We start from the raw sequence: 72,089 nt of genomic DNA on the forward strand, positions 1-72,089 counted from the left end.
AGGACAGAGCGATGAAACACATGCCATGAATTACGCGTGCTGAGTATTTGTGAAGAGGGCTTTTCTCTTTTAGAACACTAAAACGCGGTTCTTTGTCTCGTGTATTATGTTCCTGAACTATTCACTAGAAAAAAGAAATAATGATTCAAGTATTCAGTTAGTTCAATATTCTCACCCTAAAACCCCACAACTGTTCCTTTAATGCCATTTGCAATCTCAAAAGAAAATTAAATATTATCACTAAAATTTTTAATATTAAAAACCTTTTCAAATTTAATATTAGATATGCTTTTTCAAATATCACTGTTGAACATAGCCTTTAAACCTTCTGCATACTCCTCCTGAGTATATACATGCATGTGCGGAATGAAGAAGCATAGTCACACTTTCTTTCTCTTTATTTCTTCTCCCAGATTGAAACTCAGTTGTTTAGTTGCTAAGTTGTGTCTGCCTCTTTGTGACCTCATGGACTGTAACCTGCCATATTACTTGGTCCGTGGAATTTTCCAGGCAAGTATACTGGAGTGGGTTGCGATTTCCTTCTCCAGAGGATCTTCCTGACCAAGGGATCAAACCTGAGTCTCCCGCATTGGCAGGCAGATTCTTTACCACTAGATCATCAAGGAAGTCCAAATAGGCAAGCAGAGGTGGGCTAAAGTGTCCTGATTTCGATGAACGTAGCTGTAAGACTTTGGTTAGAGTGGATCATAATAATCATTTGTTGTCTTTTAGTCACTCAGGCATGTCTGACTCTTTGTGATCCCATGGACTATAGTCCACTAAACTGCTCTGTCCACGGGATTTCCCAGGCAAGATTACTGGAGTGGGTAGCCATTTCTTTCTCCAGGGGACCTTCCCAAACCCAGGGATTGAACCTGTGTGTCTATCATTGCAGGCAGATTCTTTACCACTGAACCACAAGGGAAGCCCATAATACTATGTGTAAATATACAACATAATTTCTATGAGAAGAGTGTTTTGTCAGATATTGTAGAATCTGATGTATTTTTAGACTACTTCCTTATTTTCATTGCTTTACTCAGTACAATTTACTGTATAAAGTGTTCATGAGATACAAATAGTATTTGCTCAGCAAACTATATTCTTGCAATCTAACCTAGAGAAGTCATTCAGGGAAGCTGAACAGTTCCATAACTTTCCAATGTTTAATTTAAATAATTATTACAAGGCAAGAAAATGTCATTTAAAGAATAAGCTTGATCTTTCTTGGTCTTTTCTGATCTCAATAAATCCTTCAAGAGTAGTTTTTATTCTTTTTTTTTTTTTTTAGGGCTCACTTCTAGAATTTTATAGCTTAAGGTTTCATTCTAAAGTGCATGAAACTTGTAAATAAAATATTGTTTAATTCAGGGTTAAGATGAATAATTCTGTCAAGGCAATGGCATCCCACTCCAATACTCTTGCCTGGAAAATCCCATGGATAGAGGAGACTGGTAGGCTGCAGTCCATGGGATCACTAGGAGTCGGACACAACTGAGCAACTTCACTTTTACTTTTCACTTTCATGCATTGGAGAAGGAAATGGCAACCCACTCCAGTGTTCTTGCCTGGAGAATCCCAGGGATAGGGGAGCCTGGTGGGCTGCCGTCTTTGCGGTTTCACAGAGTCGGACACGACTGAGGTGACTTAGCAGCAGCAGTAGCAGAAGTTAGCTATCTGGGTGAGTCTTCAGTGTACTTTCATTAGCATCTTTTAATTAGCAAAAGATGCTAATGAAACTATAGATTGATCATCTTCATAATAATTTGAAGGTTTTAGAGCTGAATGTTTAAAAATTCCACAAATTTATAGATTAAAAAATGAAATCTCAGGAAAGCCATGAATAAAATTTCTTTATCAGGAAGCTAACTACCATCTGAGGCAGAACAAATATTCAGTTGACTCTCCTTATCACAGCAACTGTTGGGTATATATTATCTTTATTTAACAAATAAGAGGTCTGAAGCCCAGAAAAGTGATGGCATAGGACAGAGAGATAGAGTTGGTGAAGGGAAAACTCAGTCCTCATTTCAAAACCCCTCTTTCAGATTCACCATACTATCTCCCAAAGGCAATACTTAAAATGAGAAAATATTGTTCTTCAACCCCTTGATAACTGAGAGTGATCATTGTTTGATAAGTAGGAGAGAGCCAGAACAAATAAAACAAAGATTTCTTTTCTTTTTTTCCTGTGTTTTGTCAGCTGATGTAAAGTTGTGATGTTAAAAGTAAAAATGAAGTTTCCATTAAATAGAAAACTCAGCAGAGAACCAAATGTTCTTCAAGGGAATCTCATTTATTTATTTTTTCTCTAACAGTGTGCACTAATTCAAAATGTAGTCTTCATTTCCCCCATTTTTTTTTCCTGACAAACATTGATGGGGTAAAGTTAAAAGAAAAAACAAAGCAAAAACAAACAAAAACAAACAGAAAGCCCCCAAACAATTGCTTTATTAAAAACTGCAAACTATGAAGAATGTGAAAGTTTGACTTTACCTTTCAGATAAAGTTTACTTTTTGACAGCTCTCATTAGCCCCTTCAGTTAAACAAGCTAAGTATGGGAAATATACAACCATTGCTTGTGGAAAAGTTTGAAGTGACTTGAATACATATATATTTCATTGTGAAAAACTAAGATTTCTGATGACAATAGGATTTGTTGAGTGTATACTTTAGCCAGTGTCAAAACTCATTAGAGTTGTTACTTCTTTGTGAGAATATTTCCTTTCTTTGTATTGCTTTAATTTTTTTTTTTTTTTGTACGTTTGTGGAGATGTGAATGTTGTTTTTGTTCAGTCTGAGGGATAGGCTAAAACTGGTCCTAGCTATAATAACTGAGGTTCTTTATAAAACAACTATTATGCAATAGGAGTAAACAGGTTATACTGCTTCACTAATCTGCTTAGGTAAATTGCTTAGACAAAGTCTTTACAGTGCATTGTTAAAGCCATGCTCTTGCTAATATGTTGAAGATGGAGAGCCATTCTACTGGCCAATGCTTTAATACATAAACAGAAAACTGGGCATGAAATCAAACACAGAAGACTAAGGATTATGGTATTGCTCAGAGCAGCTGGTGACAAGCTGTCCCTCCATGCAGAGATGAGATTTAATGCCACAGTATTCCCAAGCAGTTTTTATATTCTAGGTGGACCATTTAGCACTTAACTGTTAGAGATAGGACAAATAGTTTGAGTTAGGTAAGTCCTCAAGTTTGGGCTCAGACACTGACTGCTGCCTAGCAACAGTTTATAAATATGCTCAGACTTAAAAGTACTATTGTCACTTGAAATATCTTAATAACTAAGGCAACCTGTGACTAACAATGAAGAGAAGTTGAGACAGAAGTCTCTGGGAATGTCTAGCAGACAGGACTTCATGCTTTAAGAGAGACTCTAAAAATAAATTTGAATCGGACTTGTCATTTCTCAATGTGTATAGGGCGACTGAGGCCCTGACTTATAGTGTTATTTAAAACCAAATAATCCACGTGTACTGATGTTGGATTTTCATGTTCAAATGTGAATTTCCTATTGGACAAGAGTGCAAAGCCATACATAATGACTTCTGGTTTTTTTCTGAAGGCAGATCTTGCCACTCTTAAACATCTTGTAACATGGCTCATTTTGAATTGGGAATATAAAGAATGGGGAGAGAGAACTTAAACTATAGGGTTATTTTATTTGCTCTAAGAGGTTGTTGTGACTGGAACTTGTGGTGTGGGGAGATTTATACTGTGCCTACTCTGATTGAGTTTGAGCTTTCTACCTGAAAGTAGGGACCTTATCTGTTTTATTTACCATTTGTTCATTAGAGCAACTTCTCTGTATAATCCTCCCCCAACCCTGCAAAAAGAAAATAACTTTAGGGTGTAATTTACATAATGAAATACATAGATTTTAAGAGTATAGTTTGATGGGTTTTGACAAATTTATACATTTCTGTAGATCATCCTGGTCAAGATGTAGAACATTTCCATTACTCTAGAAAGTATCTTCATGCTTCCCTACAGTCGATGCACCTCCATCCCTTCCCCAGGCAATCAGTCTTCTGTTTTCCTTCCACCTTGAGATAATAACAATACAATATATATTCCTGTTATTGCCTTCTTTCACTCAGCACAACAATTTTTTGAGACTCATCCACATTACTGTCAAATAATAGTATGTTCCTTTTTATTTCTGAGTAGTGCTTCAATATTATGAATCCACCAGAAATTTTTTTAATCCATTCATCTCTTAAACATTTTGGATGGTTCTGATTTGGGGCTATCAAGAATAAAAATACTGTAAACATTTTTGCACCAGTATTATTATTAGAGTATGTTTCATTTATCTTGGGTAAATATCTAGGAGTGAAATTGCTAGATAATTTGAGTAGTTGTACATTTCACTTTATAACATACTTCTGTTTTCCTGAAATGATTGATAATTTCACACTATCACTCAGCAATGTATGAGAGCTTTAGTTATTCCACGTTCTTGCCAAAAGTTGAATTTTAGCCTTTTTCATTTTAGCTATACTTTAAAATGTGAACTGTTGGCTCATTGTGAGTTTAATTTACATTTCTCTAATGACTAATGATATTATACAAGTTTTTTATGTGTTTATTTGTTATTCATGTATCTTCTTTAGTGAAATGTCTTTTAAGAGTTTTTCCATTTAAAAATAGCCCTCTTAAAATTATTTTACTTTTAAATTATTAAGTTATAGTAATTCCAGATATATTTTGAATAAATTCATTTGCCAGATATCTATACTACACATGTTTTCTTTCAGTCTGTGACTATCTTTTTAATTTTAAGTTATTTTCTTATGAATGGAAAATTTTTAATTTTTATAAGGTCCAATTTATCTTTTTTTTTTCAACAATTTTGCTTATGTCCTCTTTAAAAAGTTTTTCAGTATTACAGGTCTGCAAAAATAAGTCTATATATTTTCTTTAAAAATCTTCATAGTTTTAGCTTTTATATTAGATATATACCATATCAAATTAATTTTGTGTATGGTATAATGTAGGGGCCAGAGTTATTAGAAATAGACTGAAAGTAGACAAAGAATGTCTGAAGAAATCCAAGGACATAATGTGACCTGTAAGCTCTAAGAATAACCATATAAGGTAGCAATGTAAGTTATTCTTCACATTGACTGGCTTCTTTTATAACAGAAAATTCAGTATGATCTTGTTAAAGATAAAGATTTGTTTCTGAGCTGCTGCTGCATAATAAGGGATTAAGCAATAAAAGGAGAGTATTACCTTCTCCCTACCAACCAACAGTGCAATGGTAGAGTGATATCTCTGGAGAAGAGCATGGTGGGAGCAGCAGCATCTTAAGGGAGATCAGTAGTCTCATAGCTGTCGAAACAAGAGATAATGGTTCATGTCATGTGTTAAGAAAGACTGGAACAAATGTGGTCAAATGGCTCCTGTTCTTTTTTACTTTTTAACTGGAGGCTAATTGCTTTACAATATTGTGTTGGTACAACAATGTGAATCAGTTTTAAATATACATATATCCCCTCTTGAGCCTCCCTCCCAGTCCCCCGTGACCTCTCTAGGTTTCATCATAGAGCACTGAGCTGAGTTCCCTGTACTATTAATATATATTTGTCTTCCACTAGCTATCTATTTTACACTTGATGCCATTTATATGTCAATGCTACTCTCTCAATGTGTGCCACCCTCTACTTCCTCTGCTGTGCCCCATGTCCATTCTCTACATCTGCATCTCTATTCCTGCCCTGCAGATAGGTTCATTGTACCATTTTTTCTAGATTCCATACATAAGTGTGATATGTTTTTCTCTTTCTGACTTACTTCACTCTGTATAACTGGCTCTAGGTTCATCCACCTCCCTATAACTGATTCAAATTCATTCCTTTTTATGGCTGAGTCATATTCCATTGTATATATGTACCGCAGCTGCTTTATCCGTTCACCTGTCAATGGACATCTAGGTTGCTTCCAAGTCCTGACTATTGTAAATAGTTCTGCTATGAATATTGGGGTACATGTGCCTTTTTGAATTATAGTTTTCACATCCTCAGTAGTGGGATTGCTGGCTCATATGGTAGTTTTATTCCTAGCTTTTAAAGAAATCTCCATGCTGTTCTCCATAACGGCTGTATCAATTTAGATTCCCCCAAATGGTGCAGGAGGGTTCCCTTTTCTCCACATCCTCTCCAGCATCTATTGTTTGTAGGTTTTTTTGATGATGGCCATTTAAACTAGTGTGAAGTGATATCCTACTGTAGTTTTGATTTGCTTTTCTCTAATAATGAGGGATGTTGAACATCTTTTCATGCATTTGTTGGCCATCTGTATGTTTTCTTTGGAAAATGTCTGTTTAGGTGTTCTACCCATTTTTTGATTGGGTGTTTGTTTTTCTGATAATAAACTGCATGAGCTGCTTGTATATTTGGGAGATTAATCCTTTGGCTTCTATTCTTAAGTACAAGGGGAAAGCATATTCAAAACCTCTAGAAACATTTAGAAGATATTATAAAGAATTAATTTTTATATTTAGATTCTGGGTACTCCAAGTTATTATAGTTTGAATTTTAGTGGAATGTGGCCTTATGTTTTTACTCTCTAGCCAATAAGGCCTGAAGATCCCTTTCTACGTATACTAAGAAATATATAGAAATTTATATATATAGTAATATGTGTGACTGAAGTAGAAAGTTATCTTTATTTAATATTAACATTTGGGAAAAATGTAATGAGGATAATTTCTGATATCTTAAATAAAAGTAAATTGATTATGAGTGGCACCAAATCCAACTGGAAAACTTCTACAAGTGTCTGGTTGTTCAACAAATCAAGCTTCAAGGGAAAAAAAGAGAGACAAAATTATGAGGTAAAATAAAATCATATAAATGAATAAAACTTGTTATGATGTAGAAGTACAGGGAGAGAGATGGGTCAAAATGACTTTGAGTTTTCAGCTTTGAGAAGCTCTATGGATAGAGAGAGTCCATTTACAGTGAGGGGAAGCTGGAAGAAACACAGACTTGACATAATTTAAGTTATTGAGAGTGAAAAACCTGTGAGAAATCTTATGACTGGATAGTGCCCAATCGTGTATTAAAGTCTATGGCATATTATAGCCAATTTTCAATAGACGTTTGTTGAATTAACATCCACTGCTGCTGCTAAGTGGCTTCAGTTGTGTCCAATTCTGTGTGACCCCATAGATGGCAGCCCACCAGGCTCCGACATCCCTGGGATTCTCCAGGCAAGAATACTGGAGTGGGTTGCCATTTTCTTCTCCATAACATCCACTGGGTATACTTATTTAAAAGCTGGATACATGAAACTGGAAGGCCAGAGGCAAATTTTGGATATATTATGGAATATGTGATTATTGGAAAAATGAAAAAGCCCCCACAGAAAATGTAGCTTTTAAAGGGAAGGACAGCTCCTTGAAGAGTCTCATTTATTTAAACAATGAATAGAAGAAGATATCAGGGAAAAGAGCCTGGAAAGAAGTGGGGTAAGGTGGACTAAAACTAAGAGAGGGTGTTAAGATGAAAGGGAAATTTAAAAAGTCTTTCAAAAAGAAGGCATGCTTAATATCATCTCAGGTTTTTAATATTCAATAATGACCAAGTGAATGCTGACTGGCTTTCAGGATACAGAGTTTATTCATGACCCAAATGAGGATATTTTCAGAAGAATAGTGAAGGCAGAAATCAGGTTAAGTTTGAGGATTCAGTCAGAGATAGAATTCATGGAGAGCATCTGAGCATAACCCATTAAAGAAACCTGAAAAGGAGAAAGAAAAAAAGAAAGATAGAGGGTAATAGCAAAAGATTTTCAGGCTGGGGTTTAAATCCTAGATTTTCCAGTTATTATTTATATGATTTCTAATACATTACCCAATATTTACATAAGGAAAAATTTAAGACTTTGCAATTAGCAAAAAAGATTACTGAATATCTTTCACAGGAATGCTTGAGCTCTGGAAATTACCTGATCCTGTAGGGATATGCATTTTTGTCACTGACTAGCCAGCGATGGCACCCCACTCCAGTACTCTTGCCTAGCAAATCCCATGGACGGAGGAGCCTGGTGGGCTGCAGTCCATGGGGCCGCTAGGAGTCGGACATGACTGAACAACTTCACTTTCACTTTCACTTTCATGCATTGGAGAAGGAAATGGCAACTCACTCCAGTATTCTTGCCTGGAGAATCCCAGGGACGAGGAGCCTGGTGGGCTGCCATCTATGGGGTTGCAGAGAGTCAGACACGACTGAAGTGACTTAGCAGCAGGAGCAGCAGCAGTCTATTTTATAGCTCTCAGCAATAAAAGTTTACTTGTAGAACACTGACAGTAATGCAAACAATTTTTACTTACAAACATGCAAGTAAATTCAGTCTAGTAGAGAGCCAAACTTTCCCTCTCCCCTATTGTCAAAAAACTCACTTTTCAACCCATTTCAAGATGCATTTCATCATTCCTTCACTCCCTATAAATTTGTGGGGATTTGGACTTCTGTCTTATCCTTTCATTTAATTTATGAGTTAAATAAACATGAATACATGTTTATTTTATACTGGTATAAGAATCATGGTTTTAACACTTTTGAAAAATGATTATTATTTTTTATAAGTTCCAGGTTGCCAATCTGGGCAATGAGTTGTTAAGAGAGTTAACTAAAATATACTAAGATACTCCAAGTTAAAAACACTCTCTGACCCTGAAAAGAAATGCAAAGTGGTGTCTGGAAAGGAGTGTGAGTCTAGGTGAGATAGTTTATTCTTAAATAATATGAGAGGGAAAATTAATTTATCAGTATCTGATGGATGGTGGAAAGGGAAGGAAGCTGGAACACTGGGCAGATATTGAATTTGGATAGGACAATTCCTCTCTTGTGAATCGAGAATGGAGGGAAGGATGATGTAGGTACAGGTGTGCTTACAGATTTGGTTGCCAGAAGGTGATGGGGTTGCTATCTGATGAGGCTAATTTCTGAGAAGGAAGAAGTGATGAGGCTGGTAGTTTGAGGAGAGTGAGAAGGTTGAAATGATGATAGTGTAGAGACAGGGGTCATGCTGGCTAAACAAATGTAACAAATATAACAGGATCACCAGACTGGGCTTAGGGCTCAATGGGGTACTGATCATAAGGCAGTTTTATTTGATACCACATGGTTTAGTCATTTATTGACATCAAGTTTGGTTACAGGCATGGTGAAAGCGTCATGAAGCTTTGACAGGTGAATATTATGTAAGGGGACAAAGAGATTTAGAAACTGAACTGAAGTAGATAAATTGAAATGAAGAATAATGAAATATAAACTGTGTGGGGAAGAATTTGGCCACCCGACGTGAAGAAGAACTGACTCATTTGAAAAGACCCTGATTCTGGGAATGATTGAAGGCGGGAAGAGAAGGGTACAACAGATGATGAGATGGTTGGATGGCATTGCCAACTCAATGGACATGAGTTTGAATAAGCTCTGGGAGTTGGTGATGGACAGGGCAGTCCATGGGGTCTCAACAAGTCAGACACAACTGAGTGACTGAACTGAACTGAACTGAGGGAAAAATTGGCTTCTTCCCTTTAGTGTTTTCTTTAAGCTTCAGTGACTTAGAGAATAAAGAGAAACGTGAAATCAGTATTTTCATAGGTCACAGAATTTCTTACATACTCTCAACAGCATATTTTTTTTTCCTTAAAGTGCTAATTTATTGATTTTGCTGTAGTTTTTTTTACAACTTCTTCACCTGCAATGTTAAGCATTTTACACATGCTCTTAGTTTTTCTGTCTCTCTCTTCAACTTTCTTTTTCTATTTCTCTAATTGAATACCTATACATATAAATACATGCATATATGTATATTCAGTAACACACATAAATATACAATATGTGCATTAAATAAAACTAAATTAGGGTAATATTATTATTGCTTTGTAACCATGGGTCTGAGAAGAATTGTACCAGTATATCAGCATTATTTATTAATAACATTGAGACTGGTGGTTTGTATCTGGTCTTAGTGAGATCACTATAAGTGTCTGCTATTATGGCTGGTTGTATAGCAAGTATGTACTTACATGGTCAACAGAATATATGAAACCCGGGGTGAGTCACCCACTGGGATCCCTAGTTTGGGAGTGTTCCACATATATTACTGGTGTTACTTGATGTGAGATTAAAAAGACATCTGCCGTTGCCCTTCAGAGGAACAATTGGAGCCCTTGCCTGGATACCCTGTTCTGAGGTAGCCTTTGGCTGTGGTGCATATCCTTGCTTTATGCTATTATTATATTGTGTTCTTTCTTGTAGATTTGAAAGCATTGCCATTTGGTGTCCTCTGAGTCTTCTTTAGCAATCAGCTCTTCTTTAACAGCCCCTGTACACTTGAAGGTCAGGTAATGTTCTACCCCAAATATGCTTATACTCAAGAAAGGCTTTAACAAAGAGTTTATAAGGTTCAGCAGAAGAATAATCTCACAAGTTCATGGCAACTTAATAAAAAAAAAATCACCTATATCTGTAAAGGGTGGGTACAAAATCTTTGCAGGGAAAGAATCAAATAAACTTATTTACTGCTGATATTTTTACCCTTATACAGAGACATTTTGGGAGAAGGAAATGGTAACCAACTCCAGTATTCTTGCCTAGAGAGTCTGGTGGATGGAGGAGCCTGGTAGGCTACTGTCTATGGGGTCGCACAGAGTTGGACACGACTAAAGTGATTTAGCAACAGCAGCAGAGACATTTTGCATCTCAAAATGTCCAAAAATATGGTGTTAAGTTTTGGCCACAGCAATCAGAGAAGAAAAAGAAAAGAAATCCAAATTGGAAAAGAAGAAGTAAAACTCTCACTGTTTGCAGATGACATAGTCCTCTACATAGAAAACCCTAAATACTCCACCAGAAAATTACTAGAGCTAATCAATGAATATAGTAAAGTTGCAGGATGTAAAATCAACACACAGAAATCCCTTGCATTCCTATATCCTATAAAAAGAGAAATTAAGGAAATAATTCCATTCAACATTGCAACAAAAAGAATAAAATACTTAGGAATATATCTACCTAAAGAAACAAAAGACTTAATAGAAAACTATAAAACACTGGTGAAAGAAATCAAAGAGGACACTAATAGATGGAGAAATATATCATGTTCATGGATTGGAAGAATCAATATAGTGAAAATGAGTATACCACCCTAAAGCAATCTACAGATTCAGTGCAATCCCTATCAAGCTACCAACGGTATTTTTCACAGAGCTAGAACAAATAATTTCACAATTTGTATGGAAATACAAAAAAACCTCAAATAGCTAAAGCAATCTTGGGAAAGAAGAATGGAACTGGAGGAATCAATCTGCCTGACTTCAGGCTCTACTACAAAGCCACAGTCATCAAGACAGTATGGTACTGGCACAAAGACAGAAATATAGATCAATGGAACAAAATAGAAAGCCCAGAGATAAATCCATGCACCTATGGACACCTTATCTTCAACAAAAGAGGCAAGAATATACAATGGAGAAAAGACAATCTCTTTAATAAGTGGTGTTGGGAAAACTGGTCAACCACTTGTAAAAGAATGGAACTAGAACACTTTCTAACACCATACACAAAAATAAACTCAAAATGGATTAAAGATCTAAACATAAGACCAGAAACTATAAAACTCTTAGAGGAGAACGTAGGTAAAACACTCTCCGACATAAATCACAGCAGGATCCTCTATGACCCACCTCCCAGAATATTGGAAATAAAACCAAAAATAAACAAGTGGGACCTAATTAAAATTAAAAGCTTCTGCACAACAAAGGAAACTATAAACAAGGTGAAAAGACAGTTTTCAGAATGGGAGAAAATAATAGCAAATGAAGCAACTGACAAAGAATTAATCTCAAAAATATACAAGCAGCTCATGCAGCTCAATTCCAGAAAAATAAACGACCCAATCAAAAAATGGGCCAAAGAACTAAACAGACATTTCTCCAAAGAAGACATACAGATGGCTAACAAACACATGAAAAGATGTTCAACATTACTCATTGTTAGAGAAATGCAAATCAAAACCACAATGAGGTACCATTTCACGCCAGTTAGATTAGCTGCTATCCAAAAGTCTACAAGCAATAAATGCTGGAGAGGGTGTGGAGAGAAGGGAACCCTCTTAAACTGTTGGTGGGAATGCAAACGAGTACAGCCACTATGGAGAACAGTGTGGAGATTCCTTAAAAAACTGAAAATAGAACTGCCATATGACCCAGCAATCCCACTGCTGGGCATACACACCGAGGAAACCAGAATTGAAAGAGACACATGTACCCCAATGTTCATCGCAGCACTGTTTATAATAGCCAGGACATGGAAGCCACCTAGAAGTCCATCAGCAGACGAATGGATAAGAAAGCAGTGGTACATATACACAATGGAGTATTACTCAGCCATTAAAAAGAATGCATTTGAATCAGTTCTAATGAGGTGGATGAAACTGGACCCTATTATACAGAGTGAAATAAGCCAGAAAGGAAAAACATCAATACAGTAGACTAATGCATATATATGGAATATTGAAAGATGGTAATGATAACCCTGTGTGCGAGACAGCAAAAGAGACACAGATGTATAGAATAGTCTTTTGGACTCTGTGGGAGAGAGCAAGGGTGGGATGATTTCGAAGTATAGCATTGAAACATGTATAATATCATATGTGAAATGAATTGCCAGTCCAGGTTTGATGCATGATATAGGATGCTCAAGGCTGGTGCATTAGGATGACCCAGAGGGATGGTATGGGGAGGGAGGTGGGAGGGGGGGTTCAGGATGGGGAACACATGTACACCAGTGGCAGATTCATGTTTATGTATGGCAAAACCAATACAATATTGTAAAGTAATTAGTCTCCAATTAAAATAAATAAATTTATATTAAAGTGGGTTTCCAGAAACTATATATATATATATATATATATATATATATATATATTTCAATTAAGCTTTGGATGTGTATGGTAGTCATAGAAATGTACCGTTAAGCTCTCCTATGTGAGAAACTTCCATGGGAGCATAATTGACTTGACACTTTTGAACTACCACTCCGGTGAATCTGAGACCAAGCTTTCCCCAGATTGCTTCAAGGCAATAACTGAGCATGGCAGGGTATTAGTGACAACCCATTTCTGCCTGATGTAGGATTCCTCTAATATCCATAAGATATACCAATATTTGATCAAATTTGGGCCACGATACAAATCTTAATAGAATGGGTAAATTAGTTACAGTAAAGCACAATTTGTTGACCTCATTACAGAAATGTTAAAATTAATACTCGACTTAGAGAAAGTCCAGAAAATAGATAATAAAAACATTCTACCAAAGTGACAAAAATATCTAAAACTTAAAAATTAAGAAAAATCATGTATTATTATCAACTAAATTAAGCTAGTTAGAGAGATTGAAGTTTGTCTCTCTCCCCAAATCATAACATCATAATTGCATCATAAACAAGAAAAAATGAATCATTCAATTGAAGAATATTTTAAAAGACAAAAAAAAAAAAAAAAAAAAAAAACCAAGGAGAACAGAAAGAGAGAACCATTAAAGATAAATGGAGAAATTAGAAGGAAAAAAACACAAATAATAAATATAATCAAGAACTGTTTATTTGAAAAACAAAAAAAAATAGATGAATCATTAGTTAACCTAACAAAAGCAATTTAGAAAGAGATTCAATGAGTAGAAAGAGTGACTCCATATGAGTGTTTCGCATGTTTCTTCTACCCTGAAGGTTAATATATCTGCTCCTTCAGAACATCTGGAGATGGCTAGCAGCTGGACTGCCTGTGAGCTTTGGGCCATGGGAGGTCTGAAAGGCAGAGCCAGCCTAAGTCTTGGGCTAAAACCAACATGGATTCCCAAAGCAAAACTTGTTAGATCTAATCAATGAATTCAGTAAAATGGCATATACATACACATACATACAATGTAATACTGTTCAGTCATAAAAAAAAAATCTTGCCATTTTTAACAGCATGGATGGAACTTGAGGGCTTTAGGCCAAGTGAAATTAATTGGACAGAGAAAAACAAATGCTGTATGATATTGCTTGTACATGGAATCTCTGTTGGTGTCTTGGACCCAATTCCAATGTGTGTGTGTGTGGTTTCCCATGCTACCAACAAGGAATTCTTACATACCAGTAGGGTGTCTGAGAATTCAACTGGATTATGGAGGTAGCATTATATCCCACAGGTGAAAGGCTCACTTCTTCAAGACTACTCCATCTTCCCCCATCCAAAGCCATCTCATTCACATAACAAAAGACATCTTTGTTGCTCTCATCACTTAGGAAACACCAAGGGTTTTAAGAGCCAGATGCCAGAAACAAGGTTAAAGACCAGATACTAAATATATATTTCCTACTATAAATAACAATATTATAGAATCTTAAAAAATACAAACTTAGAGAAAAAGTGATCAGATTTGTGATTGCCAGAGGCAGGAGGTGAGGGGTGGGGAAAATAGTGGTCAAAAGATAAGTACTGAGGATGCAATGTACAGCAGGGTGACAGTAGTTAACACTGCTGTATAGTATATTTGAAAGTTTCTTAGAGAATAAATTCTAAAAGTCCACATCCCAAGGAAATTTTTTGGTGTACAGCTATGAGGTGATGCATGTCAACTTACTGTGGCAATCATTTTGCAATATATATATGCTGAATAATTGTACTTAATGCCTTAAACTTACATGGTATTGTATGTCAATGATATTCCAATAAAACTTAAAAAAAAAGAATTTGAGACTATAAAAATATTCAGACTGTGCATCATCCATATAAATCATGTGAAGCAACCTGCCAAGAAAATAGCTTTAATTAAAAAACAAATGAATCAAAACATCTTCCTGTCATGGTTGAAGGGGATGAGCAGAGGAAATAAGCATTAGATAATGAACTTAAAAGAATATATATGCATAAAGTTACACTGAATGTTATGTATTGGGAATGAATAATATAAGGTCAGGGCTTCCCTGGTGTCTCAGATGGTAAACAATCTGCCTGCAATGCAGGACACCTGGCTTCAATCCCTGGGTTGGGAAAATCCCCTGGAGAAGGAATGGCAACCCATTCCAGCATTCTTGCCTGGAGAATTCCATGGACAGAAGAGACTGGCTGGCTACAGTCCATGGGGTGGCAAAGAGTCAGACATAACACACACGATATACAGTCAAATAAAGATCCTTAAAATGGAGGGGACAGTTGCAAGGAATGCTATACTATTACAGGAAAAATAGTAATGAAAGGTTTAAAAAAGGTTTTCTAAGAGTTTCATCTCATTGAGGTGTAGCAAGTAGGAAGTTATAGAGAAAAAAGAGTTTGTTAGTGGAGAAAATAGTTGTTGTTGTTGTTGTTTTTGCTTTCAAGTAGTAGTACAAAAATATGCTTCTAATTATGTTGCTAGGAGAAAGAAATGAGAGGAACTGATAAAAGTATAGTAATCTATTTAAATTGCATTTAAAAAGAACAAAACAAAATGAAATTAGATAAGTCACAAAATGAAATAATTAGATAAATCAGCAAAATTAAGGAAAAGGAAAACACAAACACAGTAAAAAACAGGAAATAAAGTTTGATGGAAGAAATAAATACACATATTAGTCACTATGCTATATATGAATGGAGTTCACTCACTGGAAGATAGATTGGCTCAAATAACAGCAAAAATAAGACTAAAGATGGACATTTTACCATAATGAAAGATGTAGTTTATAATAAATGTAACAATAAAGCTAGAAAAACCCTAAACAGTAGCTAAATATAAAAAACAATATATATAGGGATACGCTGATAAGTTTAGAAAACATAATTCTATTAGAAGAATTTTATTTCAGTCTTTTTGAGAATTGGACATGACTAGTAGACAAAAATTAGAAAGGAAATTAATTAAATTATCTTTAAAACTTGATTTAGTGATTATATAAGATCCCTATATCCCTAGATATTATGACTTTTTTCATTTTTTTTTTGTCAATTGATTAAAATTAATCATACATTGTCTACAGAAGTGTATTTGAAAGTATGGAAAGTCTTACTAAGCAATTTTCTGATCATATTCACATAAAGTTAGAAATAAATAAAGCATCATTGAAATATTAACTACCTGAAAGTTAATAATTACTTTGTTAAATAATCCTTTGATAAGAAAGGAAATTAACTGAGAAATTATAAATGATCTAGCAAACAAGGAAGAAAAAAAAAAATGCTTCCTACTCAAGCCTAACAAAGAAACTCACTTTTATTAGAAGCACACACACACACACACACACACACACACACACACATCCAAAGAAGAATAGAAGGAAGCTGTCAATTAAGGTAAAAGTAGAAGTTAATGAAATAAAAGACAAGTATAATAAAGGAGAAAGAACAAATCAATTCATAAATTTGTACTTGGAAGATGTTAATATATAGTAGACAAATCTCTTGGAAATTTGAAAAGAAAGAAACAGACGACGTACACAGCCACAGTTATTAAAGGGATCTTGAGTTGGTAAAATATATAAATCTATGGGAACTAATTTAAAAAGCATGAAATTAATTGTTTACTAGCAAGATATAAACTAACAAAGGAATAAAGTGAAAATCTTGAATACATCAATTAATGCTGACAAGATTCAAAGATTGCTTAATTTACCACTGGAAATGGAATAAGGACCAGATGGTTCTATTAACTTTCAAGAAATTAAGAATTTCAACATTATTTAAATTATTTACAAGCCCAGAAAAATCTGGAACTTAATTCATTTATACTGTCAACGTAGTTTCAAACACTACTATGTTAAATGTGTGAATTGTAGTACACACACACAAAAAGAAAAACTACTGATCAAGTGCCATTATTAGTACAGAGGCAGAAAGTTTCAATAATGTATTTATAAATAGCTCCAGCAGTGTGAGATGAGTGCAATTGTGGGGTAGTTTGAACATTTTTTGGCTTTGCCTTTCTTTGGGATTGGAATGAAAACTGACCTTTCCCAGTTCTGTGGCCATGGCTGAGTTTTCCAAATTTGCTGGCATATTGAGTGCAGCACTTTCACAGCATCATCTTTTAGGATTTGAAATAGCTCCACTGGAATTCCATCACCTCCACTAGCTTTGTTGGTAGTGATGCTGTGCTAGCAAAGTAATGCTCAAAATTCTCTAAGCTGGGCTTCAATAGTATGTGAACTGAGAACTTCCAGATGCTCAAGCTGGATTTAGAAGAGGCAGATGAACCAGAGATCAAATTGCCAACATCTTCTGAATCATAGAAAAAGCAAGAGAGTTCCAGAAAAAGTCTACTTCTGTTTCACTGACTACGCTAAAGCCTTTGACTGTGTGGATCAAAACAAACTGTGGAAAATTCTTAAAGAGATGGGAATACCAGACCACTTGACTTGCTTCCTGAGAAATCTGTATGCAGGTCAAGAAATAATAGTTAGAACCGGACATGCAATAGACTGGTTCCAAATTGGGAAAGGAGTATATCAAGGATGTATTTTGTCACCCTGCTTATTTAACTTATATGCAGAGTACATCATTCGAAATGCCAGGCTGGATGAAGCACAAGCTGGAATCAAGATTTCAGGGAGAAATATCAATAACCTCAGATATGCAGATGACACCACCCTTATGGCAGAAAGTGAAGAAGGACTAGAGCCTCTTGATGAAAGAGGAGAGTGAAAAAGCTGGCTTAAAATTCAGCATTCAAACACCAAAACCATGGCATCTGATCCCATCACTTCATAGCAAATAAGTGGGGAAACAATGAAAACAATGACAGACTTTATTTTCTTGGGCTCTAAAATCACTGCAGATGATGACTGCAGCCATGAAATTAAAAGATGCTTGCTCCTTGGAAGAAAAGCTATGACCAACCTAGTGAAGTGAAGTGAAGTGAAGTCGCTCAGTCGTGTCCGACTCTTTGCGACCCCATGGACTGTAGCCTACCAGGCTCCTCAGTCCATGGAATTTTCCAGGCAAGAGTACTGGAGTGGGTTACCATTTCCTTCTCCAGGGGATCTTCCCAACCCAGGGATCAAACCCAGGTATCCCACACTGCAGGCAAACGCTTTACCATCTGAGCCACCAAGGAAGCCCCAGACAGCATATTAAAAAGCAGGGACATTACTTTGTCAAGAAATCTCCATCTAGTCAAAGCTATGGTTGTTCCAGTAGTCGTGTGTGGATGTGAGAGTTGGACTATAAAGAAAGCTGAGCACTGAAGAATTGATGTTTTGAACTGTGGTGTTGGAGAAGGCTCTTGAGAGTGCCTAGGACTGCAAGGAGATCCAACCAGTCCATCCCAAAGGAAGTCAGTCCTGAATATTCATTGGAAGGACTGAGCTGAAGCTGAAGCTCCAACTTTGGCCACCTGATGTGAAGAGGTGAGTCATTAGAAAAGCCCCTGATTTGGGGAAAGATTGAAGGCAGGAAGAGAAGGTGATGACAGAGGATGAGATGGTTGGGTGGCATCACTGACTCAATGGACATGAGTTTGAGCATGTTCTGGCAGCTGATGATAGACAGGGAAGCCTGGAGTGCTGCAGTCCATGGGGTTGCATACAACTGAGTGACTGAACTGAACTAGAACTGTACCTGCAAATGTATAATGAATAGTTATTGAGGCCAGTAAGGGCATTTCAATATGAGGAAGTTATCAAGGAGAATAAGAGGGGTAGTGGGAAAAAACTAGAAGCAAAGTGAGTTTCCACTGAATAAGGAATGTTTTAAAGATAAAGTTGTAACTAACTAATCATATATAGTGATTTAAAAAATTGAGTTAATCAGCTAAATATTTATGTATAATTATATGGACATGGTGAATACTACAGATACACATGAGATTGATAATTTGGGTCCTTGCCTTTGTGAAGGACCATGTGAGGGCCATGTGAAGGTGGGGATGGGGAAAGGCTGCCGTGGGTGAAAGAGTGTAAGAGGGGCAGGCAGTAATGGCAAGTAAAATGAAAATGAAGAGGTGGTACTCCAAAGCTTCACATGCAGTATATTATTTCAGTTATTCATGTAAAATTATATACATAAAATAAAACATTTGTTGTTGTTCAATTGCTAAGTCGTGTCTGCCTCTTTGTGACCCCATGGACTATAGCACTCTAGGCTCCTCTGTCCTCCATTATCTCCCAGAGTTTGCTCAAGATCATGTCCAATGAGTCAGTAATACTACCTAACTATCTCATCCTCTGCCACCCTCTTCTTTTCCTTTCAATCTTTCTCAATATCAGGGTCTTTTCCAATGAGTCAGCTCTTTGCATCAGGTGGCCAAAGTATCAGAGCTTCAGCTTTAGCAATAGTCCTTTCAATGAATATTTAGGATTGATTTCCTTTAGGACTGACTGGTCTGATCTCCTTGCAGTCTAAGGGTTTCTCAAGAGTCTTCTACAGCACCACAATTTGAAAGCAAAAATAAAAATAAGCTATAGCATTAAAAATAAATAACAATAGAAATGAAGAAAATGAAAAGAAAAATGCCTCTGAAAGACAATGGTTATATAGTTATAGACATTGAAGAAATGAAAAGAATTGTAATAAAGTTGAGAAGTCTTCCAATCAGGAGACAGAACCACTGTTATTCTAACAGAGAACATTTAATATAAAGAACTGTAAATTAGACATTGGAGTCCTGGAATCAAAAACAGGTCACTGAAGTATCATAGAGGTATTAAACATAGGAAACAATTACCACCCTGAAGGTGGAGGGACAAAGGGAAAATCTGATGTTGATAAAATGTAGAAGCTTGAAGAAGGAAAACCCATCATGGAAGATCCAGAAATCTGAGCTGGGGTGCTAGTAGACCAGTGTTGGTACGTCTCAAGGGGTACACCAAGACTGGTTTGGGAGATTTGGGAAAATGCAAACTGGAACTAACTGTTATTGCTATGGCTTGAAAAAAAAAAAAAAAACTATTGCTATAGTGGTACTGATAGGAGCAGGAAGAAAAAGAAAAATAGGGACATTTTTTCCATTGTTTCCTCCAGCTTTCTAGTTTCCCTCCAGGAAACTCTCCTTGTTGGCACAGCCTTAAAGGGAGCTGGCTGGCACAGGGGAAATGGGTTTGATATATCCCATGTCATGTTTCAAAAATAGAACAGTAAATTTCAAGCTGTCGGACACCAGGAGATTTATGTCAATACATATGAAAGTTGAGATAGAAGACATTTTTCTTTTTTGGAAAAGTATAAATTGCAAAAGGACCTCAGAAGTGGAATAAGAACTTAACAAGGTTAAGTGACATTAAGAAATTGAGTAAGTGTAAGTGCTTAAAGACTAACAGTTTGATACAACACACACACACACACACACACACACACACACACACACACAGACAAAACATAGCTCAGATGGTAAAGCATCTGCCTGCAATGCAGGAGATCTGGGTTCAATCCCTGGGTGGGGAAGATCCCCTGGAGAAGGAAATGGCAACCCACCCCAGTATTCTTGCCTAGAGAATCCCGTGGATAGAGGAGCCTGGCGGGTCACAGTCCATGGGGTCGCAAACAACTGGACACGACTGAGTGACAAAACACACAACACACACACATGTACAAAGTCAGGAGCCCTATTAAACCTTCCAAGCATATAAAAATCTGATGCTCTTTAAGTTACTCCAAAGTGTAAATGGAAGAGGAAATTCTTCCCTGTCCCCTGTTTCCCTTCCTTCCATAGTGTAGCCCTAGGCACTAGTTCTGATGTTCAGATCCAGCCATACCGTCTCCTCCTCACAGCCCTCTGTGGCTCCTTATTGCCCTCAGGAGAGTTTCAGCTCTTCAGCGTTTGATTCAGGACCTGCACACTTCCTCTAAGTTACCCTCATGTTCCAGCCATTGAAATTACTTGCCAAAACACACAAGACCTTTCCCATTTTTGATCTTTGAACAAAATGTTTTCCTTGACCCAAAGACCACCCTTTCTTTGGAAGCACCTTTGGAAGCACCAGTTCCAATGCCCTCACCTCCCCCAAAGTCTGACCTTGCCAAGCAGAGCCTGGCCCCTTCCATGGATTCCTCCAAGCCAGGTCCTGTTCTGTACTCCACAAAGCTCTGCCTCATTATTCCTCAACCCTGCCTCAACCTCCCTCAGGATCCCAGCAAATAGCATGAGGCTGGGCAGTGAGTGGGTCAGAGTGAATCAGTAACTTCCTGCATTGTGACCACCTATGCTTATTATCCAACTCAAAGTGGTCTTGGATCAAGGCAGTTTATAGAAAATGTGAATTGTCTAGATTCCAGCTGCAGCTCCACTAGGTACTCATCAAGATATTCGGTCAGTTGCACTCCAACAACATCTGCTCTTCCTCTGTTGTTACTAGATACATTTGTATTGATAAATAAAGTAAGATTTCTATTCTCTTTTCTTTGCTAAGATACTGCTATAAACTTGTATTAATAATGGGTTATGCATACTTAGGCTGGATTGATTATCATGCATGTTGCTGCTGCTGCTGCTAAGTCACTTCAGTCGTGTCCGACTCTGTGCGACATCATGGACGGCAGCCCACCAGGCTCCCCGTCCCTGGGATTCTCCAGGCATGAACACTGGAGTGGGTTGCCATTTCCTTCTCCAATGTGTGAAAGTGAAAAGTGAAAGTGAAGTCGCTCAGTCGTGTCTGACTCTTAGCGACCCCATGGACTGCAGTCCACCAGGCTCCGCTGTCCATAGGATTTTCCAGGCAAGAGTAGCAGTTCTAAATTCTGGCTGCACATTAGCTTCATGTGTGGAACTTTAAAAAATGCTGAACCCCAGTATGGATACAAGACCCATTAAATCAGTAGCTCTAGGGGTGAGACCCAGGCCTCAGTATCTGCAGTAAATCCCTGTGAAGCCAAGGTTGCAACTACTAAGTATAATCTTACAGTAGGAGGATTTTCAATTTTAGAAGTTTAGTGACTATCAGCCAAAGATCAGCATTTGAGCTTGAAATAAATATTTTAATAGTAGTCACTTAATATTTTAACAATTTTAAATTATTTTCTTAATGCAGGATCTGTTAATACCTTGAAACTTAACTGAACCAAACACAGATGCTGCAATCAGTATTTTGTGAAGGGAATATTTTAGTATTGAAATGAAACTTTGTTTCCAAATTTTGAGTTAAGTTTATAAGATATCAGTTCAGTCCCTCAGTCAGGTCTGATTCTTTGCTACCCCATGGACCACAGCAGGCCAAGCCTCCCTGTCCATCACCAACTCCTGGAGTTTACTCAAAGTTGTGTCTGTTGAGTCGGTGATGCCATCCAACCATTTCATCCTCTGTCATCCCCTTCTCCTCCCACCTTCAATCTTTCCCCAAATCAGAGTCTTTTCTAATGACTCAGCTCTTCGCATCAGGTGGCCAAAGTATTGGAGTTTCAGTTTCAGCATCAGTCCTTCCAATAAATATTCAGGACTGATTTCTTTTGGGATGGACTGGTTGGATCTCCTTGCAGTCCAAGGGACTCTCAAGAGTCTTCTCCAACACCACAGTTCAAAAGCATGAATTCTTCAGTACTCAGCTTTCATTATAGTCCAACTCTCATATCCATACATGACTACTGGAAAAACCACAGTTTTGACTAGATGGAGATTTGTTGATAAAGTAATGTCCCTGCTTTTTAATATGCTGTCTAGGTTGGTTACAGCTTTTCTTCCAAGGAGTAAGCATCTTTTAGTTTCATGGCTATAATCACCATCTGCAGTGACTTTGGAGCCCAGGAAAATAAAGTCTGTCACTGTTTCCATTGTTTCCCCATTGACTTGCCACGAAGTGATGGGACCAGATGCCATGATCTTAGTTTTCTGAATGTTGAGTTTTAAGCCAACTTTTTCTTCTCCTCTTTCACTTTCATCAAGAAGTTCTTTTGTTCTTCTTCACTTTCTGCAATAAGGGCAGTGTCATCTGCATATCTGAAGTTATTATTGATATTTCTCCCTGCAGTCTTGATTCCAGCTTGTGCTTCATCCAGCCTGGCATTTTGAATGATGTACTTTGCATATAAGTAAAATAGCAGGGTGACAGTATACTTCCTTGATGTACTCCTTTCCCTATTTGGAACCAGTCTGTTGTTTCATGTCCAGTTCTAACTGTTGCTTCTTGACCTGAATACAGATTTCTCAGGAGACAGGTCAGGTGGTCTGGAATTCCCATGTCTTTAAGAATTTTCCATAGTTTGTTGTGATTCACACAGTCAAAGGCTTCAGCATAGTCAATAAAGCAGAAATAGATGTTTTTCTGGAACTCTCTTGCTTTAAAAATATATTTATTTTAATTGGAGGCTAATTACTTCACAATATTGTGGTGGTTTTTGCCATACATTGACATAAATCAGCCATGGGTGTACACGTGTCCCCCACCCTGAACCCCCTTCCACCTCCCTCCCCATCCCACCCCCCATGGTCATCTCAGTACACCAGCCCTGAGCACCCTGTCTCATGCATCGAACCTGGACTGGTGATCTATTTCACATATGGTAATTTACATGTTTCAGTGCTGTTCTCTCAAATCATTCCACCCTCACCTTCTCCCACAGAGTCCAAACAATTAAAAATCTAAATGTAAGACCAGAAACTATAAAACTCTTAGGCAAAACACTCTCTTTCTTTTTGTATGATCCAACAGATGTTGGCAATTTGATCTCTGGTTCCTCTACCTTTTATAAAACCATCTGGAAGTTCATGGTTCACATACTGTTGAAGCCTGGCTTGGAGAATTTGAGTATTACTTTACTAGTGTGTGAGATGAGTGCAATTGTGAAGTAGTTTGAGCATTCTTTGGCATTGCCTTGCTTTGGGATTGGAATGAAACTGAACTTTTCCAGTCCTGTGGCCACTGCTGAGTTTTCAAAATTTCCTGGTCTATTGAGTGCAGCCCTTTCACAGCATCATCTTTTAGGATTTGAAACAGCTCAACTGGAATTCCATCACCTCCACTAGCTTTGTTCATAGTAATACCTCCTAAGGCCCATTTGACTTCATATTCTAGGAGGTCTGGCTCTAGGTGAGTGATCACACCATTGTGATTATCTGGGTCATGAAGATTTTTTTTGTATAGTTCTGTGTATTCTTGCCACCTCTTTTTAATCTCTTCTGCTTCTCTTAGGTCCATACCATTTCTATACATTATTGTGCTCATCTTTGCATAGTTTTTTTAATTAAACACTTTATTTATTTTTTTACTGTTTTATTTTTATTTTTTATTCTACTTTACAATTCTGTATTGGTTTTGCCATACATTGACACGAATCCACCACGGGTGTACATGCACTCCCAAACATGAACCTCCCTCCCACCCGCCTCCCCACAACATCTCTCTGGGTCATCCCCGTGTACCAGCCCCAAGCGTGCTGTATCCTGCATCGGACATAGACTGGCAATTCGATTCTTACATGATATTATACATGTTTCAATGCCATTCTCCCAAATCATCTCACCCTCTCCCTCTCCCTCTGAGTCCAAAAGTCTGCTATACACATCTGTGTCTTTTTTGCTGTCCTGCATACAGGGTCATCATTGGCATCTTTCTAAATTCCATATATATGTGTTAGTATACTGTATTGGTGTTTTTCTTTCTGGCTTACTTCACTTTGTATAATCGGCTCCAGTTTCATCCATCTCATCAGAACTGATTCAAATGTATTCTCTTTAATGGCTGAGTAATACTCCATTGTGTAAATGTACCACAGCTTTCTTATCCATTCATCTGCTGATGGACGTCTAGGTTGTTTCCATGTCCTGGCTATTATAAACAGTGCTGTGATGAACACTGGGGTACATGTGTCTCTTTCAATTCTGGTTTCCTCAGTGTGTATGCCCAGCAGTGGGATTGCTGGGTCATAAAGCAGTTCTATTTGCAATTTTTTAAGGAATCTCCACACTGTTCTCCATAGTGGCTGTACTAGTTTGCATTCCCACCAATGGTGTAGGAGGGTTCCCTTCTCTCCACACCCTCTCCAGCATTTATTGCTTGAAGATTTTTGGATCGCAGACATTCTGACTGGTGTGAAGTGGTACCTCATTGTGGTTTTGATTTGCATTTCTCTAATAATGAGTGATGTTGAGCATCTTTTCATGTGTTTGTTAGCCATCTGTATGTCTTCTTTGGAGAAATGTCTATTTAGTTATTTGGCCCATTTTTTGATTGGGTCGTTTGTTTTTCTGGAATTGAGCTGCAGGAGTTGCTTGTATATTTTTTAGATTAGTTGTTTGTCAGTTGCTTCATTTGCTATTATTTTCTCCCATTCGGAAGGCTGTCTTTTCACTTTGCTTATATTTTCCTTTGTTGTGCAGAAGCTTTTAATTTTAATTAGGTCCCATTTGTTTATTTTTGCTTTTATTTCCAGAATTATGGGAGGTGGATCATAGAGGATCCTGCTGTGGTTTATGTTGGAGAGTGTTTTGCCTATGTTCTCCTCTAGGAGTTTTATAGTTTCTGGTCTTACATTTAGATCTTTAATCCATTTTGAGTTTATCTTTGTGTGTGGTGTTAGAAAGTGATCTAGTTTCATTCTTTACAAGTGGTTGACCAGTTTTCCCAGCACCACTTGTTAAAGAGATTGTCTTTACTCCATTGTATATTCTTGCCTCCTTTGTCAAAGATAAGGTGTCCATATGTGTGTGGATTTATCTCTGGGCTTTTTATTTTGTTCCATTGATCTATATTTCTGTCTTTGTGCCAATACCATACTGTCTTGATGACTGTGGCTTTGTAGTAAAGCCTGAAGTCAGGCAAGTTGATTCGTCCAGTTCCATTCTTCTTTCTCAAGATTGCTTTGGCTATTCGAGGTTTTTTGTATTTCCATACAAATCTTGAAATTATTTGTTCTAGTTCTGTGAAAAATATCGCTGGTAGCTTGATAGGGATTGCATTGAGTTTGTAAATTGCTTTGGGTAGTATACTCATTTTCACTATATTGATTCTTCCAATCCATGAACATGGTATATTTCTCCATCTATTAGTGTCCTCTTTGATTTCTTTCATCAGTGTTTTATAGTTTTCTATATATAGGTCTTTAGTTTCTTTAGGTAGTTATATTCCTAAGTATTTTATTCTTTTTGTTGCAATGGTGAATGGAATTGTTTCCTTAATTTCTTTTTCTACTTTCTCATTATTAGTGTATAGGAATCTGGAATGCAAGGGATTTCTGTGTGTTGATTTTATATCCTGCAACTTTACTATATTCATTAATTAGCTCTAGTAATTTTCTGGTAGAGTCTTTAGGGTTTTCTATGTAGAGGATCATGTCATCTGCAAACAGTGATAGTTTTACTTCTTCTTTTCCAATTTGGATTTCTTTTATTTCTTTTTCTGCTCTGATTGCTGTGGCTAAAACTTCCAGAACTATGTTGAATAATAGTGGTGAAAGTGGGCACCCTTGTCTTGTTCCTGACTTTAGGGGAAATGCTTTCAATTTTTCACCATTGAGGATAATGTTTGCTGTGGGTTTTTCATATATAGCTTTTATTATGTTGAGGTATGTTCCTTCTATTCCTGCTTTCTGGAGAGTTTTTATCATAAATGGATGTTGAATCTTGTCAAAGGCCTTCTCTGTGTCTATTGAGATAATCATATGGCTTTTATTTTTCAATTTGTTAATGTGGTGAATTACATTGATTGATTTGTGGATATTGAAGAATCCTTGCATCCCTGGGATAAAGCCCACTTGGTCATGGTGTATGATCTTTTTAATGTGTTGTTGGATTCTGATTGCTAGAATTTTGTTGAGGATTTTTGCATCTATGTTCATCAGTGATACTGGCCTGTAGTTTTCTTTTTTTGTAGTATCTTTGTCAGGTTTTGGTGTTAGGGTGATGGTGGCCTCATAGAATGAGTTTGGAAGTTTACCTTCCTCTGAAATTTTCTGGAAGAGTTTGAGTAGGATAGGTGTTAACTCTTCTCTAAGTTTTTGGTAGAATTCAGCTGTGAAGCCATCTGGACCTGGGCTTTTTTTGCTGGAAGATTTCTGATTACAGTTTCAATTTCCGTGGTTGTACCGTGATGGGTCTGTTAAGATTATGTACTTCTTCCTGGTTCAGTTTTGGAAAATTGTACTTTTCTAAGAATTTGTCCATTTCTTCCATGTTGTCCATTTTATTGGCATATAATTACATGAGCATTTAAATGAGCATTAAAAATATTATCTTTCTCTGATTTTAGTCAAATCCTTAGGATCACAAAAAATGCCTGGTGGCTCAGTGGTAAAGATCCACCTACCAATGCAGGAAGCACAGCAGATGAAGGCCCCTCCTTGGGTTGGGAAGATCCCCTGGAGGAGGAGATGGCAACCCACTCTGGTATTCTTGCCTGGGAAATCCCATGAACAGAGGAGCCTGGTGGTCTATAGTCTGTGGGGTTGCAAGAGTCAGACATGACTTAGCGACTAAACAAATTATAAGTATACACAATGGTTAATTTTGTGTGTAAACTTGGCTAGGCTATGGTAACCAGATACCTGATTATACACCAGTCTAGATGCTATTGTGAAGGTATTTTTCAGATGAGATTAACATTTATTTAATAGGCTTTGAGTAAAACAGATTACCCTCCATTATATGACTGAGCCTCATCCAATTAGCTTAAGGCCTTAAGAGAAAAAATATGGTGTCTTGAGGAAGAGGAAATTCTGCCTCCACACTCTTCAGTCTTAGCTATAACATCAGCTTTTTTCTGGGTCCCCAGTCTGACAGCCTGTGCTGCAGCTTTTGGACTCTCCATCCTCTACAATTATGTGAACCTACTCCTAAAGATAAATCTCTCTTTATATTACATACACATCATGCTAGTTGTGTTTCTCTGGAAAACTCTTAATAATGCAGTATATTTAAATGGGAGGCAGTTGTTACTATAGCTCAGTTGACAAGTTGTGTCCGACTCTTTCAGACTCTATAGACTGCAACAAGGCAGGCTTTCCTATCCTTCATCATCTCCAAGAGTTTGCTCAAAGTCATGTCCACTGAGTTGGAGAAAGTGAAAGTGAAAGCTGACTCTTTGCGACCCCAAGGACTATGCAGTCCACAGAATTCTCCAGGTCAGAATACTGGAGTGTGTAGCCTTTCCCTTCTCCAGGCTTCCCTGATAGCTCAGTTAGTAAAGAATCCACTTGCAGAAGACCCCAGTTCTATTCCTGGGCCGGGAAGATCCCCTGGAGAAGGGATAGGTTACCCACTCCTGTATTCTTGGGCTTCCCTGGTGGCTCAGCTGGTAAAGAATCCACCTGCACTGTGGGAGAACTGGCTACCCACTCCAGTATTCTGGCCTAGAGAATTCCATGGACTGTATGGTCTATGGGGTTGCAAAGAGTTGGGCATGGCTGAGCAATGTTCACTTCAGTTCTCCAGGGGATTTTCCCAACCCAGGGATGGAACCCAGGTCTTCTGCATTGCAGGTGGATTCTTTACCAGCTGAGCCACAAGGGAAGCCCAGGAATACCGGAGTGGGTAACTGTAGTCTCTCCTCTTTTGCTACCTTATATATTTTATGATGAGTGGAACCTAGATACAAAGCCACAGAGCAACTGTATTCATAATAGTTGGATTCTTTACCAACTGAATCATCAGGAAAACCCTTGAGTAGGTGATGCTGACTGCTGGAAAAACCACAGCTTTGACTATACAGACCTTTGCAGGCAAAGCAATGTCTCTGCTTTTTAATACACTGTCTAGGTTTGTCATTGAAATTTTTCCAAGGAGGAAGTGTCTTTTAATTTCTTAGCTGCAGTCACCATCCAAAGTGATTTTGGAGCCCAAGGAAAAAAACATAGGTTTGACTATAGGGACTTCTGTCAGCAAAGTGACATCTTTGCTTTTTAATATGCAGTCTATGTTTTGTCATAGCTTTCCTTCCAAGGAGTGTTTTTTAATTTCACCACCAGACAGATCCATAAGTGACTACTGTTTCTGTTTTGGTCCAGCTGCTTCATTCTTTCTGGAGTTCTTATTAATTTCCCTCTATTCTTTCCTGATAGCATATTGGACACTTTTTACCTTGGGGTGTTCATCATCTGACGTCATATCTTTTTGCCTTTTCATATTGTCCATGGGGTTTTTGCAGCAAGAATACTGGTTTGCATTCCCTCCTCCTGTGGACCACATTTTGTCAGAACTCTTCACTATGACCCATCCATCTTGGGTGGCCCTGCATGGCATGGCTCACAGCTTCACTCGCTTATGCAAGTCCCTTTTCCATGGACAAGGCTGTGATCCATGAAGCGGGGAGAGGTAATTAAGCAACTCTAAATGTTATTCTCATTCTCAACTCAAACTCTGTCCCTAATGTTTTCCAGTATAACTACAGATTAAAATTGGTAGACTTTTTTTTCTCTTGTCAAAAGTATGAGATCAGTATCTCTAACTCAGGATGTTTGCTGTTTTGGGCGACATATAAGGCCCGATTCTCAAAGCATCTGTTTTGCCATCAAGGACAGCTCCTGGTTTTAGAAAGTTTGTGGCTTTGAGTGTTTTTTTTCCAAAAGGGGAATTTTCAAGGCTTGGCATAAATATTTGGATCCATTTTAGGAAGAGAATAGGAGTCAGGGATTGCTTAAGTTTGTTTTGCTTTTTAAATATTTGTGTGTATTTTGTATTTTTTTGTTGTGTACTCAAAAGTTTTCCAGTTATTCACTATTCTGTTTAGTCTTAAAAGGAATGCAAAACTATTCCAGCTACAAAGGTAATTACACTTCTGTTTACATGAAACAGTAAAAAGGATGAAGCAAATTTACATAAGGACATGAAGTGGAGAAATGAATATAATTTGAGTTGAATCTGTTTTTTAACTTTGGGATCTTCTGAATGAAAGTTTTGGTGCTTTTGATCAGTCATTTAACTAATGACTTCCATTTTTCAGTCCAGTTTGTTTTCTTCGAAGGAGCGTTTCTCAAACTGGTTGAACCATACCTTCTTTTGATGTCTTAGGTGATTTGGGATGCTATAACAGAATACCACAGAAGGATGACTTATAAACAACAGGAATCTATTTATTATTGTTCTGGAGGCTGGAAGTCTAAGATGAGGTTTGCCAGTATGGTTGGGTTCTGATGAGGGCCCACTTCCTGGCTCATGGAGAGCTGTCTGCTTCCCTGGTGGCTGAGAGGTTAAAGGGTCTGCCTGCAATACAGGAGACCTGGGTTCGATCCCTGGGTTGGGAAGATCCCCTGGAGAAGGAAATGGCAACCCACTCCAGTATTCTTGCCTGGAGAATCTCATGGATGGAGGAGCCTGGTGGGCTACAGTCCATGGGGTCGCAAAGAGTCCGACATGACTGAACGACTTCACTTTCACTTTCACATGTCAGGAGGGGCAAGGGAGCTCTCTGGATTCCCTTTTATAAAGGAATTAATACTATTCATGAGGGCTTCACACTCATATCCTACCATTTTCCCAAGGCTCACATCCTGATACCACTACTTAATACAATTAGGTTAGGATTTCAACATGTGAATTTTAGAGTGCATATTCAGCCTATAGCACATACTCTCTTTTGCTCACTATGTAAATCTTACAAACCACTCCATTTCATTCCACCTGCTTCTTCTGGGGCTATACTTCATAAGTTGAGAATCTCTGTGTTTGGGGGAGAGAGAAAGACGATAAAATCAAGATAAATCTGGGAATTTCGTCAACCTTTATTTCCTGTAGCTTGTATTAAAAATAAAATGAATTATTTTCAGATGGACGTGTTTTGGGGATGTCCATCACTTCCCAAAGCCTGATACCTACAATGTTTAAAACTTCAGAAGAAAGATTTCCTAATAATCTCAGCCTAGGTTAGAAGCCAGTGATTCTTTCAGCATGTTTAGATAGAAAATATTTGCTAGCAATAGATTAGATTGACCTTTCTCTGGACAAAGATTCTACACTCCAAGACAGAACACAGAGTAGTTTTGTCTCCCTCTCTTCTCCACCTTTAGGATAGGAGGTTTTCCCCTCCCTTCTTATCCTGTCCCATATCCAGCTACAGTTAAGTTAACTAGCTTGAGTTCTTACATTAGAGGAAGAGCAATATTGTTGGGAAGTGCCTAATGGACCTTAAAACTGGAGACGGCAGAGGGAGGGAAGAGAATCAAGAAGAAAACTCTGTGGAGAGCTGGGGCTAGGAGGTGTGTTTCCTGGATTCTGAACCACTTGCGCGAATTTGTTGACCATGCACGTTCCCAAGCCTCGGGTCCAGGCCTTCTAAACCTGAGTTTCCGAGGAGGCTTTGAAATCTACATTTTATGAAAGGGTCATTTAAGAAATATTTGTCTAAGAGTAAAGCAAGGTAGAACTCAGCATATGTCAATTAAACTAGATAAAACACTCCTTCCTGAAGACTATGATTCTTTGAAGTTAAAGTCTCATCAAGCATCTTCCTAATTCCACTTGTATGAACAACTAAAAGTCTTTGTGTGTGAGTGTGTGTGTGTGTACTAAATAACCCTATTTTCTATGCTATGCTATATGTGGCATAGTAAGAAAATAACTTCTAATTATGTGAGAAGTTGAATCTTGATGCCCTAAAAGTCAGAAAGTTTACATATATTCAACATTTTTTGTTGGTTTTATTTTCTCAAATACTGTGTCACAATCTTATTTCCCTTATTTAGCTGTTCCTGAGAATGATGGGGAATGGATAAAGCAGATGTGTCTCATTTTTTTTTCTTCATAAATTTATGCATTTTGTGTTCCCCAGTTTCAATGCTACTGCTGACTTTTTTGTGAGTAAAAGAATTCATTTCAAAATATTTTTAAAATTTTACTTTGACTTGTTTTCACCATGACTGATGCCATTTCTGTGTTAACAATTGCCAAACATCTCTTTACAGAGAACATTTAAGTAGCACACATTAAACTGTTTCTTTTAAAATTTTAAGTAATATTTTTCCATTCATAAAATCCTGGTATTATAGTTATTTAAAAAATCTGAAAAGCATAAAGAAGTAAATTAAAATTACCTGTAAATTACATCATAAATAGACTTTCAACATGTATTTCTATTTGTATGTCTATGCATATACATATATGCATACATTATCCATAAATATTCCCATATTACCAAACATATATAGTAAGGTTGTAATGTACTATAAAAAATACTGATTCTTTTTAACTATCAGGCGATGGGCATTTTTACATGCCACTTAAAGTCCTCCTAAAGCATTATGTGTGTGTGTGCATGCTCAGGTGCTCAGTCATGTCTGACTTTTTGTGACCTCATGCATTACAGCCCATCAGGTTCCTCTATCCGTGGAATTTTCCAGACAAGAATATTGGAGTGGGTTGCCATTTTCTATTTCAGGAAATCTTCCCAACCCAGGGATGAAAACCTTATCTCTTGTGTCTCCTGCACTGGCAGGTGGATTCTTTACTCCTGCATCACCTGGGAAGCCCAAAGTATCACATTTAGTGACTATGTAATATTTCATCACATAGTTTTTTTTTTTTTACACATTTCCATATAAAGATATAATTAGAGTTCTTAATATTATAACTATTAAAGAATGTATTAGATTCAGTTCAGTTCACTTCAGTTGCTCAGTCGTGTCTGACTCTTTGAGACCCCATGGATGGCAGCACACCAGGCTTCCATGTCCATCATCAACTCCTGAAGCCTAGTAAAACTCATCCATTGAGTCAGTGATGCCATCCAACCATCTTCATCCTCTGTTGTCCTCTTTTCTTCCCACCTTCAATCTTTCCCAGCATCATGATCTTTTCAAATGAGTTGGTTCTTTGCATCAGGTGGCCAGAGCATTGGAGTTTCAGGTTCAGCATCAGTCCTTCCAAAGAATATTCAGGACTGATCTTTTTTAGGATGGACTAATTGGATCTCCTTGCAGTCCAAGGGACTCTCAAGAGTCTTATCCAACACCACAGGTCAAAAGCATCAATTCTTCGGCGCTCAGCTTTCCTTATATTCCAACTCTCGCAACCATACATGACAACTGGAAAAACCATAGCTTTGACTAGATGAAGTTTTGTTGATAAAGTATTGTCCCTGCTTTTTAATATGCTGTCTAGGTTGGTCATAACTTTTCTTCCAAGGAGTAAGCATCTTTTAATTTCATGGCTTCAGTCACCATCCACAGTGATTTTGGAGCTCCCCAAAATAAAGTCTCTCAATGTTTCTATTGTTTCCCCATCTATTTATTATGAAGTGATGGTACCAAATGCCATGATCTTAGTTTTCTAAATGTTAAGCCAAATTTTTCACCCTCCTCTTTCACTTTCATCAAGAAGCTCTTTAGTTCTTCACTTTCTACCATAAGGGTGGTGTCATCTGCATATCTGAGGTTATTGATATTTCTCCCAGGAATCTTGATTCCAGCTTGTGCTTCATCCAGCCCTGCATTTCTCGTGATGTACTCTGCATACAAGTTAAATAAGCAAGGTGACAATATATAGCCTTGACGTACTCCTTTCCCTATTTGGAAGCAGTCTGCTGTTCCATGTCCAGTTCTAACTGTTGCTTTTGACCTGCATACAGATTTCTTAGGAGGCAGGTCAGGTGGTCTGGTGTTCCTATCTCTTTTAGAATTTTCCACAGTCTGTTGTGATCTACACAGTCAAAGGCTTTGGCATAGTCAAAAAACAGAAATAGATGTTTTTCTGGAACTCTTGTTTTTTCTATGATTCAACAAATGTTGGCAATTTGATCTCTGATTCCTCTGCTTTTTCTAAATCCAGGTTGAACATCTGGAAGTCCATGTTTCACACACTGCTGAAGCCTGGCTTGGAGAATTTTGAGCATTACTTTACTAGTGTGTGAGATGAGTGCAACTGTGCAGTAGTTTGGCATTACCTTTCTTTGAGACTGGAATGAAAACTGATCTTTTCCAGTCCTGTGGCCACTGCTGAGCTTTCCAGATTTGCAGGCATATTGAGTGCAGTGCTTTCATAGCATCATGTTTTAGGATTTGAAATAGCTCAACTGGAATTCCATCACCTCCATTAGCTTTGATCAGAGTGATGCGTCCTAAGGCCCACTTGACTTCACATTCCACGATGTCTGGTTCTAGGTGAGTGATCACACCGTCATGATAATCTGGGTTGTGAAGATCTTTTTTGTATAGTTCTTCTTTGCATTCTTGCCACCTTTTAATATCTTCTGCTTCTGTTAGGTCCTTTACTGTCCTTTATTGTGCTCATCTTTGTATTAGGTGGTTGGCTTAAAGGACTCTGTGAGTCTATATCCATTATCAGGATGTGTTAGAATTATTTCCACTGTTTTCCAGAAATAGGAGTCTGTAGAAGGCAAAAGCTGTAAGTAATTTTATCTCTAAAGCAGAGTTTTTCAGCCTGTGCACTGCTGACATTTTTGTCTTTATGGCTGGATAAATCTTTATTGTGGAGTGCTGTCTTGTGCATTGTAGGATATTTGGCACCATCCTTTGCCTCTACTCTGATGTCAGTAAGCACCACCCACCTTCTATTCAGTGTGCGGGAACCATATATACTAGGCTGAGAACCAATGTTCAAAGCAGTTGGTGTTGAGCTGTCTATACTCATGAATCCATGCAAGCTGTGTAAATGAGTTTATCTCTCAAGTGGGTCCTTGAAAGATGAAAAAATAAATTGGACAACTACTGTTAATGAAGTTAAATTCATATTCATGAGATCTCTTTGAGCAAGGTCATTATCTATATATGTTTTATACCACATAAATCCAGGCTCTGCCATTCAAAGCACCTCTGAAACTGTCATATCAGCTGGAGTTGGGCAGAACTCTGCAATAGCCCTGGGACAGTTACCTGAACTGTAGTCTCTCCTCTTTTGACACTGCTGTATCTAAGTGTTCTAATTTCAGTGGGTCTTATTCTTGAAATTTTATTAATACTGACTGAAATTTCCTTTCACATTTTAATGTGTGATTTTTTTTTCCCACCATGTCTCACATAGGATGTGCTTGGTTAAAAAAATATTCCCTGGATATATTTATTGATGCATCTTAGGAGCCTTCATTTTAGCAAGTGCCTATTAAGATGTGTGAACCAGTATCGGAGGCACTAGAAATACTGGAAATAAGATAATGTAGTTTTAGAGATGGTTGGATAGTATCACCAACTCAATGAACATGAGTTTGAGCAAACTCTGGGAGATTGTGAAGGACAAGGAAGCCTGGCATGCTGCAGTCCATGGGGTTGCAAAGAGTTGGACATGACTTAGGGACTAAACAACAGCAACTTGAAATATGGGTCATGGAAGCTGGCAGAAGTTAAATAAACAACATATGCATTGTTCAATTAAATACCTTACTAATAAAAGGACAAACAGTTAAGGGAGGGAAGAATTCTGATGGATATGGTTAGAAAATGAGTCTCAGGATTTGTATTTGAATAGAAATTACAAGATGATTAGAAATTTTTAAAAAAACATTTTAAACATTTTTTAAACAGTTTAGAATGTTTGTATAAAATTTGGGAGAAGGTAAAGAAAAGCTGAGGAAATGCTATAGTAATAGAAACTTGATGATTGCCAACAGTACCGATTCTTTTTTTTTTTTCTTTAAATTTATTTTATTTTTGGTTGTGGTGGGCCTTTGTTGTTGCTCACTCTGGCTTTCTTTCTTTCTTTTTTATTTTTTGGAATCTCTGTCTTCAGTCCTTAAGACTGGTGGGACTCCAGCATGGTCAGGAGTGAGGCATAAGATCCAACCTCTCAAAATCACTGCATTGCATTTTCCTGTTGTGATAGATTGAGGATACATATGGGACTCAATCAAAACCATCCAGAGGCAATGAAACTTTGTTAACTTATATATTTTATGATGAGGGGAACCTAGATACAAAGCCACAGAGAACGTTCTGGGAAACTGGACTGTGGTTGGTAAAGAGATGAATTATAAGAATGATGATTTACTGTAGATACATAAAATTGTTACACAGATCCATTTTCTCCCACTCTTGCTCATTGTCTTGACTCACTATGTACCTACTGAGTATATGATAGTAACATGAATGTTCAAACTGTTAAAAGGTGAACTGAGGCATATTGAAAATTTTAAGAGTTTATTTGGGCAAAAATTGATTCAAAGTGGGCAACATTGAAAAAGTGGTTAGGAAGGTTATACCCATAGTAGCTCAGGGAGGGACTTCTGTAGAGAAAAAGTATAAGCAAAGCAATGAAATTATCTGAAGCTTCAATTAGGCTATGGCTTAAGTGTTTGTCTTAGTTGGAAAACCTTAATTGGCTCTTTGTGATTGGTTATCCTTAGGTTTTGATTTCTAAACCCGAGGCATTTACAGGATTAAGACTTTATTTTGCTTATTTGGCCATTAAAGTTAATTAGAACTGCCCCAATGTAATGGCCTCCTTAATTTAACAATATTTATCAGATAATTAAATGAAAGATAAATCTTTTTAACAAGAAAATAATCTTAATTTGATGATCTTAGCATTAATGGGAAATGTCATCTGGGCTTATGCCTTTTAGTAAGAATTGACCATCTTCATGATTCTTATTTTCACTTTTAATCAAATGGGTGATGGGAAGATTAAGATTGAAAGGAGTCCAGTTATTATCAAAGGTAAGCAAGATGGCAAAGATGAATGCAAGGTATCTCAGAATTTGAGACTACGTGATGATATTTTTCCCATCCAGCTCCATGGGTGATAATGCAGCATAAATTTATAGTTCACTTGTGACAATATAGTAGACTTAAGAACAATAAAAATATTTGTAAAACTTTTGACTTTTCTGATTGAATGTCAGCATAATAATATTTGGGTTAATTGCTTGATGCCTGTGAAATCTATGTAGCACATGAGGCCAAACTATGGCTCATGATAAAAGGGTGTGTGCTACAGTATGAAGAGCATAGGAATCTGGAATCCTAGTTTCCAATCTTGATTTCGCTATCAACACACTAGCTGATCTTGGTCCTTTATTCCCAAATACACGTGTAAAATGTGGATAAAAATATCCAAGAATTTTTATGTGAAGAAAATATATGCAATGTTGGTTAAAAAAATATGCACTACATAGAATTATAATTATTATGAATTATTTTTTACATCTGTAAAAGGAAATAAGTGATCAGTTAAGAGAATCTCTAAATAACTTTTCCTATACAACGTGTATTGTGACAGTTTGATGTAGTGATTACAGAAAGAATTTTTTTCATAAGATTTCTCAGCCCCATTAGAAGGGCCCATTTGTTTTACATTATTCTTTTATTTCAGAATGGAAACAACCAAACTATCATGCAGCCAAAGAATGATGTCAACTCTGAGTATTACTATGTACACTATTTCAAATTACAGTTAGCCATTTAATCACAGAATTTCAATTCTGGAAGGCAATCTTTAGGTCATTTTGTTAAGCAGTTTATAAATGAGGAAACAAGATGAAAGAAGATTTAATAATTTGTTATAGATCTTAGGGATATCCTTGATTTACAATTTTGTTTTTTTTTTTTATTGTAAAATAAAGGTTTATTATATTTTGAGTTTATTGTCCACCAAATTTAAAGATGCTAGCCCATGGGGTCGCGAAGAGTCAGGCACGACTGAGCGACTTCACTTTCACTTTTCACTTTCATGCATTGGAGAAGGAAATGGCAACCCACTACAGTGTTCTTGCCTGGAGAGTCCCATTGACAGCGGAGCCTGGTGGGCTGCCGTCTATGGGGTCGCACAGAGTTGAACATGACTGAAGCGACTTAGCAGCAGCAGGCTCAATTTTTTGGATAGCTAAAAAAAGTGCTCAGAATTTGGTGATATTCTATAGTCAACTTAGATATATATGCCTTTTAGTAGAGTATTTACAATTCACTACAACAACTCTCAGGCTTCCCTGGTATCTCAGTTGGTAAATAATCTACCTGCAATTCAGAAGACCCTGGTTCAATTCCTGGGTTGGCAAGATATCCCGGAAAAGGGATAGGATACTCACTCCAGTATTCTTGGGCTTTCCCGATGACTCAGATTGTAAAGAATCTGCCTGCAATGCAGGAGACCTGGGTTCAATCCCTGGGTTGGGACGATCCCCTGGAAAAGGAAATGGCAACCCAATCTGGTATTCTTGCCTGGGAAATCCCCATGGACAAAGGAGCCTGCCAGGCTACAGCTCATGAGGTTACAAAGAGTCAGACATGACTGAGTGACTTTCACAGACACACGCCACAACTCTCAGGCAATTATATCATCAATGGTCTGTCAATTTTGTGCTGTGGTTTCAGTGAAAGGAACAGATTTGAGAGAGCATTTCATTGATTCCTAGAATCTAGTATATTGATTGGACAGAAATCATAGATGGAATAGTTTACTTTTCAGACGTTTATGCTTATCTTACTCAGATCTGATTCTAATTAAAAAAAAATGTGTAGTGAATGTTGAGAAAAGGGTTTCCTTGTGCAATGTTGGTGGGAATGTAAATTGGTGCAGCCACTATGGAAAAGAGAATGAATATTCCTCGGAAAGCTAAAAATATGGCTCGGCAATTTTACTCCTGGGTATTTATCCAAAAAAGCAAAACACTAATTAGAAAAGATATATGCACCCCTATGTTCATATTGCAGCACTATTCACAATAGTAAAGACATGGAAACAACCTAAATATCTATCAATAGAAGAATAGATAAAGAAGATGTGATATACATACAGAATGGACCATTCAGTTCAGTTTAGTTCAGTTCAGTCACTCAGTTGTGTCCGACTCTTTGCGATCCCATGAATCGCAGCACGCCAGGCCTCCCTGTCCATCACCAACTCCCAGAGTTCACTCAAATTCACGTCCATTGAGTTGATGATGCCATCCAGCCATCTCATCCTCGGTCGTCCCCTTCTCCTCCTGCCCCCAATCCCTCCCAGCATCAGAGTCTTTTCCAATGAGTCAACTCTTCACATGAGGTGGCCAAAGTACTGGAGTTTCAGTTTTAGCATCATTCTTTCCAAAGAAATCCCAGGGTTGATCTCCTTCAGAATGGACTGGTTGGATCTCCTTGCAGTCCAAGGGACTCTCAAGAGTCTTCTCCAACACCACAGTTCAAAAGCATCAATTCTTCAGTGCTCAGCCTTCTTCACAGTCCAACTCTCACATCCATACATGACCACTGGAAAAACCATAGCTCTGACTAGATGGACCTTTGTTGGCAAAGTAATAACTCTACTTTTCAATATACTATATAGGTTGGTCATAGCTTTTCTTCCAAGGAGTAAACATCTTTTAATTTCATGGCTACAGTCACCATCTGCAGTGATTTTGGAAATAAAGTCTGACACTGTTTCCACTGTTTTCCCATCTATTTCTCATGAAGTGATGGGGCCGGATGCCATGATCTTTGTTTTCTGAATGTTGAGCTTTAAGCCAACTTTTTCACTCTCCTCTTTTACTTTCATCAAGAGGCTCTTTAGTTCTTCTTCACTTTCTGCCATAAGGGTGGTGTCATCTGCATATCTGAGGTTATTGATATTTCTCCCAGCAATCTTGATTCCAGCTTGTGCTCCTCCAGCCCAGTGTTTCTCATGATGTACTTTGCATATAAGTTAAGTAAGCAGGGTGACAATATACAGCCTTGATGGACTCCTTTTCATTTGGAACCAGTCTGTTTACTCTATGTCAATTATGTCTTAAAAATTGGTAGAAAAACTTATAAATTTATAATGCGAGTCCAAGTTGCAGTAATTAATTAGGGGTCTTTTCAGAGGTGAGAAATCATGTTAATCAGCTTTAAGCAAAAACTCACTACATTTTCCATTGTTTAAAAATTATGGGTGAACAAGAAAATTACTTGAGCTAATCAATGAAGATAGGAAAGTTGCAGGATATAAAATTAATACACAGAAATCCCTTGCATTCCTATACACTAACTATGAGAAAACAAAAAGAGAAATTAAGGAAACAATTCCATTCACCATTGCAATGAAAAGAATAAAATACTTAGGAAGAAATCTACCTAAAGAAACAAAAGACCTATATATAGAAAACTATAAACACTGATGAAATAAAGATGACACAAAGAGATGGAGAAATATACCGTGTTCATGGATTGGAAGAATCAATATAGTGAAAATGAGTATACCACCCTAAAGCATCTACAGATTCAGTGCAATCCCTCTCAAGCTACCAATGGTATTTTTCACAGAATGAGAACAAATAATTTTACAATTTGTATGGAAACACAAAGACCTCAAATAGCCAAAGCAATCTTGAGAAAGAAGAATGGAACTGGAGGAATCAACCTGCCTGACTTCAGAGTATACTACAAAGCTACAGTCATCAAGACAGTATGGTACTGGCACAAAGACAGAAATATAAATCAAAGAAACAAAATAGAAAGCCCAGAGATAAATCCACACACCTATGGGCACCTTATCTTTGACAAAGGAGGCAAAAATATACAATGGAGAAAAGACAATCTCTTTAACAAGTGGTGCTGGGAAAACTAATCAACCACCTGTAAAAGAATGACATTAGAACACTTTCTAACACCATACACAAAAATAAACTCTAAATGGATTAAAGATCTACATGTAAGACCTGAAACTATAAAACTCCTAGAGGAAAACATAGGCAAAACACTCTCTGACATAAATCACAGCAGGATCCTCTATGACCCACCTCCCAGAGTAATGGAAATAAAAGCAAAAATAAAGAAATGGGACCTAATTAAACTTAAAAGCTTTTTCACAATGAAGGAAACTATAAGCAAGGTGAAAAGACAGCCTTCAAAATGGGAGAAAATAATAGCAAACAAAGAAATTGATAAAAAAAATTAACCTTAAAAATATACAAGCAACTCCTACAGCTCAATTCCAGAAAAATAAATGACCCAATCAAAATATGGGCCAAAGAACTAAACAGACATTTCTCCAAAGAAGACATACAGATGGCTAACAAACACATGAAAAGATGCTCAACATCATTCATTATCAGAGAAATGCAAATCAAAATCATAATGAGGTACCATCTCACACCTGTCAAAATGGCTGCTATCCAAAAGTCTACAAATAATAAATGCTGGAGAGGGTATGGAGAAAAGGGAACCCTCTTACACTGTTGGTGGGAATGCAAACTAGTACAGCCACTGTGGAGAACAGTGTGGAGATTCCTTAAAAAATTGCAAATAGAACTGCCATATGACCCAGCAATCCCACTGCTGGGCATACACACCAAGGAAACCAGAATTGAAAGAAACACATGTACCCCAATGTTCATCACAGCACTGTTTATAATAGCCAGGACATGGAAGCAACCTAGATGTCCATCAGCAGACGAATGGATAAGAAAGCTATGGTACATATACACAGTGGAATATTACTCAGCTATTAAAAAGAATGCATTTGAATCAGTTCTAATGAGGTGGATGAAACTGGAACCTATTATACAGAGTGAAGTAAGTCAGAAAGAAAAACACCAATACAGTATATTAACGCATATATATGGAATTTAGAAAGATGGTAACAATGACCTTATGCATGAGACAGAAAAAGAAATGCAGATATAAAGAAGACTCTTGCACTATGTGGGAGAAGTCAAGGGTGGGATGATTTGAGAGAATAGCATTGAAACATGTATATTACCATATGTGAAACAGATCACCAATCCAAGTTTGATGTATGAAACAGGGCACTCAAATCCAGTGCACTGGGACAACCCAGAGGGATGGGATGGGGAGGGAGGTGGGAGGGGGATCGGGTGGGGGACACATGTACACCCATGGCTGATTCAAGTCATTGTATACAAAAACCACCACGATATTGTAAAGTAATTTGCCTTCAGTTAAAATAAATTAATTAAAAAAGTTATGGGTGAATATTTCCAACAAAGCCCTGGTAAACCCTGATGCTGAGAAATGCTGAAGGCAGAAGGACAAGAGGGTGGAAGAGGATGAGATGTTTGAATAGCATCACCAATTCAATGAACATGAACTTAGGCAAACTCCAGGAGATGGTGAGTGACAGGGAGGCTTGGCATGCTGCAGTTCATGGTGTCACAAAGAATCACATGCGACTTAGTGACTGAACAACAAGAACAACAATTTTCACTAAGATCTGAAATTTTGAAAATACAGCAATGTGGAGGAGAGCAGGATTTAAAGGGAACAGAGGAAGGAAGGAAGAATGTAAAGAGAAATTGAAGGGAAAAGGAAGGAATGATACAGGTGATGTTCCTGTTCTTCCTCCCAGATCCTTTTTACTTGATCAGGAAGCCATCCTCCAGCTGTGCAAGTGTCTATGGAGAATTGTCATTCACTGACCTGCTAATACTTGACGTTACATGTCTCCTCATCCCTGGGGCAGCTAGTGACTGACTGATACAAGGTACAAAACCTCAGTCATCTTGCTTCAAGGTAAGACAACTCTATCCGTGCAATATACAGTCCAGACTAGCCTCTAGCTGAGGTCATGTGCTTGCTGGCTTTTTCTCTTTTTCTAGCTGTCTCTCTGTCTCATAATAGGTTTTTCCTAAAGAGAACTTTCAAAATATCTCATATATGCTTGAAATCCTGTCTCAGGCCCTGCTTCTAGGGAATTCTACTTAAGATGTGTGCATGGGTGCTCAATCATGTCTACTCTGCAATCGCATGGATGTAGCTACCCAGACTCTTCTGTCCCTGGATTTTCCAGGCAAAAATAACTGGAGCAGTTCGCCATTTCCTCCTCTAGGGGTTCTTACCAACCAGGGATCACATCCGCATCTCCTGCATTGGCAAGCAGATTCTTTACCACAACTCCAGCTAAAAATTCCTCTACTTCACATAAAGGAAGAAAAAAAAAAAGTAGAAAAAGAAAGCAACAACTCAACCTTGCTAATCAACCCTGAGAGCCTCTTATGATACTATTAACCTTAAACTGCAATACCTGGTTTGCCTTTCACTCTAATTTACTAGTGAACCTAGGCTTGTTCCAACCACCTTTTAAATTTTTCACTGAAAACTCCATTAGTCCAAGCACCAACCTGTAGCAAATATGTTGAGTTCAGTTCTACTGTCAAATATAGATTTTCCATGAAAATCAGACGAAGGAGAAGGAACTAGGGAAAGAACAAACTTGATTTCCTTGTTGAAGTACATTGATGTCATTTGTAGGGATTAGTGTTAGAAGTTGTTTTTACTTTATCCAGTGCATTTGAATAAATACAATTATACTTGTCATTCATGAAGGTTAAAAAAACTCAGAGTGTTTATGCAGACAAATGGTATTCATGCTGATTCATAAAAGGAAGTTATAGGGTCTAACATGCTGAAGCATTATCTGACATTCTAAGGACACTTATGAAACTTATTCCACTAAACAGAGAAACAATAGTATGTGTGTGTATGTATGGGAGATGGCGGTGGCAACGGTAATGGTGGAGCAGGCAGAAAAATGGCTTCATGGCCAGAACCTGTGAATAGGCTGTTGCTAGGCCAAGGGGGTCTTACCAGCCAATCAGTTACTTGAAAACTATGTATGCCCAGATTATCCAGGTGGGCCCAAAATAATCACAAGCGTCCTCCCAAGAGGAAGCAGGAGGCAAAACAGAGTTAGAGTGATGTTATATGAGAGAGAATTGGCTGTCCAGGGCACTGCTACCTTGAAGAAAGAATGGGGCCATGAGCTAAGGAATGCAGGCAGTTTGTACAAACTGGAAAAAAGCAAGCAAATAGATTTTCACATACGACTTCAGAAGGAAAGGCCTGCATCAGACTTCTGACCTACAGAACTGTAAGCTAATACATTTATGTTGCTTTAAACTGAATTTGTTGTAATTTGTCATAGCCGTATATCATTAAATATGTTTTATTTAGGATATCAGCTACTGATATGAAAGGGCAAACAAACAACACAAAACAACACTGACAGTATTTTCTTCTTTTACCCCAAGCTCATTTTACTAAGATGTACATTTAAAAATTAGAGAATACTCTTTGAATTAAGGGAAGTAAGCAAAAGAAAAGAGAAAAACAAACAAAAAAGTAAAACAAAAACCAAAACAAACAAAAAGAAACAAAAGCAAAGAGTCTTTATCTTCTGAAATGATTCCTTGAGAATACAGCTCGAATTATCAGTTATGTGTTTTTTAAACACATGTGATTAGTTTGTTTCTTCAGTTGCACATGGGGTTCAATTATAAGACATGCCGATACCTCAATGGAAGCTGGGAGTAATGGGAGTACAAAGTCTAGGAATACAAGGCTTCCCCACTAGAAAAGTTGTTAAACATGTTACAATATCCAAACAAATGCAAATTTAATTGTCTCTGATGCAGAGAGTAAAGATATGGTCCCCACAAAACTTGGAAGGGTAGGTAATACTTGTTGATAGTATAATATGTGAAATAACATGGTTGGGTCAGAAACTGATTTTAACTTTTGTTGTCTTTTTTTTTTGGTCAAATTTCTTCTGTTGATCAGTTGCTAAGTTGTGTCCAACCCCATGGACTGCAGCATGCCAGTCTTCCCTGTCCTTCACTATCTCCCAAAGTTTGCAGATTTGTTCTATCCCATAATAATTCTCCTGTCCCTGGATGAAGTCTCTGATAGGCCAAAAGGAGGAGAAGTAAGAGGCAGGAAAACTCTTATGTGAGCTCAGGTGGTATCTGATGTTGATTTTCTTGGTCCTTTCCTATTGTTTGAAGTGATTCTTCTCTGCATGTTTAGTGAACTACATTATTTTTTGGAGGCGCCCTTCACATGAGTAGTAAGTCTTCCTCATCTGTCCAGTTGTGATTCCCATTTAGCTTCTTCACCTGCCTCTATACCTTCAGCCTCCCTGGATGAGATTGTCTCGATCATTGTAGAAAGCCCTCTTGGACATGATTCAAACATCTATGGGTTACCTCTGTTTCCCTGGTGGCCCATGCCTTGTTCTTGGGAAATCTGGTCCCATGTCCCACTGTGCGATGTTCAGGAGCTTCCCTAACTAGTTAGTTCTCTTTGTCACTACAGGCTGTTTAGTCCAGATTCCTACTGCTTATACAATCAGGCTTGAGTTGGAAATTAGATTGCATGTCCTCAAACTCCAGGGGAATTATGTAAGACTCCTTAAGAAATTGTCTCTTGAAACCCTGTTCACTTAACTTGGGATCAGGAGCAAATTCTCCACATGTCCCCACATGCCTCCTCCAGCTCACTAGCAATGGTCCCCAAAGAAATCCTCTTCCTGTTTTCTGATGTATGTGTCTCTCCCACTCCCTGTAAAAGCCAGAGATGAGTGAGATCTAAGGTTAGTTAAAACTGATACACAAACAGCTCTCTTGCAGTCCTGCATAGGTGCTCTCACGTTTCACATGGGAATATCAAAGTCACTGACAACCACTGTCTGAGACCTCAGCAGAGACTGAGACAGAAACAGTGCCATTCAATATTCTATTACTATGGTCAAATTTGTAGATCCTGGAGACTGCACAGTCAGTGGCTAAAGCTGTAGAAAATGAGAGCCAGGCCTTGGAGGTGAGGCAGCTGATAGGAATAAAGCAAAATATTGGAAATAAAACATTGGAATAAAGTCAAAATAGGCTGACTTTCAATACAGGATTTCAGTGTCCAAAGAGGTCGTACAGTTAGACATGTAGAGTAAAAACTAGTTCTAAGTCTTGGGCAAACAGAAGATCTGGGAGGGAAAAGTCTGTAGACTGATATCCAGGCTGCTGATGGCAACACTTCTCACTGGTTGTTAGTTTATTACATGTGCTTCAAGCTGGGTTTACTCATATAGTATTAACGAAATATATTGAGTACCTTAATTTTGCCAAGATGCTGTGCTGGGAAAAGAGCTAAGTGCTCCTAAGTGAGGTATCTCTGAGGCCAGGAAGAAGTAGATGACATTGTTGCTCTTTCATCCTTACCTTCTTGGATTCCTTCTTGGATTTGTTCTTGTCATATTTATAAGTATTTACACTTTAAAAGGAGCAAAAGCAGACAAAAGTGTTTAAACCAAATTATGACACTTGTAAAAGATGAGATTTGTGTAAGAACTTGGAAACAAAATGGGGAAACTAGAGTTATCTTGGAATATAAATTGCCAGTGCTTTTCTATGTATGAATAATTAAATGTTTTCCAAATTATTTTTTTAAACTATGGGATCAGAAAACAATGAGTTTATTTGCGTTCTCAAGAATCTCAGGCACTAAGAGAAAAGAATTCTTTCTTGCCTTAGCCTTCTTAGATTTCTTCCTATATTGTTTTAGTGTTAGCTTTATTTCTAGACTAGCCTGAGGCAGAAGGCCAACTGTAATCTGAAAGAGATCAGTCACAGTCTTTGGTGTATTAAGAATATGTTCATACTAATAGATTTCCTCTCAGGGTATCTCATATCACCAATCCTGAGCCAATTTTAAACCAATATGTATAATACTTTGAATACTGAGATTTCATGGAAGCAAATGTGCCAATCCATGTATGTGTATGATTTTGATTGCGGTTATTAAGTGCGTTTAACTTCATTGAGTACAAAGGTGGCTGTTTTTGAGTGTCTTTGAATTGAAATACTGCTAAGCAACTAAGCCTCTGATAATTTTCACTTCTTGTTGCTGTAGGCATATTGCACATCAATTTTTCTTTTTTTCCCTAAGCTAAATTTTCTGGGGGCAAAAAGAGACAAAAGAACACTGGGTAATTCAGTGCTGAGGTCTGAGATAGAGGTTGGATTTCTTTACACCCATTCTTGGAAACAAAACTTATAAATTTTTAAGATTGGATGGGATTTTAGAGATCATGTAATCTGATCATCTAATTTTCCAGATGAGGAAATTACAGCCCAGTATAATGAGGAGTTGACCTTGATTTGCCCAAATACAGTTTGGAATATTATTAATACTAAGAATCATTTTTAAAATGGTGAAAGCTAGAGATTGTCATAAATAATGCTTGTTTGAAAAAGTGTCATTGTTTAAATGTGATTAGGGTCACATACAAAGATCAAATTTTAGATTAACAACAGTTTATGAGTTATTTAGTTGATGATGTTAGATCCAAAGTAGTGAGTTTGAAATTGGCAACTGGCTCAAAGCTGTCAGTTTTCTTTCTCCTTTGTAGTATAATTTTAAATTGAACATTTCTAAAGGCAATCACACAATCTAATTACTTGAGCTCTGGAATAAGAATCAAGGATATGGCATTACATGTATAAGTTTGACAAAGACTGCTATTTGACTGATAACACTATTACTTGAATGGATGAAGTTCACTGTCTTGGACCCACTTTGTTTGGACTGAGATGGTTTGTAATCCCAGGAAGCTGTCTGGGGTAGCTGTACAAATCACTTATGGTCCAACTGAGGTACCATTAACAATGAAGGCAGACAATCAAGGCAGGATATTATTAAACTTATCCTGGGAATTGACACCTGGATACTTACAAGTGGAAACTGAACCTAATCATTTTATCATATCCTATCTTTTACAATTACCTTTTTATGGAATTATAGCTAATTTGCAATGTTAGTTTCAGGTATACAACACAGGGATTTGATATTTTTATAGATTATACTCCACTTAAATTTATTGTGGGGCTTCCCTAGTGTCTCAGTTTGTAAAGAATCTGCCTGCTATCCAGGAGACGACCTGAGTTGGATCCCTGGGTCAGGAAGATCCCTTGGAGAAGGAATGGCAACCCATTCCAGTACTTTTGTCTGGAGAATTCCATGGACAGAGGAGCCAGGCAAGCTATAGTCCATGGGATCACAGAGTCGGACATGACTATGCAATTAACTTTCACTTTTCAAAGTTATTATGAAATATTTACTAAACTCACTGTGCTGAATATTACTTGCTTGTATTATAGATTTTATACCTGTTAGTTTGTACCGCTTAATCCCTTTCCCCTATCTTGTCCTCCACTCCAGCCCTCTCCCTGCTGGCAACCACTGGGTTTGTTCTCTGTACCTGTCAGTCTGTTTTGTTGCATTCATTGATTTTTTGTTTCCATATGTAAGTGAAAACACACAATATTTGTCTTTTTCTGACTGACTTCAGTTAGCAGAAACTGTCCAAGTCCATCCATGTTACTGAAAATGCAAAATTTCATTCTTTTTTTTTTGGACTGAGTAGTATTCCATTGTGTGTATATTACACATTTTCTTTATCACTTCATCTACATATGGACACTTAGGTTGTTTCCATATCTTGGCAATTGTAAATAATGGTATTATAAACATTAGGGTGCATGTATCTTTTCAAATTAACATTTTCAAAATATTTTTGGATGTATACCCAGGAGAGGAGTTGCTGGTCATATGGTAGCATTATTTTTAGTTTTTTGAGAAATCTCCATACTGTTTCCCATAGTGGCTACACCAGTTGGTACTCCACCTGCACTGTATGAGGGTTCCCTTTTTTCCACATCCTTGTCAACATTTGTTACCTGTGTTCTTGTTGATGATAGCCTCAGGTGTAAGGTCATATCTCACTGTGCTTTTGATTTGCATTTCCCTGATGATTAATGATCATTAATTGAGCATCTTTTCATGTTTCTGTTGGGCATTTGTATGTCTTCTTTGGAAAATTGTCTATTCAAGTCTTCTGTTTAATTTATAATCAAAATTTTTTTATGTTAAGTTATATGAGCTGTTTATACATTTTGAATATTAACTCCTTATCAATCATATCATTTGCAAGTATTTTCTCCCATTCAGAAGGTTTTCTTGTTTTGTGGATAGTTTCCTTTGCTGTGTAGACTCTTTTAAGTTTAATTAGATGCCATTTATTTATTTTTGCTTCTGTACTTTGCTTTAGGAAATTGATCCAAAGAAATATTGCTACAAGTTATGACAAAATAGTGTTTCACCTATGTTTTCTTCTAGGTGTTTTGTGATTTTAGTCTTATATTTAATTCTTTTGAATTTTGAGTTTATTTTTGTAGTGGTGTTAGAGAATGTTCTAATTTCATTCTTTTACATGTGGCCTGGCTGGTTCCTTTTTTATATTTTCTAGTTCTTCATTGAAATTTTCACTATGTTCATCTAGTCTTTCTCCAAGTTCAGTTAGCAGTCTTATTACCATTGTTTTGACCTTTTCATCAGGTAAATTATTAGATATGAGCTGGGACTTCTGTGTTCAATAGCAGTCACCTCCCTATCAGGGTGGAGTATGGCCCATGGAATTGGAGCAAGAGGCCGTGAGGGAGCCGTGTTTCTTCAGGCTGTGATGGCAGTCTTTGCTTTGGCTGGGGGCACGGCTGGGGTCTGAGGCCTGGGGGCTGCACTTCTGTGATGGTTTCACTTTTCCCCCACTGTATGTCCCTGGTTAGAGGCTAGGTGCAGCCAGAGGGGTTGGAGCCACACTGCTGGACTGGTTTCGCTCCCTCCCAAGTGAGCACATGGACATTTGTTCTGGCAATGGCAGTCTCTGTCCTGGTCACAGGCAGTGCTAGAGCCAGAGCTGGCTCGGGTCCCTTCACCTTAGTGGGGAGCAGTGTTGGAACAAGAGGTGCTGGACCAGGTGCCTGGTCTGTTTGCGGGTCTGTGCCCATGGCCTTTAATCTTGGAGTCTCAATTTCTTATAGCCCTCTGGTTGGCTCCATCAGTTTTCAAACCAGCCAAGGAGACTCATCTTCTCGGAGCTGGACACCAGGGCTGGAAAGTCTAATATGTACATTGAACCCCTTGCTCCCCAGGGAGGATACCCGGGCGTGTGATATCCCCTTCCTCCTCTGGGTTCCCTGCCAGGGGTGCAAATGCTGACTAAACACTTCTCTTCTCTTACCAAACTCCATACGTATCTCTCTTTAGAAAGATTTAAAGCCTTGGTTGTATTGAATAGAAGAGCACTTATGCTAGTTGTCAGGTGGATTTCAGCAATAGTTAGTCTATGTGTAGGTGCAGTTTAGAGGTTCTCATTTTTGGGGGTGAACTCAGCGTCCTCCTCCTCTGTCATCTTGATCCTGAGATTTCAGTTACATTTCAATTTCTCTAAATCAAGAATTGCTTTCTGCAAAAGAGAAAAGTGTTTACCTACTTTGTATTTAGCTACTGTTTATCATTTCTTTTTATCACAATGGTAATCATTCTTCTGATTTTACTCTGACACCTCAGATGTCCCAAAGCATAAAGATTTTAAGTTGCTGTATAGAAGTGTGGCAGTTTTGTAATTCTATTCAAGATTTTATGAGCAATGAAAGATTCTAAAACATTTCGGCTCCTACTATTGTACATGCTGTCATCTGTGCTATTATACCTTTGTGACATGATAGGACTATATGCTTTGTGCTAGCATAGATTGATTTTCTTTCAGGCCTCTACCAGTTCCAAAGAATGAATATTGTACTAAAAATATAAGTACATTGGGAATATTTATAACCTGACAAATTCATAAACAGATAAAATAAATGAATATATCTAAGAAGGAACTGAAACTGCCTTCTTTTAAGATATTTTATTGAAATATTTGATATCACCAAGGCAATTTTGTACTTCTTGTGACATTTAATAATCAGTACAATGCAAAAATATGTGAATATATCTTGACAGTCTGTTGTGCCTTTAAAATGTAAAACCATTATTTGAAGCAGTTGCCCGTATATCTTTTAGTTTTTTAAGACATAACAATAGACTGACTACAGGATTTTTCTAAGCATGTACTTGCTTTATCAGCACAAGGTCTTGCTCGGGGAGATGAAAATCACAGTACATGCATACATAATGATGCAAAAAGAGTTTTTAAAGAAATATTTACAACAGAAATGAATTATAAATCTGAGTACTTTTCATATGCAAGGAAAGTACTATGTATTTTCTTCATGAAGTATTATGTTCTTCATGTATACTGTCTCTTTTAAATTTGACGACACCCTTGAACATAGGAAATTTACACTTGGCTTTCAGGTGAGGAATTTGAGAAACAGTAATGAAATAGCTTGACTAGCTAAGTGATATGGCATGTAAAGGCATAGGCAGATTTATAGTTCAAGTTTACCTGACAATAAGATTGAGAGTTGCATGGAGGGAGATAGACACGGGACAATTTTTTTCTCTCACTTCAAGACAAGTGTTGATTACATATCCTGACAATTCCTCCTGATATTTAGATTTTTTTTTCTACCTATTGGTGTAGCTTATAGGTGACCACATGTGCAGGTTCTCCATAAAGGTTAATGGGAACAATTATTAATAGTATGGGATCTAATTTGACATTTTTATCTCCTTTAAACCTCTATCCATTCTATTATCAAGACTTGCCCATTCTTGAGAAAGTACACTTCTAGCATTTCTATGTCTCTTCTCTTCTATCTCTGTGACTCTGGTTCAAATTAATCATCTTTTGCCTCGCCAGCCACAATATTCTCCTCATTCTTCTGTTTCTCTTCTTGCCACCTCCAGTGTATTCTCCTAAGGCTAGCAGGAGAAATTTTTTAAAGTGTCAAAAATTGTCTTTAAAATAAAATAAAAATTTATTACTTTGGCAGACAAATTCCTCAATTATATAGGTTTTGGCTACCTCTCCATTCCTTCATCTCCTCAGATGTTTCCGATTTTAACCATGTTTGTTCTCTACCCTGTATGCTAAGCTTTATTTTGCCTTAGGACTTTGTATATGTTGTTATTTCTTCTTGGAAATTTCTACCCAGTTCTTTACATAACTTAAAGTTTTTTTTCCCGTGAGTTCATAGCTAAAGTGTCAACTACTCAGAAAGGCTTTGTTTGATTTATCTAAACTATTACTAATTTATGCTTTTTCTTAACAATTAAAAACAATTTGCCATTTTATACAGGTTTTTTGTTTGTTTGTTTTACTTGTATATGATGCTATCTTACTAAACTCTTAAGTTCTGTAAAGGATTTGCCATAGTATGTAGTCTGCCTTTAGTTCTAAAGTAGGCACAAAATTGGTATTCTGTTGAGAAAATTAAACAAAATCACTATAATGTTATGCTTTTATTCTGTTCTTGTTAATAAAATGGATATGTGAATTGATTACTAACTGCATTTACATTATGTCCATTCTATTGGGATAAAATTATGAAGAAACATCAGTTATAATATACCATTAAAATGTAAGTGCTTTTTCATAGTTAAAAATAACATAAGGAAAATAAGAAAATGGAGCTTCAGGAAAGAATTCACAGATATGATAAGCTGTGCACCAGGCCAATGATGAGTTACAATTTTCCATATTCAGAAGGCTTGGGAATGGAGGATATTTGAGGAAATGGGAAGGTATTATTTCTTTTTCTTTTTTTACAAAAGGCTTTGGATGTGTGGCAGGAACACTGACTACATGGAACGATTGTGGGAGAGGGGCCCCAAAGTCAAATTCCATTAAAAGACCTTTTGTATCAGACTATGGAGTTTTTGTTTTTTTTTTTTTTTTTTTGAGAAGGCAATGGCAACCCATTCCAGTACTCTTGCCTGGAAAATCCCATGGACAGAGGAGCCTGGTAGGCTGCAGTCCATGGGGTCACTAAGAGTCGGACACGACTGAGTGACTTCACTTTCACTTTTCACTTTCATGCATTGGAGAAGGAATTTTCACTTTCATGCATTGGAGAAGGAATTTTCACTTTCATGCATTGGAGAAGGAATTTTCACTTTCATGCATTGGAGAAGGAAATGGCAACCCACTCCAGTGTTCTTGCCTGGAGAATCCCAGGGACAGGGGAGCCTGGTGGGCTGCCGTCTATGGCGTTGTACAGAGTTGGACACGACTGAAGCGGCTTAGTAGCAGCAGCAGCAGCATGGAGTTTTTAATAGGGCAGTGACATGATTTGTATTATTTTATAGAAAGATTTTGTAAGTAAAATCCTTTGACATTAGAAGATACTGTTAGAAATGGTTTGGATGGTATTATGATATTCCAGCAAAAAAATGTTGAAAGCCTTAATTCATATATTAATTAACTTTTAGTTACGCAACAGGCATTGTGATATCTGTTGGGGATTTGAACCATTGACCTAAAGAAGAGCGGTAATTAGACCTATGTTTATTATTTGTCTGGGTTTCTTCCATTTTATTTGACTTTCCCACATTTGACTTTAGTATACATTTTCTAAGATAACATTACATTTGAAAATAGGGTATTTCTCTAGCAGATTTTATTTATTATGCAAGTGTAGGGTATAGTGTAATGAAGAATATAGTCAGCTCTACAGTGTTTGAGAAATAGATGGCAGAGAGGTTTCATGAATTATGTCAATGCTTGATCTGAAATGTGGGAGCAGGTTCACTTCAGGCAGAGAGAGGTAAAAGCAAAGGCATACAGGCATGGTATGAGCCAGCAATGGCAAATAATGTATTATACCTGAACTACAGAAGTAATAGGATTCTCGTGTGTCAGTTGTTTGTGGACTTTGGATGAACAAAAGGGGACTCATGAAATATATACATTTTATCATTTTGGGGTTTATTTGAGTATGTGGTCATCTAATAGATTGTGGCCATAAGTGAGGGAGTTACATATGCTATTTAACTGTAGCTGGATTCTCATCACTGCTAATGATGTTCTGAATGTTCATCTTTACTCATCACAGTGGCTGTTTTAAATGCTTCCGCCTTTCTTAAACTCCAATCTTGCCTGGCCCAATCTCTTGTAATTATGGCTTTGAAATGCGAGCCATCTGACAAGGGATAATGCATCTTCTTATCTCCTAGCTTCAAGGCTCCTCCTCCCTTTGCCTATCTAGTTCCCATTCCACATTCTCCTTTTGATCTATTACTCCATGAAACCACTCTTTGGAAAAAAGAAATTTGCTGTCACCAGTTTTTACCTTCTCACCCCTGACCTCTTGTAATCTAGTTACTCTTTTACTGCTCTTTTGTAATTAATCTTTTTGTAAATTCCAGGATGAATGAACTTTTTTTAGTCCTTCTAATTTTTAGCTCCACTTTCTTGACTCTTCCTTTTCTCTTAGCTTTCACACAACACAACTTGCTTATTCTCTGATCATTCCTCTTTTGACACTGCATCTTTTCTTTTTATAAAGATTCATTCTCAAAGTTATTTCCTTAAGCAAATCTCTTTCTCTAGTTTTTCTTCTAAATTATTTTTGCATTATTGATGTCAACCAAATCAGGATCTCTTAGTGTCCAGATCCACAACTCTAAGCTTCTTCTTATACAGTGAAAATAACAATAATGATTAAAAAAAAAAAAAAAAACTTCCATATACTGTTAGATCTTTTACAAATAAACAATATTTAAGATTCTGCTCTCTTCATTGTATGAGAGGACCAGCACTTTCCCAGTTATCCATACCTAATAAGGTAAACTCTTCTCCTTCTTTAATGTCCTACACTTGGTACTACCAATTGAATGGAGAGACAATCTCTTCCGTTGAACTTACTTTCTCTTTTCATTCTTGTTGCTCTACATTGGCTCAAGCTCTCATTTTTCCTTGTCTATAAAAGCATAATGCCATTCTAACTGTTCTCACCTTTATCCTTTTGATATAATAAAACCAGACTAATTTTAAACCAGTAGGAAAATAATCCCACCACTTCCTTGGCAATAAAATCTACAATGGCTCCATATTTCCTACCAAATTTAGAAGAAAAATCTCCAGACTATAATTGAAAGTCCTCTATTATATTTTATACTCTCCTACACAAAGTAAAATTTCCACTTTATGCAGCTCACGGATAATATATTACTAATCTATTGATGCATAGCAAGTCATAAACAGCATAAAATAGCATACATATATTACCTTCCAATTTGTGTGGTTTAGGAATCTGGGCATGGTTTAGCTGAGTCTGCTCCATCAGACGTTTTTATAAGACTGAAAATATTGTCAAAGGCTAGAGTCTCATTTGAAGGCTCAGCTTGGGAAGGATCCCTTTCAAAAGTTCATTTGTTTGTGTTTTTGGTATAATTTAGGTTAGCAGATTGTTGGAATGAGGGCCTCAGTTCTTTGCTGGCTGTTGCCTGGAGGCTACCCTCATTCCTTACCATGGGAGCTTCTTGAACATGGCATTTCTTCTTTTTCAATCAAAGCAAGAAAAAGAGAGAATTTGCTCTTTAATACATTCTAATCATAGAAGCATCCTGGCATCACATCACGCTTGTCATATTTTATTGACTAGAAGCAATAGTTCATACCCATGATCAAGAACACACACATTGTGGGGGAGGTAGAGATTGCACAAGAGTGTGAATATCAGGAGACAGAGGTCACTCAAGGTCATCTTAGAGGTGTCCTGCCTCAAAGAGATTGAATTAGGGTATGAATGTAAGCTACAAATGGATAGCAACTATACTTTAGCACAAGGGAGAGGTCATCTTGACAGACAGTGGGTAGGGAAAAAAACCTTTTAATATATAGAGGTTTGGTTGGTGCATCTGGTTATCCAGTTTGTATTAAAGAAATGGCCTGAGAATAGATATGTATAGACTCATACATACTCATATACATAGATATGTATATATTCATATAGATGTATATCCGGCTAGTGGCAAATGGCTTGACCAGCTATTCAGGAACCTGGAAGGAAGGTTGGAATATTGAAGACAAAGATCTGGGGCAGAGACATTTGCTTGTACATATGAAAGTAGATATGAAGTTTGAAAATCTTCATACGAAATGTTAATGCCAGTCAGAGAGCACCTAAGGGTAAGAAACACTGAAGAACAAAGTAAATGAAAATACTTGGCCATAAGCCAGAATTTGTCACTGGCCATTTTGGTGCTGGCATGAGGAACAGATGAGTGAAGTGGCGTGATGGTAGGATGGAGGCTCGGTATGAATCCAACAACATGGGTTCCAATCCACTGACCATGGTCTACCTACTGTTGCCACAAAATATCAACCCTGTCAGTGACAGAGGTCAAGACTAAGTTCTTTATATGGCATCATCCCTTGAGAACAACTAACTGGCCACTTGGTGACAAGTAGATAATACCAGTACTATCTTTCCTTCTTGGAAAGACCAGTAATTAGATCTGATAATAATAACAGACATTTCAAGAATAGATTTCATTTCCTACCAGTTGGATCTCAGCCAGCACTATTATCTAAGTTAGGTTTACACAGTGTTTGACCCACCAACAAGGAATCCTGATAACACTGTGTCCAGAAAACCTATTTCTATAGCACAGGAGGTATGGGAATGGGCCCATGACTGTCATGGTCCACATATAATGATAAATAGATGCATAGATATTAATATTATAATGTAATCTGGCCCAACATGAGAACTTTTAAAGGTTTTTTTTTATGATTTGATAACTCCTGTTTGAGACTGTCAGGACTGTATTGCAGCTCAACTTCTTCTGTCTAAACCTGCTGTGACCTTCCCACCTCTGCACAAGTATTAGTTCCAAGAACACTTCTTATTAAGCATTCTGCATGCTAAAGTTTATCTCAGAGTCTGCTTTATAGGAAATCCAACTTAGGCAGCCAACATGCTGGAAAAGATTTTATACTAAAAAGAAAATAACAATAGGGGACAAAGTCTTATTTCAAAGTATATGCTCATATAAAAAGGTTCAAGGAAATATTTAAATCAGTATCTTATGGAAACATTTATAAGATGAATGGGTTTATTAAATTATAGCTTTAACTTACAGTTGAAGTTCTAAAATAAATTGAGTAACTGAAGTGAGATTTAGTTCCATTAATAGGCAAACCATTTCACTAACTTTGAGTAGATTTTTTTCAGTAAAAACTGCCAGCTATTGGAACCTTTAAAATTCCAGAATTGACTATAGTTGGTTATGGCTGAATTTGTTTGAATGGAAATCAAAGAACTGATAAAATTCACAGTAGGGTATTGTAAACATATAAGCACTTTGTTTTTTGAAAAACATAATTATTTGTGAGGTTTTTAGTTGATAAAAATGTAAGTCACATTCCAAATAATGTGAAATAAAAATCTAGAAAGTCTATTTAGTCTTTTCACTTGATCTATCATCACTTTATATTTTGAATACTTGCTTTTCTATTTGTCAAAATCTTTTCTATTTTTCGCTTTCGTGATGCTAAGATAATAAATGGCCAACTTTGATAGGATTATTTTCTAGGCTGAAAGAAAAGTTTATTATTACTCACATCTCTCAATACACTTTCCCTGTTACAAACCAGTGAGTAAAATATATCTAAATCCCTCTGCAAAAGCTCTTTTGAAATTATTTTATTTGTTTTTGAACAGGGTGCCTAATTGTTTATAGTTTAGGTATAATCTAGGATCAGGGCAAAAATTCCCTTAAGGTGTCTGGGGTCATTTACATGCCTATACTCAGAAAGAAAGCTCTTTGGGACTGGACTATGCAAGACAGCAACACACACACATATGCACACGTATCCATTGGGGGTTGGTACTGACGGCTATGGTAACTCAGTTCTCCAATGGCCTCTCCATGGAGTCTTTCATAATTCAGTTTTCTAGACTGAGGTGTTTTACATAGTGACTGGCTTCCAAGGGAGCCAAAAGAGAAGCTCCTAAGACTTAGGCCTGGAAATCACATAGTATCGTACTACCATGGAAACCACACTTCCATCATACTACTGGTTAGGGCAAGTCACAAGGCCAGTCCAGATTTCTAGGGAGGGGACACAGATTTTATCCCTTGACTAGAAGGGTGGTAAAACTACAAGACTAAAGGGCAGATTTCACAGGAGGAATTATTCTATCCATCTTTGGAAACAATCTAGTCCTTTAAGATTGTAGAGAGTGGCAGGATTTGCTATGATAGAGTTGTCAGGGGAAGGACTGTCTGAGCAGGTGAAATTAGACTAAGAAGTTGAATGAAATGAGGGAATGAGAATATAAGAGAAGAAAGAATATTCTTGCTAAAGGAATATTGATTGCAAAAGACCTTGAAGTGGGAACAAGCCTGGTGTATTGGAGGAAATTCTATAGCTTCTTATGATAATTTAGGCAAGAAGCAATTGTCTCCTAAACTATGGAGATATTTCTGAAGGTGGTAAATTCTTTCATTTAGTAAGTGTTTTGAACTGATACCTAGAATTGATAGTATCACTTTTAGATTATGTCTTGGTATGAAAGAGAGCAATCAAAGGTGATTTTAAGGTTTTTGATCTAAGTTTGGGAAAATGGTATTATCATTTAATGAGTTGAGATGGAGTTCCTTGGGGTGGAAAGGAGCAGGTGTGTGTGTGTGAAAAATAAAAATTCAGTCTTGGTTATCTTACTTGAGATTCCTATGTTATCCAATTGGATATGCTGAGTTAGAAATTAAAGATGAGTCTGAAATTTAGTAGCAAGTATAAGGATAGGTATAAAAACTTACAACTGGTCAAATGTGACTTAAAAATATATAGGATTTGATGCGATCACCAAGAAAGTAGCTTTAAAAAGAGAAAAGAGATTTGGGAACTAAGTTCTGGAGCATTTCAGTATGTAGGGGTTAGGAAGAGCAGGAAGAGCTAGCAAAGAAGACTCACAAAGGAAGTAGCTGGTGCAATCTATTGACTAGGGAAACAGTGGTAGGAAAGCACAGGAGTGGAGGAACTGCAAGAAGGGAATTAACAATGATGACAAGCACTATTGAGAAGTTAAGGAGGATGAATACTGAGGTCTGACTATTGGATGAGTAAGATTTTGAACCCAAGCAGGGCTGTTTCAGTGGAGTGGTGCTTCTAGGAGAGGAAGTAAAAATAGTATATATCAATAATACTCTTTTTTTCCTCTGAAAATTAGAGCAAAGAAATAGGGCATGTTTTTTTTTGTATATGGGAATGATCTGTAGGGAGGAAAAAATGATGGTGTGGGGTGAGGAGGGTGGGATGATGGCAAGAAGCAGTATTTGAGATTGTAAGAGAAAGGAGAACAAATACTCAGGCAGACTGTTGTGTCTTAGGGATAAAGGCTTTTATCTACTCTAGTAAAGTGAAAAGTATAACTTGGGCTTAAAAACATTTAAGTTGGTAAATTTAGTGCTGAAAAAGATAAAATTTTCTACTTGAAAAAGTTTTTTTCTAAGTGAAAATAAAAGCAAGGTGCTTAGCTAAGAGTAAAGTAGTAACATAGGATTGTGAAATTTTGAGAGAAGAAAAGGGTGCAATCATTTTGGATTAATGAAATGCAAATTGAACTAAAAAATTAGGAGTCACGAGGCAGCACTAACAGGCCATTTGAGACTTAGTGGTAATAAATTTAAGTAAGGCCTGTATAGTTTTCTTCAGCTATGCACACAGTTACCTAGGTGTAACTAGTAGGGGTAGAATGGGTGGCTTTTCACAACTGAGGTTTATCCAGGTGAGACAGAATGAAGGTAAGATGAGGGAGATGAAAGCCTCAAGGATATGCAAAAAAATAGTTAAAATGATGAATCATATAATATAAGCAAGGTCAGGGTGGAGGTAATGAAATCAGGAGGGTGTTGGGAAGTGTAAAGAAGTAGAGTTAGCGAACTTTAAAATCCTACTGGAATGAGACTTTCAATGTTGTAAGAATCCACAATTTACTCCTTCAGAACTCTGAAGTTGTGGCAGTCCTTGGAGGCGGCTACCATGAAAAATGACTGTGGCAACAGGAACCAAAGGTGGCAAGAGTCCTAGGATGGGAATGAGATGGACAATCCTTATTACCAGGATTAAACAAAGTGAAGTCGCTCAGTTGTGTTAGACTCTTTGCGACCCCATGGACTGTAGCCTACCAGCCTCCTCTGTCCATGGGATTTTCGAGTCAATAGTACTGGAGTGGATTGCCATTTCCTTCTCCAGCAGATCTTCCCGATCCAGGGATGGAACCTAAGTCTCCCGCACTGTAGACAGACTCTTTACCGTCTGAGCCACCAGGGAAGTCCAAATAAGTGAAAGGATTATGGTTTAATTTAATTTCAGGGAAAGAAACCAATGTAGAATTTCTTACACACATAAATACATGTGTGTGTATATATATCTCTACATTTCTGGGAAGGGCAGTGAAATTTTGAAAGGGTTTGAAGGAGTTTTCCCTTTTAAAACCATTCATGTATAGCTTAGGCAATTTACAAAATAATTAAAAAGCACAAAAGAAACAAGGCTTTACTGGCTGTATAATGAGTGCAATTTGATACAGAGCATTAAGATATCCAAAGAAAGAATGTCTCAATTTGATGTATGTTGGTTAGTCATGGGAGCCTTTTAAAAAAGTCGTAAAGGCATATTTGGCAATTTCCATCCAAGCATTGCCCAGGAGAAAGGACATGAGGCCAACAGACTGAGTATATTGACTCTTTTGGCAAGCCTATTCCTATTTTAAGATGAATTCATCAGCTGTCTGAGTCTACTGCCATTAAAATCTTGGATTCATTTAACTTCTTTGTTTTGATTCCCCATTTATTAAACAACCTTCTGATTATAATTTGTCTTTTCCATGTTTGTGCCTACAAGGACAAAATGTGTTGCTCATATGAGCTTCAAGTATTTTAGTCCCTGTAACAATTATTTCACAATGTAAATTAAGTCACATTCTGGTTTCATTTATCTACCTCAGGAGCTTGGATAATGTGAGTTTGTTCTTGAGAAGTGGATTTGCTTTTGGGATGCAGACAAAATCAAGTTACTAGGTGTGTAAAGCTGCAGGCCAATAAATCTACTCAGGTAAAGAATATCACTCTGTGAGGCCTTTTGGGAGGCAGCCAGCTTTTCGCTGGCAAACTCTGATGCAATCACTATGGGCCTCATGAACATTTGGAACTCTGGTTCAAATTGTGCCCCTTCTGTGATGCCTTCTGTGGGCACTCCATCTACTTTTAACTGTCTGGGAGTGCATTTTATGGATCACACAATCTACTGGTTTCACAGAGAGGCTTGCCTATTCACAAGTATAAGCTCCTCAGTAGCACTTTAGATTTCTTCTAATAGGAAGGATATGTGACTTATGTCTATCCTTAGAATTGCCCAAGTTATATCTTCATAATTTTTGTCCAGAAGAAAAGGCTTCAACCATATTTTTCTTCAAAAATAGTATTTCAGGATTCTTACAGACGCTGTGTGCAAATTTTCTACTTTTGTGCAGAGATAGAATGGTCTAGGGTATGGGCAAGAATGCTCATCAAGAATTCTGATGTTAGTGAAAACAGAAAGTTTGATTCCTGGCATGTGCTAGAAGGCTAAAATGGAAATATTTGTCAGTTCTCAATGAGAAAACACCTATGGTAGTTGATATTCCACAAGAATCATTTTTGTCATTGTATATGAAAGTCTTGGAAACAACGTAATTTATTATTTAATTAGAACACCTGAGACTGAAAGTGCATATTATTAATTATTCCAGGAGAACAGGTATAAATTACTGGTGTCTTGAGTAGATGGAGTTGTATGATTACCCTTCCTAGAGGCTCTACTGCTAATGAGCCAGAACGGGCAGCACAGTTGTACTATTCAACAGCCATCATGTGCTGTAGTTGGTCAGTGCCTTTTCATGTTATGTGCTGTACTATTTGAAAAAAGGTTTAAAAAATATCACCCTGGAGTATAAGGATAAAGAATTTATAATTAAAAAAATGTATACCTGAAAGCTTGCTTAAGTAGTGAGCCAATGAAGTTCAGGGTAGATTATTCTAAGCAATGAAGCACAGGAGAAATAAAGTTAACTGGCAATAAAATTCATTTGGTTATAAATAATATAATATTATATTCCATAATATATTTTATAACATTTTTAATTTCTAGAAGGATTCAACTACCCAAAGAAGTTACATTGAAAATATGGTGCTTTGAAGGGAGGGGCTTTTTTGTGTTTATATATATATATGTATATATATATTATTTTCAAGGTAAAGAAATGTTATAATAAAAATTTCCAAAGTAGCATCATAAGTATATTGCATGTAGTGACATTTTTTCAGTCATATTTTTAAACAATTCCATAGAATCTCATCAAGAAAGTTATAAATAGGTACTACCTTATTCCTTTACATTGAGTATTATTTTTCTAATTTTTTGCTATTGATAACAACTAAATAGTTATTGCTAAAATAGTGTCCTCATAGTAAATTTATGAGTGAAATTAGTAAAATGGAAGTTACCCTTGTGGCTCCGTGGTCAAGAGTCAACGCAGGAGACATGGATTCGATCCCTGGTCTGGGAAGATCCCACGTGTCGCAGGACAACTAAGTTCTGTGTGTCACAACTCCTGAGCCTGTGCTCTAGAGGCCACAGGCACAGCTGAACTCATGTGCTGCAACTGCTGAGGACTGCAGGCCCTAAAGCCTGTGCTCCTTAATAAGAGAAGCCTCTACAATGACAAGCATGCCCTGCAACTAGGGAATAGCCCCTGTTTGCAGCAACTAGAGAAAACCCTGTATAGCCACAAAGACACAGCACAACCAGATAAATAAATACAATAATTAAAAAATGAGTAAAGTGAATAAAAACACTTTGGACTTTTAATACACCTTATAAAAATGTTTGCAAGAGATCATATTATAATTAAAAATTTTATAGTTAAATTATTATAGTTTATATGGAAAAAAGATCACTTAAAATGAGAAATCATTTATAAGATGATATTTGCTTTTTGGTATACAAATCTTTAGGTTATGCCTATGTACCAGACTTTTCATGAGTGAACAAACTGCTTTAAAGTTTTAATCAAAATAGTACATGCATATTGCTTAAATGAAGCAGACACTGATTTAAACCAGTGCTTTATATTTCTGTTATGATTTTATTAATATCATTTACAAATAAGGAATCTATTGAATAATATTTTCTTTATTCTATCTTCTTTTCCTTGAAATAATAATTATATTAGTTTGCTTTCATTTCTTTGTATTTCTTTCACTGAATCATCCCTAAACACTGCCAGAAGTATACATTTGTCATTATATTAAAATACATTCATTTATCCATAAGTCTATCCTGTGAGTGTCCAGGAGTCTCTGAGGAGGTGTGGGATGACGTGGATTATTGCAAGGTAAGTGGCACTGAACACACCAGTGCATGCACAAGCCCTTTGAAGGAGGTCTCTATTATCTTCATTCAGTTCAGTTCAGTGCACTCAGTTGTGTCCAGCTCTTGGTGACCCCATGAACTGCAGCACCCCAGGGTTCCCTGTCCATCACCAATTCCTGGAATTTACTCAAACTCATGTCTATTGAGTCAGTGATGCCATCCAACCATCTCATCCTCTGTTGTCCCCTTTTCCTCCCACCTTCAATCTTTCCCGAAATCAGGGTCTTTTCAATGAGTCAGTTCTTTGCATCAGGTGGCCAAGGATTGGAGTTTCAACTTCAACATCAGTCCTTCCAATGAACACGCAGGACTGACTTCCTTTAGGATGGACTCGTTGGATCTCATTGCAGTCCAAGGGACTCTCAAGCATCTTCTCCAACACCACAGTTCAAAAGCATCAATTCTTCAGTGCTCAGCTTTCTTTATACTCCAATTCTCATATCCACACATGACCACTGGAAAAGCCATAGCTTTGACTAGATGGACCTTTGTTGGCAAAGTAATGTCTCTGCTTTTTAATATGGTGTCTAGGTTGGTCATAACTTTCCTTCCAACGAGTAAGCATCTTTTAATTTCATGGCTGCAGTGACCATCTGCAGTGATTTGGGAGCCCCAAAGAATAAAGTCAGCCACTGTTCCCACTGTTTCCCCATCTATTTACCATGAAGTGAAAGAACTGGATGCTGTGATCTTAGTTTTTCTAAATGTTGAGCTTTAAGCCAACTTTTTCACTCTCCTCTTTCACTTTCACCAAGAGGCTCTTTAGTTCCTCCTCACTTTCTGCCATAAGGGTGGTATCATCTGCATATCTGAGGTTATTGATATTTCTCCTGGCAATCTTGATTCCAGCCTGTGCTTCATCCAGTCCAGTATTTCCCTGCGGTACTCTGAGTATAAGTTAAATAAGCAGGGTGACAATATATAGCCTTGACATTCTCCTTTCCCAATTTGGAACCAGTCTGTTGTTCCATGTCCAGTTTTAACTGTTGCTCCCTGATGTGCATACAGATATCTCAGGAGGCAGGCCAAGGTGATTTGGTATCCCCATCTCTTTCAGAATTTTTCACAGTTTGTTGTGATCCACACAGTCAAAGGCTTTGGCATAGTCAATAAAACAGAAGTATATGTTTTTTGGGAACTTATTTGCTTCTGCTATGATCCAACAGATGTTGACAATTTGGTCTCTGGTTCCTCTGCTTTTTCTAAATCCTGCTGGAACATCTGGAAGTTCAAGGTTCACATACTGTTAAAGCCTGGCTTAGAGAATTTTGAGCATTACTTTGTTAGCGTGTGAGATGAGTGCAATTCTGTGGTAGTTTGAGCATTCTTTGGCATTGCCCTTCCTTGGAATTGGGATGAAAACTAACCTTTTCCAGTCCTGTGGCCACTGCAGAGTTTTCCAAACTTGCTGGCATAATGAGTGCAACATTTTCACAGCATCATCTTTTAAGATTTGAAATAGCTCAACTGGAATTCCATCCCCTCCACTAGCTTTGTTCATTGTGATGCTTCCTAAGTCCCACTTGACTTTGCATTCCAGGATGTCTGGCTCTAGATGAGTGCTCACACCATCGTGATTATCTGGGTCATGAAGATCTTTTTTGTATAGTTCTTCTGTGTATTCTCGCCACCTCTTCTTAATATCTTCTGCTTCTGTTAGGGCCATGCCATTTCTGTACTTTATTGTGCCCATCTTCGCATGAAATGTTCCCTTGGTATCTCTAATTTTTTTGAAGAGATCGCTAGTCTTTCCCATTCTGTTGTTCTCCTCTATTTCTTTGCATTGATGACTGAGGAAGACTGTCTTCTCTCTCCTTGTTATTCTTTGGAAATCTGTATTCAGATGGGTATATCTTCCTTTTTCTCCTTTGCCTTTTGCTTCTCTTCTTTTCACAGCTATTTGTAAGGCTTCCTCAGACAACCATTTTGCCTTTTTGCATTTCTTTTTCTTGGGGATGATCTTAATCACTGCCTCCTGTACAATGTCACAAACCCCCGTCCATAGTTTTTCAGTCACTCTGTCCATCAGAGCTAATCCCTTGAATCTGTTTGTCACTTCCACTGTATCATCCTAAGAGATTTGATTTAGGTCATAGCTGAATGGTATAGTGTTTTTCTCCACTTTCCTCAATTTTAGTCCTGTGGCAATAAGGAGTTCATGATCTGAGCCTTAGTCAGCTCCTGGTCTTGTTTTTGCTGACTGTATAGAGCTTCTCCTTCTTTCGCTGCAAAGAATATAATCAATATGATTTTGATATTGACCATCTGACGACGTCCATGTGTAGAGTCTTCTCTTGTGATGTTGGAAGAGAGTGTTTGCTATAACCAGTGCCTTCTCTTGGCAAAACTCTATTAGCCTTTGCCCTACTTCATTTTGTACTCCAAGGCCAAATTTGTCTGTCACTCCAGGTATTTCTTCACTTCCTACTTCTGCATTCCCCTCCCCTATGATGAAAAGGACTTCTTTTTTGGGTGTTCTAGAAGTAAACAGAGTTCATTCTGTTGTTCTTGAGATTGCATCCAAGTGTTGCATTTCAGACTCTTTTGTTGACTATGATGGTTACTCCATTTCTTCTGAGGGATTCTTGCACACAAGAGTAGATATAATGGTTATCTGAGTTAAATTCACTGATTCCAGTCCATTTTAGATTGCTGATTCCTAAAATGTCAACATTCACTCTTGCCATCTCCTGTTTCATCTCTTCCAATTTGCCTTGATTCATGGACCTAACATTCCATGTTCGGATGTAATATTGCTCTTTACAGCATAGGACTTTACTTCCATCACCAGTAACATCCGCAGTTGGGTGTTGTTTTGCTTTGGCTCCGTCTCTTGATTCTGGAGTTATTTCTCCACTGATCTCCAGTACCATTTCTCCACTGACCTATCAACCTGGGGGATTCTTCTTTCAGTGTCCTATCTTTTCACCTTTTATACTGTTCATGGGGTTCTCAAGGCAATAATACTGAAGTGGTTTGCCATTCCCTTCTCCAGCTGACCACGTTTTGCCAGAACTCTCCACCATGACCCATCTGTCTTGGGTGGCCCTACATGGCCTGGCTCATAGTTTCATTGAGGTAGACAAGGCTGTTGTCCATGTGATCAGATTAGTTAGTTTTCTCTGATTGTGGTTTTCATTCTGTCTGCCATCTGATGGAGAAGGATAAGGGGCTTATGGAAGCTTCCTAATGGGAGAGACTGACTGAGGGGAAAACTGGGTGTTGTTCTGATGGGCAGAGCCATTCTCAGTAAATGTTTAATCTAATTTTCTGTTGATGGGTGGGGCTATATTGCCGCTTCGTCATTTGACCTGAGGCCAAACTATGGCGGGGGTAATGAAGTCAATGACAACCTCCTTCAAAAGGTCCCATGCATGCACTCCTACACTCAGTGCTTTCAACCCTGCAGCAGGCCACTGCTGACCCACGCCTCCACCAGAGACTCCTGAACACTCATGGGCAAGTCTGGGTCAGTCTCTTGTAGGGTCACTGTTCCTTTTTCCTGGGTCTGGTGCACAGAAAGTTTTGTTTGTACCCTCCAAGAGTCCATTTCCTCAGTCCTGTGTAAATTCTGCTGGCTCTCTGGTGGAGTTAATGGCAACCTTCTCCAAGAGGGTTTATGCCATACCCAGGTCCACTGCACCGAGAGCTCCTGCCCCTGCAGCAGTCCACTGTTGACCTGTACCACCACAGGAGACTCAAACACAATTCTGGCTCAGTCTCTGTGGGGTCTCAGGGTTCTGGTATGCACAAGGTTTGCTTGAGCCATCTGAGTGTCTCTGGCAGGTATGGGGTTTGATTCTAAATGGATTTCGCCCCTCCTACCATCTTTCTGGGGCTTCTCCTTTGCCCTTGGACGTAGGGTATTTCCTCAAAGTTGCTCCAGTGCCATGCAGCCACTGCTCTGTGAACAGTATGAAAAGGCAAAAAGATATGACACTGAAAGGTGAACTCCCCAGGTCTGTAGGTGCCCAATATGCTACTGGAAAGAGTGGAGAAATAACTCCAGAAAGAATGACAAGACAGAACCAAAGTGAAAACAACACCCAGCTGTGGATGTGACTGGTGATGGAAGTAAAGTCCTATGCTGTAAAGAACAATACTGCATAGGAACCTGGAATGTTAGGTCCATGAATTAAGGTAAATTAGAAGTGGTCAATGGAGAAGGCAATGGCACCCCACTCCAGTACTCTTGCCTAGAAAATCCCATGGGTGGAGGACCCTGGTAGGTTGCAGTCCATGGGGTTGCTAAGAGTTGGACACTACTGAACAACTTCATTTTCACTTTTCACTTCCATGCATTGGAGAAGGAAATGGCAACCCACTCTAGTATTCTTGCTTGGAGAATCCCAGGGATGGGGGAGCCTGGTGGGCTGCTGTCTATGGGGTTGCACAGAGTCAGACACGACTGAAGCAACTTAGCAGCAGCAGCAGTAGCAGAAGTGGTCAAACAGGAGATGGCAAGAGTGAAAATAGACATTTTAGGAATCGGTGAAGGAAAATGGACTGCAATGGGAGAATTTAATTCAGGTGAACATTATATCTACTACTGTGGGCAAGAATCCCTTAGAAGAAATGAAATAGCCATCGTAGTCAACAAGAGTACAAAATGCAGTACTTGGGGGGAATCTCAAAAATGACAGAATGATCTCTGTTCATTTCTAAGGCAAACTGTTCAATATCACAGTAATCCAAGTTTATGCCCCAAGCAGTAATGCTGAAGAAACTGAAGTTGAACAGCTCTATAAAGATGTACAAGACCTTCTAGAACTAACTACCAAAAAAGATGTGCTTTTCATCATAGAGGACTGAAATCAAAAGTAGGAAGTCAAGTGATACTTGGAGTGACAGGCAAATTTAGCCTTGAGGTACAAAATGAAGCAAGGCAGGAGCTAACAGAATTTTGGCCAGAAACTGCACTGGTCATAGCAAATACCTTCTCCAACATGAAAAGACAACTCTACACATGGACATCACCAGAAGGTCAATACTGAAATCAGATTGATTATATTCTTTGCAGCCAAAGATGGAGAAGCTCTATACAGTAAGCAAAAACAAGACCAGGAGCTGACTGTGGCTCAGATCATGAACTCCTTATTGCCACATTCAGACCTAAATTGAAAAAAGTGGGGAAAAACACAATACCACTCAGCTATGACCTAAATCAAATCTCTTAGGATGATACAGTGGAAGTGACAAACAGATTCAAGGGATTAGATCTGATAGACAGAGTGCCTGAAGAACTATGGATGGGGGTTCATGACATTGTACAGGAGGCGTGATTAAGATCATCCCCAAGAAAAAGAAATGCAAAAAGGCAAAATGGTTGTCTGAGGAAGCCTTACAAATAGCTGTGAAAAGAAGAGAAGCAAAAGGCAAAGGAGAAAAAGAAAGATATACCCATCTGAATACAGATTTCCAAAGAATAACAAGGAGAGAGAAGACAGTCTTCCTCAGTCATCAATGCAAAGAAATAGAGGAGAACAACAGAATGGGAAAGACTAGCGATCTCTTCAAAAAAATTAGAGATACCAAGGGAACATTTCATGCGAAGATGGGCACAATAAAGTACAGAAATGGCATGGCCCTAACAGAAGCAGAAGATATTAAGAAGAGGTGGCGAGAATACACAGAAGAACTATACAAAAAAGATCTTCATGACCCAGATAATCACGATGGTGTGAGCACTCATCTAGAGCCAGACATCCTGGAATGCAAAGTCAAGTGGGACTTAGGAAGCATCACAATGAACAAAGCTAGTGGAGGGGATGGAATTCCAGTTGAGCTATTTCAAATCTTAAAAGATGATGCTGTGAAAATGTTGCACTCATTATGCCAGCAAGTTTGGAAAACTCTGCAGTGGCCACAGGACTGGAAAAGGTTAGTTTTCATCCCAATTCCAAGGAAGGGCAATGCCAAAGAATGCTCAAACTACCACAGAATTGCACTCATCTCACACGCTAACAAAGTAATGCTCAAAATTCTCTAAGCCAGGCTTTAACAGTATGTGAACCTTGAACTTCCAGATGTTTCAGCAGGATTTAGAAAAAGCAGAGGAACCAGAGATCAAATTGTCAACATCTGTTGGATCATAGAAGAAGCAAGTAAGTTCCTGAAAAACATATACTTCTGTTTTACTGACTGTGCCTAAGCCTTTGACTGTGTGTATCACAACAAACTGTGAAAAATTCTGAAAGAGATGGGGATACCAAACCACCTGACCTGCCTCCTGAGACATCTGTATGCAGGTCAGGAAGCAACAGTTAGAACTAGACATGGAACAACAGACTGGTTCCAAATATGAAAAGGAGTACGTCAAGGCAGTATATGTCACCCTGCTTATTTAACTTATTTCCAGAGTACATCATGAGAAACGCTGGGCTGGAAGAACAAGCTGGAATCAAGATTGCCATGAGAAATATCAATAAATATGCAGATAACACCACCCTTATGGCAGAAAATGAAGAGGAACTAAAAAGCCTTTCGATGAAGGTGAAAGAGGAGTGTGAAAAAGCTGGCTTAAACCTCAACATTCAGAAAACTAAGATCATGGCATCCGGTCCTATCACTTCACAACAAATAGATGAGGAAACAGTGGGAACAGTGGCTGACTTTATTCTTTTGGGCTCCCAAATCACTGCAGATGGTCACTGCAGCCATGAAAATAAAAGATGCTTAGTCCTTGGAAGGAACGTTATGAGCATTCTAGAGAGCATATTAAAAAGCAGAGATGTTACTTTGGCAAAAATTGTCCATCTAGTCAAAGCTCTGTTTTTCCAGTGTTCATGTATGGATCTGAGAGTTGGACTATAAAGAAAGCTGCATGCCAAAGAATTGATGCTTTTGAACTGTGGTGTTGGAGAAGACTCTTTAGAGGCCCTTGGACAGCAAGGAGATCCAGCCAGTCCATCCTAAAGGAGATCAGTCCTGGGTGTTCATTGGAAGGACTGATGCTGAAGCTGAAACTCCAATACTTTGGCCACCTGATTTGAAGAGCTGACTCATTTGAAAAGACCCTGATGCTGGGAAAGATTGAAGGCAGGAGGAGAAGTGGACAACAGACGATGAGATAGTTAGATGGCATCACCGACTCAATGGACATGAGTTTGAGTATACTCCAGGAGCTGGTGATGGACAGGGAGGCCTGGCTTGCTGCAGTCCATGGGGTCGAAAAGAGTCAGACATGACTGACTGACTGACCTGAACTGAAATTGTTTTTTTTTTTTTTTTTTTTGTGCTGTCATTTATCACTTATTGATCTTTTTTTCAGCTACCCAAATTTTATTCACAATTCTTGTTTTCCATATGTTTAGATTTTTATGCCTTTGAACAATTTCTTTATACTTGTGAGTTTGGACCCAGCAGTTTATGGAGGGAGTAAGAGTGATAGCATGGTTTTTAATCCATGATCTTTATCCAGACGTTTAAGATGTTTTCATATGAGACATAGTTAAAGCTTTTCAGGAAAGAAATATCCTTTTTACTTATTCTTAGAGCATTATGATGTGTTATCCTTCTGTGTTTTAGGAAGAAAAATAAACTAGGATAATAATTCTCCATGAGTATGGCAAATAAAAACTCCTTTGGGAGATTTAGTTGCAAGAGAGTGAGAGACAACTTAGCAACTAAACAACAACTGCTGCTGCTACTAAGTCACTTCAGTCATGTCTGACTCTGTGTGACCCCGTAGACAGCAGCCCACTAGGCTCCCCCGTCCCTGGGATTCTCCAGGCAAGAACACTGGAGTGGGTTACCATTTCCTTCTCCAATGAATGAAAGTGAAAAGTGAAAGTGAAGTCCCTCAGTTGTGTCTGACTCTTAGTGACCCCACAGACTGCAGTCTACCAGGCTCCTCCACCCATTGGATTTTCCAGGCAAGAGTACTGGAGTGGGGTGCCATTGCCTTCTCCAAACAACAACAGAGAGGTTTAAAAAAAGCGTGGACTTTTACATCTTATTTCTGTAGTTGCTGATTTAGTAGGTCTGAGATAGGCACCTGAGTTATTTTTTAAACAATAATCCCAGAATAATTCTGATGCTGCTATTTTACAGATTCCACTTGAGATGTAATGAACTAAAATGAAAACCATATCTGTATGTCTGTGAAGTTTATTGATAATTGAAATTATATGGCTGAGATTTATATATGTATGTATAATAAATATATTTATGAATACTTTTTATATTATACATATTAATATATTTACACATACATGTTTTGAACAACCTACTTTTTGTCAACCTTACTTCCATTTTGTGTTGAAGAGTCTGCGGGAGAACAGCTTTAGCCCCTCAGTGGTTGGTCCTACTCGTTCAGTGGTCGGAGCTGTGGGGCCGCAGTCATTGCTGGCGCTGAGGCTAGTCTCCAGTGGGGAGCTGTGGATGGGCATAGAGGATACCTGCGCCTTCAGACCCATCTGTGACCTCGGGTGCAGTAGCAGTGAGCTGGGAAGCTGCCAGTCCCCCGCGGTCACAGCCTTTCCAGACCAGCTTGCTCTTCCTTTCCATTTCTTCCAGGCCTCTGTGGAAGCAGAACTTTCTTGGCTGGCATCCCTCATGTCGTCAGACCTCCAAGAGAGCGCCCCTCCCCACCCGCCGTTATTGTCTGGGGATGACGGCCGGCCGTGTCCACGTGGCACTGAGGGGAGTCTGTGTCACAAAGGGCGAGGTGGGCGGGTTCATATAAGAACCTCTGTGAGAAGCTGGTGGTCAGCCCTGGGATCGGTAGCCACCTATAGCTGGAACTCCAGAATGGTTGCCTGTATTTTGTTAGTGAAGGTTCTTGAAGTGAGGCAGCCAGTAATAGCAACAGCAGATTTCAGCACAGCTTGCTGGCTGGTATCCTGAAGGATATATGATACTGGCATCAGCCGATTTTAAGTGGCAACAATGCATAAGCTGCTGGAAGAAGCCTGTTCCGTGTTCTTTTCAGATTTATGAAGTATATATCCTCACTTTTCCTTTTGTAGATGAGTGTTCCATTTGGAAATCAAGGTAGGTTGTCACCTCAGTAGCTTCCTGCTGCAAAATTTGAGGACTTCCTGCTCCTTTATTTGCAGGATATCAGGGGCTCAGGACATTGAGAAAATTTTTATTTACGTTATGGCAGGAGTCTGGAACAACGCCTTCTTTCTCCATTCTGGAGAGCATGCAAAGGCTTGGCCACGTTTATCTTGATGCTTGGGGGCAGGAGGAGAAGGGGATGACAGAGGATGAGACGGCTGGATGGCATCACCGACTCGATAACAGTTCTTATAACACTATACTCTTGTGCCCAAAGAAGCTAGTTTTGATAATTTTTATTGAGACCTTATTATTTGCTAAACACTGTTCTGATGCTC

At 37.9% G+C, this 72,089-nt stretch overlaps 1 long non-coding RNA gene across 1 annotated transcript; it reads left to right on the plus strand.

Moving 5' to 3' along the window:
• Window positions 1–15,774: 15,774 nt before the first annotated feature.
• On the plus strand, window positions 15,775–39,799 carry LOC120854011. The gene is made up of 3 exons (XR_005718902.1): window positions 15,775–15,787; window positions 21,276–21,284; window positions 39,712–39,799. It is a non-coding gene; the product is annotated as an uncharacterized LOC120854011 (long non-coding RNA).
• The last annotated feature ends 32,290 nt before the right edge of the window (window positions 39,800–72,089 follow it).

Source organism: Oryx dammah, unplaced genomic scaffold (assembly GCF_014754425.2).
Source record: "Oryx dammah isolate SB20612 unplaced genomic scaffold, SCBI_Odam_1.1 HiC_scaffold_27, whole genome shotgun sequence".
NCBI lineage: Eukaryota > Metazoa > Chordata > Mammalia > Artiodactyla > Bovidae > Oryx > Oryx dammah.